At 40.0% G+C, this 72,089-nt stretch overlaps 2 protein-coding genes and 2 non-coding genes across 7 annotated transcripts; 1 reads left to right on the top strand and 3 right to left on the bottom strand.

Annotated features, from left to right (window-relative positions):
* Positions 1–3,590: 3,590 nt before the first annotated feature.
* PSMA3 (proteasome 20S subunit alpha 3) lies at positions 3,591–29,533 on the bottom strand. Of its 4 annotated transcripts, XM_053602356.1 has the most exons (12): positions 29,372–29,533; positions 25,801–25,883; positions 22,794–22,903; positions 19,532–19,650; positions 14,879–14,980; positions 14,729–14,802; positions 10,036–10,108; positions 8,901–8,966; positions 6,729–6,775; positions 5,111–5,178; positions 4,336–4,400; positions 3,591–3,745 (listed from the first exon to the last, which is right to left on the bottom strand). In XM_053602356.1, exons 1-12 carry the CDS (start codon positions 29,390–29,392, stop codon positions 3,701–3,703), a joined length of 873 nt encoding a protein of 290 aa, XP_053458331.1. In that variant the 5' UTR covers positions 29,393–29,533; the 3' UTR covers positions 3,591–3,700. The 4 variants fall into 4 exon arrangements, 3 of the variants coding, with proteins under 3 accessions (XP_053458331.1, XP_053458332.1, XP_053458333.1); XM_053602357.1 differs by lacking the exon at positions 22,794–22,903 and having other exon boundaries at positions 19,532–19,655; XM_053602358.1 differs by lacking the exons at positions 25,801–25,883; positions 29,372–29,533 and having other exon boundaries at positions 19,532–19,655; positions 22,794–22,893.
* LOC128595040 (U6 spliceosomal RNA) lies at positions 12,043–12,149 on the bottom strand. The gene has a single exon (XR_008382734.1). It is a non-coding gene; the product is annotated as a U6 spliceosomal RNA (small nuclear RNA).
* A 1,823-nt stretch (positions 29,534–31,356) lies between the features above and the next one.
* On the top strand, positions 31,357–31,429 carry TRNAK-CUU (transfer RNA lysine (anticodon CUU)). Its single transcript has one exon. It is a non-coding gene; the product is annotated as a tRNA-Lys (tRNA).
* A 3,909-nt stretch (positions 31,430–35,338) lies between these two features.
* On the bottom strand, positions 35,339–71,377 carry ACTR10 (actin related protein 10). The gene is made up of 13 exons (XM_053602354.1): positions 71,172–71,377; positions 67,652–67,724; positions 61,909–61,991; positions 59,692–59,800; positions 54,277–54,384; positions 51,199–51,266; positions 50,859–50,938; positions 49,208–49,243; positions 45,945–46,024; positions 45,791–45,864; positions 39,935–40,016; positions 37,968–38,169; positions 35,339–35,799 (listed from the first exon to the last, which is right to left on the bottom strand). The coding sequence occupies exons 1-13, from the start codon at positions 71,246–71,248 to the stop codon at positions 35,618–35,620; spliced, it is 1,254 nt and encodes a 417-aa protein (XP_053458329.1). The 5' UTR covers positions 71,249–71,377; the 3' UTR covers positions 35,339–35,617.
* Positions 71,378–72,089: the final 712 nt, after the last annotated feature.

Genomic DNA, 72,089 nt, shown 5'->3' with positions numbered 1-72,089 from the left:
CCATCCCAGTTTTCCCAAAGTGCTTGGGATTATTATAAGTGTGAACTACCGTACCCAGTTTTGTTATTCTCTTAAGTGTTTTTAAGCAGCAGCTTTTAATGTTGTTGAAAGTTTGTCCATTTTTTCCTTTCAGACATCATGCATTTGGTGTAGTATCTAAGAAGTCTTTCTTAAACTAGCCACACAGGTCTTACATATTTTGTTGTAGAAGTTTCTTAGTTTGAGGTGGACTTTGGTCTGTGATCACTTTTTGGTTTACCTAAGGTGTGGCTTGAGGACTTTGTTTTGGGTGACATTTTCTCTTTTGTATGTGTAAGTTCCAGCAACATCTGTTGAAAAACACTATCCTTTCTCCTCTCACCTTTGTCACTGTATTTTGTGAGTTTTTAGACTGTTCTGTTAGTAATGTGGACAACATAAACTTTATATAGTAAGTCTTTAAATCTAAGGTTCTGAGGTTGTGTAAGTCTTCTCATCTCACTTGTTCTTTTTCAAAATTGCCTTGACTCTCCTAATTCCTTTACTTTCCCTGTATGAATTTTATAAATAGTTTGTTGTTTTCTATTCCCCCTCCCCCAAAAAGGCTCTTGGGGATTTGATTAGGTTTACATTGAATTGTTTGGGAAGAAGAGACATCTTAACACAGAGTTTCTAGTAACTTTATTTAGTTCTTTTTTTTGTTATTTTGTAATTTTCAACATTAAAATCTTGTATACGTTTATACCTATTTCCATTTTATTGTCACTTTAATTAACTTGCCCGAGGTCACACCATTATTAAATGAAAAAGCCAGTCTGAAACCTACAAGAGCTTATAAATCAATGTCCTGGTTTTAATTTCCGTGCTAGCCAACTTTCTTAAATTGTTGTGACTGTATTAGGACAGAGAGGAAACCTTGACTTTAGTTAACAAGCAAAATCCCTTTAACTGTGCTTTTACAACATTGTATATTACCCCCCAACATTATATATATAGTTATTTTTTTAAGAGACAGTCTCACTTTGTCACCCTCAGTAGAGTACTGTGGCATCACAGCTCACAGCAACCTCCAGCTTTTGGGCTTAGGTGATTCTCTTGCCTCAGCCTCCCAAGTAGCTGGGACCACAGGTGTCCGCCACAACGCCCGGCTATTTTTTTTTGTTGTTGCAGTTTGCCTGAGGCTGGGTTTGAACCTGCCACACTAGGTATATGGGGCCGATGCCCTACTCACTGAGCCACAAGCACCGCCCTCACATTTTATATTTTCTAAGGTCCACTTTTTGAGAATTGTTAAGATAAACCATGCTTATCTTAGTTTAAAAGCCTCTGATTAATATATTCGCAACCAGTGTTTTAAAATAGCATACCTTATTCTTCAGTTAATCAGTATGAGTTACTTCAGGGAGATATGTGTGCCTTTAGCATTTGAATGCTTATTTATGTGTTTGACAGTCAAGATCCAAAGACATGATTTTTTTTTTTTTTAAACAACTCCTAGACTGGAGAATATACAGTAATTTTATTATAGTTAAGCAACAACAGATGCATACACATGGTCGGTGGTAAAACAAAAGACATATTTACTTGGTTGGGGTTATGAGTAGCTACACTCTTACTCATTTCATGTTTTATAGTTCCTTTTTAATAAAAAAGTTTGACAAGTATTAAATAAGAAACATGTAATGGGCTCTGAAGAGGGAGAAATTTGACAGAGAGCTTTCTTTGGCAGGTTATTGAGAGTCTTTAGGAAATTCCAGTTAAGAGCAAGCCTAGGTATGGGGAATACAATATGGACAGGGAGGGGTACAGGAAGTAAAGTAAATCAACTCTGAGTTCCACATTCAAAGGTGTAAGGTAATGAAAAGTTAGAGAAACAGTACTAGGAGCTGGTGTTGTACATTAAGACATTTTTCACTTGGGGTTGCCGTCAGCATTTTGATATGTGGATTTTTTTTAAATGAAGAAAATATTAATATCTAGTCTTAACTCATTAAGATACTCTTCTCACGGGACAAGCAGTAATCACTTGAATATTCAGGACCTACAAGTTGATTTTCTTATTTATTTTTTAGGTCTGTTTATGAATGGTAGAAATAAAAGCAAATGGGTAATTCTTATCAGCTGTTCAGTCTAAATGCTTTATTTGTGTAATAATTTCTAAACCAAATCTTTATTCTTTAAAACATTTTTTTTAGGTACCAGTATCAAGATAGTTTACGGTGATAAGGTAATCAGTCTTTTCTGAAAATAAATTCTGTATTCATGTTAAAGTGGAGTGTACCAGCTTTTTTTCTCAAAGAGCCTAGTCCTATCTACCATCTAGAGGCTAGTAGTGGTTACAAAGTACCCCTACAACTTAACCTAATGTTACTTACCATGTTTAGTGTGTATGAAAATTCATTTCTTTTTCTTTCATAATAGCTATAGAGATGTGTAACTGCTTACATGGTTTCAGATTATATTGTGGTACATACAACAGCTGAGATGCTCACATTTAGGTTCATTAGAACCAATGTCTTCCCTTAAAAAGAGTTCATAACTGTGCTGATGTTAACTGAAGAACGGACATACTCAAAACACAATGAGAATAGAAAATTGATGGACCATTTGTACTCTGGAACTTTGGCAAAGTATAGGAATGCCCACGGACTGTCTCCCGGATAGTCAATTTACCAGTTAATGGAGATGTTTTTCCTTATCATTCTGAGTTAAAATGCATGAGGTGTAAGATGCAGCAGGTAATGTTACATAAAAGAAGCCATAGTAACAAAACACTAACTTTCAATTGTTTGTATAGTAGTTAGCTATTCATGTATAATGATTTGCTATTTAAACCACACAAATGCACAAAGTCCAGCAATACCCTGCAGCTAAACTCTATAACCAGATTATCTTAGGAAACAGTAACACCTGAATGAAGTGATACTGGCAAGAGCCCAGTAAAGGGTGTGCATCCCTGGCCTGACTTCAAGTTGGTTGTTCCTGGTGTGACAAATGCTTTTCAGGTTTGACAGCTGTTCTTCCGGGCCACATTAGTGATTATTCTACCTAGTAACGTTCTGTTTACAGGGCATTTTCATGTGTATTTCTATTTATTTTTAGCATGAAACCTATCTGGGTATTTTTATTTGAACTTCATAGGTCAAGAAATTTTTCAAGTGACAAAAAAGGGACTTTACTGATCAGTGAATCCACTCTTTCTCACCACAATAAAGGAAAAAAAGTAAAAAACATTCTTAATGTCTATAAAAGATCTATTTTTGAAAAAACTATCCCAAATAGAAACATTTTTCATCTGTATCCACCTAACAATAAACAGTGGCTGATGACCACTAATCATTTTCACTAAATACAAAGGTGGGTGACAGTATAAATTATTTTGCTTATTAAATTGGTAGATTCTTTTTATATAAGAACTCAGGAAAATAAAATGTTTACATTTCAGATGAGTGATGAAATAGGAGTTTGAATTCATCTGATTCTAAAACTTCACATTTTATAGTATTTGAATTAAGGAATTTGTAAGTAGGTATAAATATTTTTTAAGTAAGTAGCCTCAATTACCCCTCACCAATTTTGTCAGACAGATATTAACCCAGCTTCAAGTTAACAAGACAAAAATTTAATGAAAATTGGCAGTAACTATGTATAATCCACAGGGCTAAATAGTTACATGGGACTGTAGTAGAAATTTAAAATAGAACAGATCCTGGAGGAAAGGTTACATATTATCATCATCTGATTCATCTTCTTCCTTCAAAGACTCCTGTTAAGAAAAAATTAGTGTGTAAATTTTTTAAATATTGTGATATCTAGTAACTGTGGGGAAGTTAAGATATATCAACTGGCACTAAGCCCTTGTCATTAAACAATTTCTTCTAACATGAAAAGTGAACAATGTTTTAGAATAGCAGTTCTCAACCCTTTTTAACAATAAAACACACTGCAGTATTCAGAAGGTTGAGAACCACTGTTTTAGAAGATACTTCAGGAAAAAGAGGATTAAGTAAATCCTGCTCTAACAGTAACTATATTCTTGATAGAATATATACATATGGAAGCATTAAATATCCTGAAAATCCCTTTCAATTTTCACAAAACACTTTTTCTTTTGGAAACAAGGCAACTTTGTCCTTACTAAAGAGAACGTAGAAAACTTCTTTTTTTTTTTGGCCGGGGCTAGGTTTGAACCTGCCACCTCCGGCATATGGGACTGGCGCCCTACTCCTTGAGCCACAGGCGCCGCCCAGAAAACTTCTTAGGTTCAACTGCACCCTGGTATTTACTAACAGAACCAGCCAAATTAGTTTTTTATTCAACACACTATTTTAGAGACTGTTTTATGCTTTGGCTTACCTTGGCATATTTCTCTGCTTCTTCCCTTATATCTTTTGGAACAATTTCATGTCTTCCTTTAGTTACTGTAAATTAAACCATATATTAAATGAATTAAAAATGAGAGCTATATTGTGATTTGCAATACCATATAATCTACCCAATTCATAGGTAATGAATAACTCATCTAATATTACAAAATTGTACTATGAGTAATACAAGATGCTTTGAACTCATTTTCATGTGTTTCCTCAACATGAGATTATATGTGTCCAAATTAAGCTCTCTTATGGAAGTAAAGAAAAAATTACACTCTGATATATAAATCCTGGACATTAAGCTCTAACATGATTAGATTAAATTTTTAGATGTTCTGCCTTGAAACCCTGTGTCTACTGTGCTAGAAAGAAGAAAATTACTGATTTTTTTAGTAATTTTTTTTTTATTTGAGACAGAGTTTTACTTTGTTGCCCTCGGTAGAGTGCCATGCATAGTTCACAGCAACCTCAAACTCTTGGGCTTAAGTGATTCTCTTGCCTCAGCCTCCCAAGTAGCTGGGACTACAGGTGCCCACCACAATGCCTGGCTATTTTTTTGGTTGTAGTTGTCATTGTGTTCGGCAGGCCTGGGTTGGGTTCAAAACTGCCAGCTCCAGTGTATATGGCTGGTGCCCTAGCTGCTAAGCTACAGGCGCCAAGCCTGATTTGGCTTTCTTTATATCAGAAAGGGCACCCAGTGGTAAATTAGATGCAGTACAGATAACTCATATAAAAATAAATGTGCAAAAATAACTTACATTCACCAACCCAGCTGAGTTCTAGTTCAAAAGCTTTATCCTTAACTTCATCATGTACTATGTAAATTCTAGAAAAGAGAAAATTAACATTTATGGTCACTTTCAAAGACTGTACTGTAGTACACCCACAAACAGTAAAAATTAGAACACAAATCCAGAATGAAGATATTTACATATAAAATTATACAGACACAATCTATAAGTCTATATTGAACACTAAAAAAAAAAATAAGTTACATAGGGATTGAGATAAAATTAAATCTTCCTACAAATATTAAATATAACATATAACTCGAATTCAGTTTATTTTGATATACTGTTTTAAAGATGGATTCAATGAGAAAAGACCTTCGTTTACTATGTCTTGTCAGGATAATTTTTTTCTGTTCATTAACCATTATTCTTTAAATGAGATGGAGTCTCTCAATGTCAGGCACCTGAAGTGCAGTGATGATTACAGAACACCTCAGCCTTGAACTCCTGGTCTCCAGTGTTGCTCCTGCCTTAGTCTCCCAAGTATTTGGGCTACTTAAGAACCATCTAATTTGTGTGCTCGTCACTATTAGTGGTCAGCCTGCAGTTTCTTGGCAATAATCTTTTTAACCCTTTGACTATTTTACAATGGTTTATATATGCCACTTACCCTGGCCTTTATAATGCAGGACATTAGAAGTTGCAGCAAACAAAGAAGCATTTTAATGCAACATACTGAAGTAATAGGTCAGGGGCACTGTGGCTCATGCCTATAATACCAGCGCTTTGGGAGGCTGCTTGAGCAAGTTAGGAACTATTTTGATGGTGACCATTATTAATATTCATCGATGAGGTATATAGCAGTTTTTTAGGACGAGTTTGCAAACTTAATTCTGCAACCTTATATAAACCATCCATGTTTTTGTACCTGTTCTAACAATGTTTTGAAATACTTATTATAATTTTTTTTTTTTGAGACAGAATCTCTATCACCCTGGGTAGAGTGCTGTGATATCATAGCTCACAGCAACCTCAGACTCTTAGGCTCAGGTTAGCCTCTTCTGTCAGCAGCTGGGACTACAGGCACCCGCCACAAAGCTGGGCTAGTTTTTCTATTTTCAGCAGAGACATACTCTTGCTCTTCCTCAGGCTGGTTTTGAACTCCTGAGCTCAGGCAATCCACCTGCCTTGGCCTCTCCAGACTGCTAGGATTGCAGGCAGCCTTGCTATAAAAAAAATTTTTTTTGCGTTTTTGGTAGGGGCTGGGTTTGAACCTGCCACCTCAGGCATATGGGGCTGGTGCCCTACCCCTTTGAGCCACAGGCACTGCCGTAAAAATTTTTGTGATAAATCTGAAAAAGCAAAACGTATCTTTACCAAAGAAATAGCAGATTATATATATATGTTTATTTATATGAGCCAGTTTCATGGATTATGTACAAATAATCAGCTGTAAAGCAATAATAAAGTACAAGCTTTTTTGGAAGCAATCTAACATTTGGGACTTAGGAGATTTGAGAAGTTAGGAACTCACAAAGCCCTAAATTTAGGTCCACTCTTTGCCAAACTAAACAGCTTCTTGGAATTAACATAATGTATACTGAAAGGTCGCGTTGTGGAGATGGTAAGGAAAATTCCAACTTACATTTTTGCAACTTCTTTAACAATATCCCGGCAAGTCATTTCTTTCATCTACAGAAAATAAAATGTGCATTAATTGTATGAGTCAAAAGAACACCAGTTTCTACTTGTATAAATATTTTTTCAACTTCTATCAGTAACTCATCTTCTTGAGATATACCTGGATATAAAACCAAGGAAAATAACTGAAAATCAAAAAAAAAACAAAAAAAAAAAAAACAAATGAAGTTGTCTGATTTACAACTTAATGGATAACCCATAGTTACCATTAACTTTGTGATAAAATGTATAAAAGCCCAGAGCCCTTTTTGAATCTATTCAGAGGTAGACCCTGAAGACTGAAGAAATCTGATTTTTTTATAGCTAATTTAGGACAATAAAATGTAAACAAACCATGAATACCTACTATATACAACACACATAAAGATGAAGGAGTCGTATAAATTATCCCTCATAGAACAATAGCTTTTGGATGCCACTGCTTGCTTTTTGAATTCTACCGAGGGTGACAAAGTGAGACTCTGTCTAAAAAATAAATATTGTGGGTAAAGTCTAAATTAAAAGAGATCTATAGCTAGGTGCTATCTTCACAACTGTTCTGTATACGTATTTTGTACATATAACAAATTTATTAAAATTTATTAATAAAAAAGACAACATTTAAAAAAAATAGATCTACAGAACAAATTCCGTATGTACCTTAAAGGTAGAAACAGACTAGAGTGTTGGGATTGTTGAGTCACTTTGATTTTCTGAGCTATCGGACTGATATCTCAGGTATGATGATGGGGTAAGTAAACAAATGCTGAAGCATGTGGGATGTAATGTCATGCCCAAGTAAGTCATAGGAAATAAATACAGATAAAATGTGGGAAATTAACAACTTAAGTCTAAATAAGTCTGTTATAATCCTATGATGTTCATATATTTCATGTTAAATTGGACATGAAAGGAAGAGAAAGAATACTGATCTTCCTATTTCTGCCCTTACTGGTTAAGTTCTGGGGATTTATTTACAATGTTCAAAGTTTTTATTTTTTAGTGAACAGTCTATCAAAAGATACACATGAGAACAGTGATACAGAGCAAGAGTCAGCAAATTATTTCTATAAAGAACGAACTAGTAAATGTGTATTTTAGACTTTATTATCAGTCATATGGCCTCTCTCTGTTACAAATATTAAACCCTACTATTGTAATGTGAAAGCAACCACAAACTGAATGTAGCTGTGTTCCAGTAAAACATCAAAAAGCAAGCAGCGGGCAGTAGTTTGCAACACCTTGTTTGTAACATGTTTTTGTCATAAAATGTGTTTCTAAAAATCAAAGTAATTTTTCTCAATTTTTAGCTGGGATTTGTTCTTTTTCCCATTCCTTACTAGGATTTAACCATAGAAAGAGAAAAGATAATTGACTACTCTAAATATGCTAATTTTCAAATTTCCACCTAATACCATAGAAAAATTAAAACAGAAAAGGAAAAAGGTAGAAGGTGGGGACCTAGCACTACACCAGGGAAGTGTGTGATGGAGAAGAATACCAGTCCAAGTCTGGGTACTTTTCAGGTATGTTTTTAATCCAGGTTTAGTAAATTTCACAAAGGACCTTTAGATCCTTAGAATACCAATCTAAGTTTGGGTACTTTTACTTAGACACTTACTTACTTAGCCAGAGAATCATTCCAGCCCAAGAGTTTGAGGTTGCTGTGAGCTGTGATGCAATAGGGTGACAAAGTAAGACTATTCCAAAAAACAACAATGGCGGTGCCATGGCTGACGCCTGTAATCCTACCACTCTGGGAGGCCAAGGCTAGTGGCTAGCTTGAGCTCATGAGTTTGAGAACAGCCTGAGCAAAAGCAAGACCCCGTCTCTACTAAAAATAGAAAACTGAGGCAGGAGGATTGCTATAAGCTATGATGCCACGGCATTCTACCCAGGGTGATAGCTTGAGATTCTGTCTCAAAAGAAAAAACTCAACAACAAAAAAACATAAAGGGATCCATGATCCAACTTTACAGATAACATGTTACTAGCTTTCCTATTTAACCCCTGAGCAGCTTCAGAAAGTTCAGCTCTAAACATCAAGCCACAGTACCCTAAACTATTTGGTTTGTAGTGGTGAAACTTCACTGCGTGAGGATGACAACACAGCAAAAATCCAAGCATTATTTATTACCTGAAGCTTTTCTATTTCTGTCTTTGCAGCTTGCCTGGCTTTGCCAATAGCACAGCCCCAATAACCCTATATAAAAACATAACAACAAAATATATAATCATTCATACCATTAATGACTACTACAGTTTCTATTTATGTAAGTTAATTAAAGGATGTTAAGACTCAAAGTATGGGAAATGTCTAAACACGTTCTGATGAATACCAAGGAATTTAAAAAACAATTAAAATATCAAATTTAATTTTACTAAAAAAATCTGGATTCTTTTCAATAGAGGTATAGCCAAAAAAAAAACAAAAAAAAAACTGTCATGATATACACTTTGAACTAGAGACATTTTAGGGGACAGGATAAAAATATTTTAGCATTATGACAAGTAAAAAAGGAAATGATAGATTTCTAAGAGAAATAAGGTAATTATTGACTTCAGTATTCTCTAGCTTCATTTTCTATTTATGCTTTTTTAAACATCGCAAATAAATACTAATGTTATAATAAAATATACTTGAGTCTTCATTTTTCTCAATTAGTAAAATCTCGTAAGAAGAAAACAAGTAAGGGATAGTTTAGAAAAAGCTCCCAGAAATCCTATTTAAATCCCTTTTAAAGACATGATATTCACTTTTAAAAATGAAGGAAACTCATTTCTAGCACTCTGGGAGGCTGAGGCAGGTGGACTGTCTGAGCTCTCGAGTTCGAGACCAGCCTGAGCCAGAGCAAGACCTCATCTCTACAAATAGCCGGGCATTGTGGCGGGCACCTGTAGTCGCAGCTACTCAGTAGGGTGAGACAAGAGAATCACTTGAGCCCAAGAGTTTGAGGTTGCTGTGAGCTGTGATGCCATGGCATTCTACTGAGGGGAAACAAGTAAGACTCTGTCTCAAAAAACAAACAAACAAAAAATCATATTCAAAATATTATATTCACTATACGGTTTCTATAAATATATTAAAAACTACTATAGAAATCATTCCTCTGCCTCATTGCCATAGGTTATTAATGATAAACAAGAAAACATTACTTTCCTTGAATAAGTTTTAAAGAAATTTCATATAATGTCATGACCTAAATGAGACTTGCATGCCAATGAAATATCATTAAATTAGGATACAATGTCAAGTGATAAAAATAACTCACGTATGAAACGCCTGATGGGTCGATCATGTAGAGTTGTGCACCATCATTCACACTGTAAGACCCTAACATGAAACTGCATAAAAGTACACAAATCACTTTAAACCATGGTTCTTAACAGCATAGTATTTAGAAAAAGTACAATGATAAAAATTCTGTTACAGTTTCTAAGAAAAATTACTAGTCATATATAAGTCATAGTAAATACCTTATAAAGTAGTTTGCATTAATTAAAACTAATACGTATTTGAGATATCTGTTCATAATTCATGTGGCTTTGTTGGTTTGTTTGGTAGTAAACTTTCTGATGAAACTCTTTCCTCAGCAGTGCAGAGAAAGGAATAACAATAGACAGGTAGAAAATAACTAATGCAAAAAAAAAAAAAAAAAAAAAGAAAAGAAAATAACTAATGCAAGGGCTCAATAAATAAAGGTATAAACACACAAAAAAGCTAAGGGAACAAAATTCCTGACTATAAGTACAATGAATCCAGGTCAAACTCTTTCCAACCTCCATTCTATTCCTCAGAATTCTTCTAGTCACTGTTCTGCAATAATCAAAACTTGTTCAATACTTTCTATTTTCAACAAATTAAAATTAAGCTGTTAAATGATCATATTTATTTCTGAGTTTCTGAAATTATTATATACAGTCAGCCCTCCATGTCTGTTGAACTCCACATCTGTTAATTTAATCAACCATAGATTGAAAAGATCAGAAAAAAGAAATCACACCTGTACTAAACATGTACAGACTTTTTTCCTTGTCATTATTATCTAAACAATAAAATATAACAGTTTTTTGTACATAGCACTTACACTGTATTAGGTATTATGAAGTAATCTAGATATGACTTCAGTATGGAGTATATTGGATATTTATTTTTCCATTCTTGCGATACTTTACTAAGAATATATTTCAACTCCATCCAGGTAAATGTAAAAGATGTAAAGCCTCTATCTTTTTTAATGACGGAATAATATTCCATGGTATACACATACCACAGTTTGTTGATACATTTATGGGTCACTATGTTGCCTCAGTAGAGGGCTCTTGCATCACAGCTCACAGCAACTTCAACCTCTTGGGCTTAAGCAATTCTCTTGCCTCAGCCTTCCAAGTTGCTGGGACTACAGATGCCCGCCACAACATCTGGCTAGGTAAAATGATTTTTGTCCTTCTGGATAGATACCTACTAATGGGATTGGAGGGTCAAATGGAAGCTCTTCTTTTAGATCTTAGAGGATTCTCCATACTTTCTCCAAAAAGGCTCTATTAGTTTGCATTCCCGCTAGCAGTGTAGAAGTGTTCTCTTCTTCTCCACATCCAGGCCCGCATCTGGTGTTTTGGGACTTTGTGATGTGGGCTAATCTTACTGGGTCTAGGTGATTTTCTTAGAGTGGTTTTGATTTGCATTTCTCTGATGACTAAAGACGATGAGCATGTTTTGTGTTTCTTGGCCATTCATCTGTCATCCTCGGAGAAGTTTCTGTTCAAATCTCTTGCCCAGTTTGTTTGCACTTTCTTATTGTTTATTTTGAGTTCTCTGTAGATTCTAGTTATCAGGCCTTTGTCAGATTCATAACATGCAAAAATCTTCCCCCCTTCTTATGGCTGTCTGTTTGCTTTGTTTGTGGTACTCTTAGCTATATGCAAAACCTTTTTAGCTTGATCAAGTCCCAGTTATTTATTTTTGGTGTTGCTGCAATTGCTAGGTGTCTTCCTCGTAAAGTTTCTTCCCAGGCCAGGATCTGCAAGTGTTTTCCCCACACTCTCTTCTAGAATTCTTATTGTTTTGTGTCTTAAATTTAAATCTTTTATCCAATGAGAATCCATTTTTGTCAATGCTGAGAGGTGCAGGTCGTTTCAGTCTTATGCATGTGGATAACCAGTTCTCCCAACACCATTTGTTAAATAAGGATTCTTTCTTTTCCCCATTGCATGTTTTTGTTTGGCTTATCAAAGATTAAATGATGATATGTGGCTGGGTTCATCTCTTAAATTCTCTAAAAAATATGTAATGCTTCAAGAATTTGTGTGTCAGCCTTGCGCAGGGGCCAAGCTCATCCTCTCTGTATCATTCCAATTTTAGTATATGTGCTGTCGAAGCGAGCACTATGTCATTTTATATCAAGGATTTGAGCAACCCTGGATTTTGGTACCCCTTGATTACTCCCTGTAATCCCTTACAGAAACCAAGGGACTATTATTTTCTTTGCTTTAGAGTAGAAAAGAAACTACCATTGGCTGGTCACGTGGCTCATGCCTGTAATGCCAGCAGTTTGGGAAACTGAGGTGGAAGGATCACTTGAGGCCAGGAATTCAAGACCAGCCTGGGCAATACAGTGAGACCCCCACCTCTACAAACATTTTTAAAATATTAGCCTTCATCGGCTGGGTATGGTCACTCACAGCATATAATCCCAGCACTCTGGGAGGCCAAGGAAGGTGGATAGCCTGAGCTCATGAGTTCAAGACCAGCCTGAGCCAAAGCGAGAACTTGTCTCTAAAAAAATAGCCAGGCGTTGGGGCAGGCACCTATAGTCCCAGCTACTTGGGAAGGTGCAGCAAGAGAATTCTTAAGGCCAAGAGTTTGAGGTTGCTGTGAGCTGTAAAGCCTCAGCACTCTACCAAGGGTGATATAATGACACTCTGTCTAAAAAAAAAAAATATGTGTGTGTGTGTGTGTATAAAACTGGCATGGTGGCATGTGCCTGTGGATTTTTTGGGAGGCTGAGGTGTAAGGATTGCTTGAGCCCAAGAGTTCAAGGTTGCAATGAACTCTGATAGATCAAATCTCAAAACAAAAACAAAGAAAGAAACCAGCATCTTCTTAACATATATTTTCACACACAGACTATTGTCACAGCCAACTATCCAGTTCCCAACACTAAGGCCGTCATTCCCATTCATCTTCAACACTGGTGTAAGACTTATCTTTCAGAATATATCTCTGTCATTATTTTAAAACTCTTCAACATTTCCTTTGCTGAAACTCCTTAGCATAGGAATCATAGACATCTGGATGACTGAGCCCCTTCTTATGCCTTCAATACCATCTCTAAAACATATACTCTACATTCCAAGTATACTTAGCTACCTCTGCAATACCTGAAATGCCCAAGTATTTTCATCAGTCCATCTGCTGGAAATAACTCTTACCCAGCTACCCTATGTCTCATGTCCCTTTTTTGCTCGTTCTTCAGGAACAGGCCATTCCCTAATTATTGCCCCACTATACTCATTACATACCTTTATCATACCAGTTCTTAAGATTTTTTGTCAAGGTAACATCTGGGTCCCCAGGTGTATGACTGACTCATATGCCTAATAAATGTTTCCTGATTCCCTTAAAAAGAGAAGTGAACAGATGGACTGAGAGCTCAGATGGTTAAAAATGAAAGGTATGCTACAGTGCCTGAAAGTAGAGCGTTTTACAATGTAATTTAAATGAAAACCTTAAGAATAACTAACGTAACAAATATCCACAGATCTTACCTATTGCCAATACAATAAAACTCAAGTTTTCTTTAACACCTCTTTCTTTTCTTTTCTTTTTTGGAGACAGAGTCTCAAGCTGTCACCCTGGGTAGAGTGCCGTAGTGTCACAGCTCACAGAAACCTCCAACTCTTGGGCTTAAGCGATTCTCTTGCCTCAGCCTCCCAAGTAGCTGGGATTATAGGTGCCCACTACAACGCCTGGCTAGTTTTTGGTTGTAGTTGTCATTGTTGTTTGGCAGGCTTGGGCTGGATTCGAATTCTCTATGTATGTGGCTGTTGCCTTAGCCACTTGAGCTACAGGCGTTAAGCCTAACACCTCTTTCTTAATAATTAAATATGGCTGATTATAAACAACTCAAAGAGAGGACTATAGGTAAGCACTCAGATGGTAGCAAATGCATTACTTTGATCAAAGATGACTTTTTTTTCTTGAGACAGAATCTCACTCTGTTGCCCCAGGCAGTAGGAGTGTGATGGCATCAGCCTAGCTCACAGCAACCTCAAACTCCCAGGCTCAAGCCATCCTCTCACCTCAGCCTCCCATAGTGTGAGGATTACCATTTTTAGCTACTGGACCTGGCCAAAGAAGACCTTTTTTAAAGTTAAAAACCAAGCATGTCTTTTCATTTTAGGAAAATCTAGTAATGACAAGTCATCTCTGTGAAGCCATATTCAAGTATTTACACCTATGCCAGATCTTTTTGCAGCTAAATCCCCATTTTTTCACCCAAAATAAGAATACCAACATGTTACTCTAACAATAGAAAATGTAACTAATGGGAATTGTGAAACATAGTTTTGTATGAATTAATTGCTGTTAAAAGAAAAAAATTCATTTAAAAGCATTTTACCCAACTGCTTAAAGTATATCACATGGAAATTAATGATAAAACTAAAGTCTAATTGGCAACTTGATGTCAACATGGTATGTAACTAAAATCAGCTAGTAGTTTCCTAAGGATATCAGGGACTAATTATAGTCAGATTGTAGGCTTTATTGTGAGTTCTTTGTTTTATGATCACTTCAGATCTGTGTAGTCCTTTTCACTATTCAAATGGATTTTATCTCATCATTGCCATAATGCTTTGTGGTAAGAGTTCATATTTTTAAGTGTACAAAAGGCTAAGATGCAGGGGAAAATAAATACATATACAGTACAGACCTGACTTTTAAATAGCTCACAAATTTCATACCTGCAGCCAAAAGGTCTCACAGCACTGTAGAGTGTGTATGCATGTACATACATGGCAACTCTGTCTGCTAGATGCTGTGGGGGGACAGAAGAGCATATTAATAAACTTGTATTACAGTTCAAAAGGTTCTTCAAAATGTTATCAACTTACTTTGAGTGGAATGTTATAGCCAAAGTTAGATCTAAAGTTGGAAGCTTCTTCTCTTGCTATGTCTGCTAAAGACCGAGCATCTGCCAACAAGCCTGCTACTGCCTGGAAAAAAAGCACTGATTTAAAAGAGAAAATCCTATCACAAATCAAAGAAAGTCTGTAATTATTATAGTTATGTGATACATGTATTTTATAAAAAGTATCACAATTCAAAATAATTTTTTTTTTTTTGCTTAATGGCCTTTGTAAGGCATTTTGATGCTTGAATATGGAATTACAATTTGGAAGTTTACTAAGTATGACTTCATTGTTTGGTCACATACACAAGAAATATTTTCTATCATAAATCCTCTTTTCTCCATTATTACCCACATCATTATAAAGAATAAAAACCACTGGTCTTGATTAGACTTGATCTTTTCTTTCAAGTTATTCAAGGATGAGCATCTCTAATCCAAAAATCTGAAATCTGCAATGCTCCAAATCTGAAACTTTTTGTATGCTAATACAGTGCTCCAAGAAATACTCACTGGAGATTTTGCAATTTCAGATTTTTTGGATGCTTAACCTGTACGTGTATATATTAAAAATATCCCTAAATTTAAAAAACATCGAGTTGGGCAAGAAACCTGGAAGCTGAAGCAGAAGGAGCACTTCAGAGCAGGAGTTCAAGAGCAGCCTGGCAACATAATGAGACCCCATCTGTTTAAAAAAAATGAGGCACACATGGTTACACACGTCTGCAGGCCTGGCCACTAGGCTGACCCGAGAGGATCCTTTGAGTCTAGGAATTCAAGGCTGCAGTGAGCTATGATCCTACCACAAAGCCAGTCCCTGTCTTTCAGAAATAAAAAAATTGATACATCTTGTACCATGTATTTTGGATAAGGGGTACTCAACCTTTAAAAGCACAATCATCACTTTTCAGCCTTTTGGCTAAGATCAAGCGTAAAAGGCAAAATCACAAATGTTCCTTTTCGACTTACTGGCTAAGGAACTGCAATGAAAATCATTAGTCTTTCAAGATTAAGGTCTGGTTCAAGTTGGTGTTTGGAAAAGAAAGGAGAATGAAAAAAAGAAAAGCTTTGTGTTCCTATAGAGTGTGCTGAATGCTCTGGGGCACTATGGTGAAATCATAGGTTAGCATGGGACATTTTAAGTTTAGAGGAAGCAACTTCAGTCTTAACTTAGATCTTCAGTTCTTAAGTAAAAGAACTTCAGTCTTAACGTTAGATCATTTTACTACATTCTTTCCAATAACGTATCTTTGAAAAGGTGGGTTGTTACTGGGTGCTGTGATAAAAAGTACTATGCAAAAATCAATGTGAAAATTAGGGAAGCAACATCTGATTCCATAGTTTAGGAAGTTGTGCATTGTATACATTAGTAATTGTGGTTGGTTAGACATGAAATAAAATATTTTAATTTTTTAAATAAAAATATTTTTCTTTGAATTTTTTGTTTCTCAAAAAGCTAAATTTTTAGGACTTGAATGCTAAGCGTTTGGACTTAAATATCATCAAAACCATTAGGTGTTTTTGGCCCAGAGAATCTATGAAAAAAAATTACTGAGACACTTAAGTTATCAAAAACCCAAGAAAGTTTGGAAATCACTAGCTTAGGAGATTTACAGAATGTAAAAGTGGTATCAGAATCTTGAATACTCTTTTTCTACTGTTACTTAGTAATGATAATGCTTAACACATACTGAGCACTCATTACACGTTAATCATTTTTTCTTTTACATAATTTTTAACCTCTTAACCATGTTTGTAAGTACTATCACCCTTGTTTTATAGGTAAGGAAATGGGTATTTTTTATTTATTTATTTGTTTCTTGTGACAGAGTCTCAATTTGTCACCCTCGGTACAGAGCCATGATGTCCTAGCTCACAGCAACCTCAAACTCTTGGCCTTAAAGTGATTCTCTTGCCTCAGCCTTCCAAGTAGTGGAACTATAGGCGCCTGCCACAACGCCTGGCTATTTTTAGAGCGGGGTCTTGCTCTGGGCTCAGGCTGGTCTCAAACTCGAGAGCTCAGGCAATCCACCTGCCTTGGCCACCCAGAGTGCTAGGATTACAGGAGTGAGCCACCATGCCCAGCCTAAGCCTTGAGTTTTTTTTTTTTTTTGCAGTTTTTGGCCAGGGCTGGGGGCTGGGTTTGAACCCACCACCTCTGGCACATGGGACTGGCACCCTACTCCGTTAGGCGCCACCCAAGCCTTAATTTTTTGCAACCCCATTCAATGTCAAATGTTTTGCCAATTTCCAAACATAAGAAATGACATCAGGCTCAGTGCCCATACCACAGTGGTTACGGCACCAGCCACATACACCAGGGCTGGCAGGTTCGACCCCCGCCCAGGCCAGCTAAAGGACGACGACAACTCCAACAAAAAAAAATAGCCAGGCGTCGTGGTGGTTGCCTATAGTCCCAGCTACTTGGGAGGCTGAGGTAAGAGAATCGCTTAAGCCCAAGAGTTGGAGATTGCTGTGAGTTGTGATGCCACAGCACTCTACTGAGGGTAACACAGTGACACTCTGTCTCAAAAAAAAAAAAGAAAGAAAGAAATGACATCAGAGCAGTGGCTTATCCCTGTAATCCTAGCACTCTGGGAGGCTGAGGTGGGAAGATTTCTGGAGCTCAGGAGTTTAAGACCAGCCTGAGCCTGAGCAAGAGACCCCATCTCTATTAAAAATAGAAAAACTAGCCAGGCAGTGGTAGGCCCGAGTCCCAGCTACTTGGAAGGCTGAGGCAGAAGGATCACGTGAGCTCGTAAGTCTGAGGTTGCTATGAGCTATGATAACACCTCTGTACTCTAACTTTGGCAACAAGAGTCAGACTCTGTCTCAAAAAATAAATAAATAAATAAAAAAGAAAGGTCATCAGTTCCCTGGCTTGTCAACAAATAGGGCAAATTTGAAAATTCTAGGACAATAAATTTTTCCATCACTAAGTGCCTATGGTATTATAATGTATTTTTTTTAGAAAATGTATCTAAACTTTTTCTACTAAGTAAAAGAATACATGATTCAAATCCTACCAGCTAGGTTACAATCAGGCAAGTTACATCAAAATAATAGTTTCAGCCAGGCAAGGTGGCTCACACCTGTAATCCCAGCACTCTGGGAGGCCCAGGCAGGCAGACTGCCTGAGCTTAAAACTTTCAGATCAGCTTGAGCTAGAACAAGATCCCTTATCTTAAAAATAATAATAATAAAAAATTTAAAAAAATTTTTAAAGTCGCTGGGCATTGTGGCAGGTACCTATAGTCCCAGCGACTAAGGCAAGAGAACTGCTTGAGCCCAAAAGTCTGAGGTTGCTGTCAGCTATGACACCACAGCACTCTACTGGGGGCGACAAAGTGGAGACTCTGTCTCAAAATAAAAACAACATAGTTTCACTGGCAATAATAAATCTGTTTAGGAGAGAAATGATGTTTAGAAAAAAATAATCTTTGGGCTTGGTGCCTGTAGCTCAGTGGCTAGGGCACCAGCCACATATACCAGAGCTGGCAGGTTTGAATCCAGCCCGGCCTGCCAAACAATGACAACTACAACCAAAAAAATAGCTGGGCATTGTGGCGGGTGCCTGTAGGCAAGAGGCTGAGGTAAGAGAATCATTTAAGCCCAAGAGTTTGAGGTTGCTGTGAACTGTGATGCCATAGCACTCTACTGAGGGCGACATAATAAGACTTTCTTTGTCTCAAAAAAAAAATTCTTTAAAGAAATCAAAAGAAAATTAGCTTTATGGTTTACTGCCCATACTTTATCAGTCCTATTTGTTTGTGTGTGTCCCACATCTCCTTTATAAATACCAAGCAATCAGGTGAATGAAGTGCGTCCAATAGGGCATCACCGTGCACAATAGGCTCTGGAGTAACACGTAGACCCAAGTGTGAATTCCAGGTTTTCTCCACTAGCTATGCATCTGATTTGTCATCTGTAAAAATGGCATTAATCTTACCTCCACTGGGCTGTCCAGATGAAATAAAATAGTTTATGTACATAGCTCCCCACACAGTCTCTAGCACATGTGTTCTCTTTTCTTCCTTTCTTTTTCAGATAGCAAGGTTAGAACATTCCATTCCTTTTTTTGGTGGTGGTTCTTATTAAGCAAGGTCTGACTCCTATATGACTTCAGTAGTATATTTATGGCTTGGCTTGCAGCTATACAAAGCAATCCCTCAGCTTAGATGCCAGTTGCAGTGATATCTACAAAGTTATAAAGGATATGTGCATTTTCCCTTTCATTAAACATCCTTTCCTGGTATTTCACCTTACTATCATGGTCTCTACCTGATAGCATCTTCAGTAATCCCCACCAAGGGATATAAAAAGCTAAAGATCCTGTGCCTCTCAAGCATAAACTTTCACTGGTAATCTGTGCTGCCAAGATACATACTCCTCTTTCCTCTTCTATTTTCTCAAAACAACTTGATTTTTCACATCTCTTACCTCTGCGCCCAGCCTGCTGCAACTATTCAAAATAAGATTATGAGAATGCTACCTTTCTTTTTGGACAAAGAAACTGTCCAAAATAACCAAATAACTCACATTCATTATTATTGTGGCTGCTCACTGATTGATTCCAGTAGTTACTTCAAAACAAATTGGGTAAGACAAAAAGGAATATTTTAAAATATGACCTTACCATTCCAACATGCCGATCAACATTAAAAAGACGTTTGTTGGAACCTTCTTCATAAAGTTTAGAAAGGACTAATTTTTCTACCCCAAAGACAACACCATCTTTACATCTGATTCCAATAGCTGTACTGAAACAAAGAGAAAAAAAATTAATTTTTTAACTGAAAATAAAAGGAACTTCATAAACATAAGTTGTTAAAAACCCACAAAAATAGATAACCTTTAAAGCATGCCAAGTTCTTTAAAACATTTGAAAACTAGAAAAAGAACCAGAAGTGTGATAAATAAATTAGATCTATATGAGTATCATGTGACTCCTCCAAAATCTAGCACATCATTTGACAAAAAAAATTAATATGTAATTAATTAACGAACAAAATATGCACAGTAAGGCATAGCACCTGACATGATAGTGTCGTTATAAACAAATATTGACTAAATTCATGTCCATTAAAAATGGTATATAATATACATAAAAAAGAGGCTAAAAAGTTAAGTGACCAGTCTGGGTGGAAGAAGCATAATTTATTTTTTCTTCCTTTTGCTCATCTGTTTTTTCCAATTTTTCAATATTAAGCATGTAATGCTTATAACAAGTATATGAAAGAATAAAATAGGTAATACTGCAAATGTTTTATTTCATTTTCAGAGACAGCTTCTTGCTCTGTGGCTTAGGCTAGAATACATGGTCCAGTGGCCCAATTTTGCTCACTGTAATCTTGAATTCCTGGGCTCAAGCAATCCTTCTGGCTCAGCCTCCCAAGTAGCTGGGACTACAGGCCTGTGCCACCATGCCTACTAATTTTTTTGTTTTAACTTTTTGTAGAGAATAGCGTCTTGCTATGCTGCCTAGGCTGTTCTAGAACTCCTGGCCTCAAGGCATCCTCCTTTCTCAACCTCCCAAAGTACTGGATTATAGGAATTAACCTCTGCGCTCAGCCTGATGCAACTATTCAAAATAAATATATTTTAACCACTTCAATAAAATGTGGAGAAATTTTAGACTCAGTGCCTGTAGCTCAAGCAGCTAAAGCGCCAGCCACATACACCAGAGCTGGCGGGTTTAAATCCAGCCCAGGCCTGCCAAACAACAATACAATTACAACCAAAAAATAGCCGGGTGTTGTGGCAGGTGCCTGTAGTCCCAGCTACTTGGGAGGCTGAGGCAAGAAAATCGCTTAAGCCCAGGAGTTGGAAGTTGCTCTGAGCTGTGATGCCACAGCACTCTACCCAGGATGACAGTTTGAGGCTTTCTCAAAAAACAAAACAAAACGTGGAGAAATTTTGTGTTACCATTTCAAGACAAAAATGTTAATTACTTCATTCTTCGAATCCTTTTTAAATAAAGGTAATTCTGTTCAGAAACAACCAGATAAAATAAGCAATCTTGGTTGTACGGTTTTTTGGTAAAATTATCTCAACTTACCTATTTTTTAAAATTTTTTTATTGTTTGGAATTCATTGAAGATGCAAAGAATTGGATTACACTGATTTGATTTATTAGATAAAGTCCCTCTTACACTGTGTCCTGCCCCCAAGAGGTGTGCCATACACAGTGAGGTAGCTTCCTTCCTCCCTATTACCTCATTCCCCTACCCCACCCTTTGTATTAGCTTATCTATTGCCTTCATATTAGAATTGAGTACATTGGATTCTTGCTTTTCCATTCTTGTGATGATTTACTAAGAAGACCGTGTTCTACTTCCATCCAAGTTAATACAAAAGATGTAAAGTCTCCACCTTTTTTATTCCATGGCATACATATACCTCAACCTGTTAATCCACTCCTGGATTAGTGGGCATTTAGGCTGTTTCCACATTTGGTGATTGTAAATTGAGCTGTGATAAACAGTTTAGAGCAAGTGTCCTTATGATAAAAGGATTTTTTTCTTCTAGGTAGATGCCTAGTAATTGGATTGCAGGATCAAATTAGGAAGTCTAATTTGAATTCTTTGAGGACTTTCCATACCCTACCTTTTCTTTTTTAAGAGATAAAATCTGGCTGTTACCCAGGCTAGAGAGTAGTGGTTAATCACAGGATGATCATAGCTCACTGCTACTTCAAACAATCCTTAGCCTCCCTGATACCTAGTACTACAAATGCAACTTCTCTGTTTTTGCTAACATCACTAAGCTCTACCTAATAAGTTTCATTACTTCTTCATCCCCCATATTGAGTCTACTTACTAATGCTTTTTTTCTAATGTCTACTTCTTTCTAAGAATTACACCAGCATTGAGGTCCTTATAATTTCAGGCTTAGATTACTACTAAGCGTCTTTTCTATTTCTCCAATCCATCTTATCTAACATACCATCTAATTCCTAGCTCTTTCATTTTATCATTGCTATAATATAAAAAGTAGTCCATAACCTAAGAAGTGGGGAATTACGCCAGGCACAGGCCTCTCAAAATCTGATGAAGCTATGGCAATTCTTCCAAGTAAAATGAACAGATGCACACACACAAATTTTATACAAACTTCTGGCAATCCTTCCCCCACATTTTATGTGTCTTCAACGGCCCCTCTTTCAGCTCATCTTCCTTATTACTTAGAATCTAAAACATTCTTTATTCTGAACGAGAGATTCTCAAACTGTAATTTGTGACCCTTCAGAAATCCCTGAGATCCTTTTGGGAACCTGTGAGGTCAAAATTATATTTATAAAAGTACAAAGACTTCGTTTGTGCCCGTTTCACTGTGTGGACTTTAGACTGACAGTACAGAAGCTGTGGTAGGGTAAGGCTGATGACACTCTACCTTGAATCAAGGCAGTGGCAACAAGCAGTACTATTAAGCTACTAATAACTATTCACTGAGGCACTCTCATTTTTTAAAAAAGCAACTTCAAGTTAAGAATGTCTTTGATGAAGCAATAATTTCATTAAGTCTCAACCTTTGAATATGTGTTTTAATATTCTAGTAATGAAATGAGAGGTATTCAAAGCACTTTTGCTGCACACCAAACTAGGATGGGTGTCAAGGAAAAAGCATTTATGTAACTGTTTTTTAAGCTGTTCTTTTCATACACACTGTTTTTATCTTCATAAATGTCAAACAAACTATGGTTATTTACACATAGGTATATGGCAGACATTCAAGGAAAACAGTGTTTATTGCCAATGATAAAATTCAAATTTTCAGATAGGCACAGTGGTTCGTGTCTGTAATCCTAACATTTTGGGAGGCTGGGGCTGGCCAATCCAGCCCCAGCCAGGAGCCCAGGGTCACCCTGACCTTGCCTTTACAAAGTAAAGAAAAATTACCCCAACATGGTGGTCCATTCCTATAGTTGCAGTTACTCAGGATGCTGAAGTAGGATTGCTTGAGCCCAGGAGTCTGTGGTTGCTGTGAGCTATGATGACGCCACCACACTCTAGTCATGGAAACAGAGAAAAATTCTGCCTCGCCCCACCCCCCAAAAATTCAAAAAATCAAAAAACAAGTTTTGAAGTAAAAACAGTAATTTTAGAAAACATACTAACCACTATATTTATTCACTATAGGCCTGCCTGCTTCTCAATACCTACAAACTTTTATGTTGAGATTGGTGATGATATTAACAAATGTGATGTTTTTGAAAATTTATAATATGCCAAACTTGAAAGATCTCTTATAATTCAGTGAACCACTATTTTCCAATTGATCAATTCATGATGTCCCAAAATCATGCATGGGTAAGAAGATCCATTCAAAACAGAAGACAGCCCAATGGAGTTTAATTAACAAAGCACAAACAGTTTGTCCATGTTTTCAGACTCCAACTAAACTTTAAGGAACTACCATTTGTTCAGTTTGCTGTAGTACCAAAGGACAACATCCATAATTATCTGAAAGGCTATTAAAATACTCCTCACTTTTATAACTACCAATGTGTGTGATGGTTGATTTGTTTCATATGCTTCAACAAAATATAGTAATTTGAATGAAGAGAATTCCACTGTCTTTTTAAACTAAAGCAGAAATTTGCAAAAATATAAAAATAATGCCACTTTTCTATGTTCTATATTTTAGAAAGTTGTTTTTTGGTTTTTTTTTTTTGAGACAAGAGTCTTACTCTCTTGCTCCTGGTACAGTGCCGTGGCACCACAGCTCACAGCAACTTGTCTCTTGGGCTTCAGCAATCCTTTGCCTTAGTCTCCCAAGCAGATGAAACAGGCACCTGAGATAATACCTGGCTAATTTTTCTAGTAAAGACGGGGTCTTGCTCTTGCTCAGGCTGGTCGCAAATTCCTGAGCTCAACCAATCAACCTGCCTTGGCCTTCCAGAGTGCCAGGATTACAGGCATGAGCCACCACGCCCAGCTTGGAAAAAATTATTTTTTTGTTAAAAACGTTGTATTCTAGCTCACACCTATAACCCCAGACTCAGGAGTCTGAGGCATGAAAATCACTTTAAGCCAGGAGTTCAAGACCAGCATGGGCAATGTCTCTAATCTGGGGCATAGTGGCATGCACCAATGGTCCCAGCTACTCAGCAGGCTGAAACAGGAGTTTTAGACTGCTGTGAACTATGATCAGGCCACTGTACTTCATCCTGTGTGACACAGTGAAATACTGTTTCTTAAGAAAAAATTACTGTTGGGCAGTGCCTGTGGCTCAGTGAGTAGGGCGCTGGCCCCATAAACCCAGCTCCTACCAAACTGCAAAAAAAAATGCTGTTAATTAAAGTTTTAAAAATCCATGTTAGTATGAAATTGTGTTTATTATTATTGTACATGACTACATTTTAAATTTTTTCCTCAGTTTTATTTCTTTTTTTTTGTAGAGACAGATCTCACTGTACCGCCCTCGGGTAGAGTGCCGTGTGGCGGTACAGTGAGACTCTCCACCCTCGGCATATGGGGCCAGCGCCCTACTCACTGAGTCACAGGGGCCGCCCCAGTTTTATTTCTTTCTTTCTTTTTTTTTGTAGAGACAGAGTCTCACTTTATGGCCCTCGGTAGAGTGCCATGGCCTCACACAGCTCACAGCAACCTCCAACTCCTGGGCTTAAGCCATTCTCTTGCCTCAGCCTCCCGAGCAGCTGGGTCTACAGGCGCCCACCACAATGCCCGGCTATTTTTTGGTTGCAGTTTGGCTGGGGCCGGGTTTGAACCCGCCACCCTCGGTATATGGGGCCGGCGCCCTAACGACTGAGCCACAGGCGCCGCCGCCCCCCACCCCCGTTTTATTTCTAATAATATAAATTATTGACAGAACAAATAACCTGCATTAATGAAAGGTTTGGGGATTATAGTAAATATTGACAGCACCTATAAATAAATGTTTTCTGAGGTCCTCAATAATTTCCGAAAATACGAAGGGCTCCAAAAACCAAACTTCCATGTACATTTTTATTCTAAACAATCTAGTGCTTATATTATACCCCCTTCTATCTTGGTTCCTCAATGAGACTAAAAGAGAAGATTAAAATCTAATCTTTCCCCTTCTTTTCTTTCTCATATTACCTTCTAGGGGCATACTTTTACAAAATAATTATGATCAGAATCTATATATTTTTAATAATGTGCTTTTAAGTATTCACTTATTTGTCATTATTTCTTTTGGCAGTTCCTATGTTTAACACAATTACTAAGAAAAAATATCTGACTTCTAGAGTATCAAATTAAACTTCTTTAGTGCCAAGCATGGTGACTCATGTCTATAATCCTAGCACTCAGAGGGGCCAAGACCAGCTTTAGCAAGAGCAAGATCTCTTCTCCGCCTCCCAAAATGAGAACAAATTAGATGGGCATGGTGATGTGTCCCTGTAGTCTCAGCTACTTGGGAGGCCAAAGCAGGAGGATTGTTTGGACCCAGGATTTTGAGATTATAGTGAGCTATGATGATGACACTGCACTCTATCCCGGCTGACAGAGCAAAATTCTGTCTCAAAAAAACAGATTTCCCCAAATCTTTCCAGCTCTTTGTTCTAAGAGTCCTTTTTCTCTTTTATTATTTTAATTAAAAAAAAATTTTTTTTTTTTTAGAGACAGTATCACTCTGTCACCCAGGCTGGAATGAATGATGAGATCCCACCAGATATGTGAGAAAAAAATCAGTCACATATTTTAGTGGATAATCCTGGAATTGACTGGAATTATAGGGCCAGAGCTCATGGAGAACATTTGGCCTAGTTTGGGATCTGGAAATGAGGAAACTGAGATTATTTGGAGGACTATACTAATTTGTACCAAAGTAACATAACAAAGCCCAATTATCAGAAATACCAAAACTGAGACATTTACTACCTGGTTAAAACATCATTTTAAGTAGAACAATAGTTCTTACCTACTATTTTCCACAGCCTTCATGGCATATTCAACTTGAAAAACTCTTCCGTCAGGAGAGAATGTAGAGGCAGACAGGTCATACTAGGGGGAAGAAAGGCAGTAATAAGCTTATAATAATGTATCTTTGGCAATAGCAGCCATATCCTCTAATTGACTTAGACATCAGCGATGTGTTATATCCCAAGAAAGACTGTATTTTTAAGAGAAGAAGGGGAGCATACCACAGCAGAAACACTGCAGTTGAAGAGTAATCAATACAAGTCCTAGATGAAGTCAGAACACATCACACAGAACACAAAACTCATTTTTTTTTTTTTCCTTTGAGACAGAGTCTCACTATGTTACCCTCAAGAGAGTGCTGTGGCGGTCACAGCTTACAGCAACCTCAAACTCTTGGGCTTAAGCGATTCTCTTGCCTTAGCCTCCCAAGTAGCTGGGACTACAGGAGCCCCCCACAACACCTGGCTATATTTTGTTGCAGTTGTCATTGTTGTTTTCGCTGGCCCCGGCTGGGTTTGAACACATCAACTTCGGTGTATGTGGCTAGCACCGTAACTACTGTGCTATGGGCACCAAGCCACAAAACTCATTTTTTTGGAAAAAAAAAAAAAAAAATTAACACTGGAGTCAGAGCATTTAAATTTGTAGCTATAGCTGTGCCATTAACAAACTGAAGGACCTTAGACAAATCATTCAGGATTCACCAAACATTTAATGAGTATCTATTATAATCTATTATAGGTAAGTCACAATACGAGAATACAGACATGCCCACTTATTCATCAAGGCCTTCATTTCAAATCAGATCAGAAATGAATCTAGGTGCTAGAGATACAGCAATAAACCAGAAAAGGCACAAAGACGGAAATAAAATGGTAAATTTATAAAAGGAAGTACTACAGACAGCATCATCAGGGGAGGCCTTGCTGTGGCAGTCATAGTTAGGCTGAATCAAACTTAAATGACAAGGAGCAAGGCATTCAGGACATGGAAAAAGAGCTTTTCTGGCATTTGGCACAAAGACATCAGGGTAGAAATAAACCTAGTACAGTCAAGGAACAAAAATAAGGTCACTGTGTCTTGAGTACGGTTAAGTGGTGGTGAAAAAAGTAGGTAATCTTAGCAAGGTAGCTAAGGGCCAAACTACATTGAGCCAACAAAGGGCCATACTACATCCTTCCTCCTCAGCCTTTCCACAAGAGCAGCTAGGACTTACAGGCTCTTGCCACTATGCCTGGCTAAGTATTTATGTTTTGTAAAGACAGTCTTGCCACATTGCTCAGACTGGTTTCCCACTCCTGGTCTTGAGTGATACTACCACCCCAGCCTCCCAATGTACTGAGATTACAGGCATAAACCACCATGCCTGGCCAAAACCTTTAGAGAAAAATTTAGTAGCACCCAAACATAAGGCATTGCTCAAGATTCACTGAAGGGTGTGGGCAGTGGTTAAAGTATGCTGTACCACGAGGCTCTTGAACCTGGAGACTCCCTGCAGCAAAGACCGGCTACTCAGGGTTAAAAATGTAAAAAGGTAAATCTCCACCTCTATAATACTAAAATATCTCACAAGCATGGTGGCTCACACCTGTAATCCCACACTCTAGGAGGCCGAGGGCAGAGGGATAGCCTGAGCTCAAAAGTTCAAGACCAGCCTGAGCTAGAGTAAGACCCCATCTTTAAAAATAGCCAAAGGTTGTGTGGTAGGAGCCTGTAGTCCCAGCTACTTAGGAGGCTGAGGCAAGAGAATTGCTTGATCCTAAGAGTTGCTGTGAGCTATGACACTATGGCACTCTACTGGGGGCAACAACAGGAGACTGTCTCAAAACAAACAAACAAACAAAAAAATATATATATCTCACAACGTTACATTTTCAAGTATGTTTTGAAGGTTTGTAGAATGAAATACTATTAATTGAAATTAATATTAACATAGTTGCAAAATCCATCATTCGCTATGAGGTTAAGCATTTACCTATTCAAAAAAAAGTATGACATAAATTTAGTATCTATTTTTAAATATCTTTTGCATCTTTATTCTTCTTACTGCTATTACTTTAGTTTTGGCCCCTTAGCATAACTTTAGTATCTCATATATGAAACGAATGGATTAAACCATCCCAAACTAAGTTGCCTATTATCAAACTCAGAACACCGGTATTTGGGTTTAATGCTGAATATCAAAATCTAGGGAACAAGTAGGATTAAACTGAGAACCCTCATTATTCAATAACTCTAGTGCAAATAGCTAACACATTTTAAAAAAAACCTTTAATTTTCTAGATGGAGAAGTACATAAAAGGAATAAACAGAAACTGTACATACACATTAACAAAGGAAAGTAGAAAGCCAAACAAGTCAACAAGTCCAACCCCCAAGTCCTCAATAGTTGTTTAGGAGCCTGAAGCTGTTAAGTTCCTACATAAAGTCTCGATGCCTAAAAGTGCTGTAGAGGAGCTAAACAAAGGAAAACTTAAAGTATTCATCAGATTTAGCTTTTCAAAACACTTTTTTTTTTTTAAAGTTTTGCTCTGTTGCTCAGGCTAGTGTGCCGTGGCGTCAGCCTAGCTCACAGCAACCTCAGACTTCAGGGCTCAAGAGATCCACCTGCCTCAGACTCCCGAATAGCCAGTCACCATGCGGGGTTAATTTTTCTGTTTTCACAGAGGGAGTCTTGCTCTTGCTCAGGCTGGTCTTGAACTCCTGAGCTCAAGGGATCCTTTTACTCAGCCTCCCAGTGCTGGGATTTCAGGTGCGAGCCAGGGCGCCGGGACTGGGCCCACCGTCCCAGTGGGTTTCCAGCGACTGCCACTGAGCGGTAGATCAGTACACTCCGAGGAAGGACAGAGAAAGTCCGTGATGAGCAGCACTCGAGGCATTGCTGGTCCACAGAAAGCACGGGCCTCAGACCCCGGGAACCCAAGCTTCACCGCCTGAGCCTCTAGAGAGAACTGTTGCCCAAACTCTTCACACTTTCAGGCTCACGAGTTTCCATTTTCGGTTTCCCTAAGTGGCTAAGGAAAGTGACTCAGCACGCGCGGGGACTCCCGCCTGTAACCCTAGCCATCTGGAACGCCAAGGCGGAAGGATCCCTTGAGCTCAGGAGTTCGAGACCAACTTGAGCAAGAGCGAGACCCCCCCCTCCCCCCAGTCGCTACTAAAAAGAGGCGTGTGTGGCGCGCGCCTGTAGGTCCAGCTACTCGGGAGGATCGCTGCAGCACAGGAGTTAAGGTTGCAGTACGATGACGCCACTGGACCAGCCAGAGCGACCCAGCGTGACTGTCTCCCCTCTCAAAAAAAAAAAAAAGTGACTCAGCAACCAAAGCTGCTCCAAATCGCACAGCCGTGCCGCCAAGCTGGCTACACCTGTCGGTTGCACCTGCGCTGCAAAGCTTCAGAAGTCGCGGTCCCGGGAGACGCGGGCCTAGTCCTACAGCGGGTACGAGGCGACGGGATCCGGGCAGCAGGAAGCGGCCCGCTGGACCGAAGGTGGTCCCAGCGCACCCCATTCAGGCTGCCCGAGTTCCTTCAACGCCAGTCCTTAGGTTAGACTATCACACCAAACTCACCCCGGTGCCGATGGAGCTCATTGTGGTAAAACCGACGGAACGCTAAGGGTCTCCAGGCCTAAGACGCTTCCCCTACCCTTCAGCGTGGCGCAGGGCAGCAACAAGCCCGCTCACTGGCTGCGCTGGGGCCAATCGCGTGTGCGTCTCAGGCTGGTTCCTCCGGCTCCAGCCCTCGGGACGAAAAGCATTGTGGTAAAAGGCGGGGGGTCCGAGCGGCGGGCAGCGCGCGTGCGCAGAAGCACTGGGGGCGGGGCCGGAAAAAGACGACGGTTTTTCCTTCTTTAGTGGTCGATTTTAAGGGGCTCAGCGAGTTCTTTATCCAGGAGTTACTGTTTGTCTTTTGTATCGTTCCCCTCTCTCGTTAATTTGTTCTTGCGTGAAACAAAAAGGAGACGTGTTCATATACTCTTACAAGGACCAGAGAAAGCAGGAGGGGAGCAGTATCCTCTCGTCTTTGGCGTTCTGGTTTTGACCCGTATCTTGGTTGCATCCATTTCATCTTCCTATCCTCAGGTTCTCGCGAAGGACTTTGCACTTTAAGGGTATCATCGTCGAGCTCAGCTTGGAATTGCGCAAAAGTATTAATACTCCTATGAGTATAATGCCTTTTGGGAGAGTTGAGATCCTGATTAAGGGGATACATTGAGCACTGACATTCCACATACTTCATTTAACGCGCAGATACAAAGGTGAACTAGGTATACTCCCATTGCACTAAATTGTAGCTTCGAGTTTTTAATTATTTGCTTGATTCATTACGAGACTTAGGTGGCGTGGGTATGGATTTGTTTGCTTGTTTTAACCTACCCCAATTTTGGAAGTAGTACATGTAAACACGGTATGTAATTTACACGTCTTTTTTACCAGGTGATAAGCCTTTCGGAGATATCGGACTGTTTCTATTAGAATACCCAACACAGTGCTTTGCACCCAGTAAGTATTTAATGTGTTGAATATGAAACAAAATCAAATTCACTTCCCAGTTACATTCTGCCAAGTTATGAAATAATCATAAACCAATTTGTAATTGCAAACAAAAATTGTTAGTAATTGTAATAAAATTTTAAGCTTTATAATTCCAAATACTTAACCGCTACGTGTACTTCGAGGAATCCAAACATATTTTATGACTTATTTTTTAATTGACTACTTTAGGACATGTGTATTTAACCCAAATGTATTTAACTTTCAAATACTATGTTTTAGGGATAGTATTCTAAGAATTGTTTATTATTTTCACCTTTACAATTATGCTTTAACTTGAACTTCTGAGCAGTAGGATAAACATCCTTTATCTAATCTACTACTACAGAAATTTGCAGAATTCTTTATCTTGAAAGTTTCACCAGTATCCTGTATATATTTCCATAGGAGATAATTCCATCATCTATGATAATTTGATCAAAGTCAGGTTCTTCCCTTTGCCTCTTAGAATTAACATTCGGTATCATTAGTTTAATATACTATGAATCCTTCTTCCCGGCTTCTATTATTTGAGCAGAATAATAACGACCCGTTAGCATCCTATGTCATTATCAGACATTGTCTCGAAAGAGCCCTTATTTTAATTAAATCGAAATACGTTGTCGTCGATTTAACTTCACATATGTATAATGCGGAGCCCAAATATGTAGGAATCCATTATGCTATTTGGTGAAAGTTAGATAGCCTTGCTTGATACGTGTTTATGTAAAGCAGATAACATATTGGGCAGTAAATACTTTAAACCACTTCATAAAAATGACTACGCGACTGTAAGGAGTAAGACTTGCATACGCTTTCCGTGATCTTCTAATACATACACAATAAAAATTATTAAATATAAGTTCAACTAAATGTTTTAAAATGTTCTTAAAATAATTCTGAAATGCTGGTTTTGTAGTATATTACACATTTTTATTCAGAAACAAAATAGTATGTGGAAACACAAGCAAATGTAGTTGAGTACTCATCAAAAGACAGAAAAAGAAGCCTTCGTTACGAGCGCCCGGCTAGCTCAGTCGGTAGAGCATGGGACTCTTAATCCCAGGGTCGTGGGTTCGAGCCCCACGTTGGGCGCAGCTGTATCTTTTTGTCAGAAATCCATTTTTATAGCTTCTTGAAAGCACGTAAAGTAAGTAGGGTTCTAACAGAAAATTAAGCGTTTTCAATATTAACCAGAACTCTGAGAAAAGTTTTCAAATAGATCTCAAACTGTACTTCCGGTTTTGAAAGCACACGTCCCCGGCCCAGCGTCGTCCCCGACGCGGAAGAGATTAAATGGCCCCTGTGTAGCCCTGGTGTTCTGTGTCATGTCGACACTTGCTCAGTTGCTGGTACAGGACACTTGTGACTTTTATCTTAACAAAATTATGAGCCCCAAATTTGGCTGCTTTCCTAAAATTTAAGAGATCCGATGTAGAAGTTGCAGACGCCTTCACCCCAGCGGCGTGTGCGTGCTCGTTCCCCCCTCTTCCTCTGAATAGGGGGCATATCCCAGGCCCGGGGGGTGGGGAGGCAGCGGTTAGTGATGGGGGTTGGGGGAGAAATTATCCTGAAGAAATGCGCAGTGAAAAATGCTTCTTTCTACAGTCCGATTTATGCAACCGGTGCATGCATCCAAGTTTTCTTCCATTGTTCTTGGGAATCTGTCGCGGTGCTTAATTGGATGGACGTTGTAAACATGCACAGAAGAACTGAGTGGTGCAGACGAGGACGCGCGGTCAGACGTCTGCGGCAGGGACGCCGCCCGCTCGCCGGGAGCTCGGGCGCAGCCGGGAAGCCGCGCACGCGGTGCCCCGCGGGGCAGGAGGGCGCCGGGGGAGCGGTCAGCGCTGCTGCGGCCCGAGCCGGCCTCCTGCGCGCACCAGCGGCCCGGTGCCCGCCGCCTGCTGCCCGCCAGGCCCTTCGCCACTAAACCCTCAACTTTCCCCTCTTCTTCGTTGTTCCCTTCAACTTACATACTGTTATAAACTTTGATTCACTTCCCCTGCAGGCTACTCCGATTTCTCCGTTGCCCTTTGGAGTGAGTTACCTGCTCCCCACCTCCGGCCACTTCTTGCACTGAGGCTTAGCTGTGCCACCTTAGCTCCCCACTCCGGCCACTTCTTGTCTTTCTCAACCCAGTCCTTCTTTCCTGCCCCTCCTCCACACCTTCCTCTGCCAAACTGTCCTGGTCACCAATCATCGCCACATTACTAAATCTGATTGTTAATTCTAGACCTAATCTGAAGTGGATGTTCTGTGAAAAACAGGAGAATGTAGTAAATTTGTGTGATTTGCTAAGTGTCCCATCAGTCTGTAATGCACTGAGGCTTAGCTGTGCCACCTTAGCTCCCCACCTCCGGCCACTTCTTCCCTTTCTCAACCCAGTCCTTCTTTCCTGCCCCTCCTCCACACCTTCCTCTGCCAAACTGTCCTGGTCACCAATCATCTCCACATTACTAAATCTGATTGTTAATTCTAGTCCCAGCTACTCCGGAGGCTGAGGAAAGAGAATCGCTTAAGCCAGAGAGTTTGAGGTTGCTGTAAGCTGTGACACCACAGCACTCTACCGAGGGTGTAGTGAGATTGTCTCAAAAAAAGAAAGAAAGAAAAATAAGCCAGGTGCAGTGGTGCACACCTCTAGTCCCAGCTACTTAGGAGGCTGAGTCGGAGGATTGCTGTGAGCTATGATCGTATCATACACTCCAGCTTGGGAGACAAAGCAAGACCTTGTCTCCAAAAAAAAAAAAAAAAAACAAACATAAGACACCAGGTCAGATCCTGCCATTATTCCAAGGGTACCCTATGGTAAGGACATAGGTCCTTACAAGGTTTGCCCCCACTGCCCCACCTCCTGTTACATTTCTTTTCCTTACTCCCCCCACACTAGCACATCGGCCTCCTTGCAGATCCCTGAACATGTTAGGCGTATCCTTCCATAGGGCTCTTGCTCTGGCTGTTTCTTTTTCCTGTATCACTTTTCCTCCCAAATCCTACAGTTAATTCACTTGCCTAGTTTCTTTGTTCAAAAGTCACTAAAAAATGAGGCCAACCTAATTCTAATCCAGTAACACTAAACCCTACTCTAATTGGCAAGTACCCCACCATCCACTGTACCCTGCTCTTATTTTCTCTACGGAAGGTATCATCCTCTAACTTGTGTTAGATCTAACTCCCTACCTTCTCCTTGCTACCTTGGTTGTTGGTTCCAAAAAGGCAGGACTGTTTTTTTTTTTTTGTGCTCCAATGTATCTCAAAAACCTAAATTAGTATCTGGCAGATGTTCAGTAAGTGTGTGTTCACCTAGTGAATTAAGAAATCCAAGTTTATTAGTGCTGTCATAACAAAATACCACAAACGAGATTTATTGTCTAAGACTTCTGGGACTGGAAGCTTGAACTCAGGTGTCAGTGGTGCCCTGCTCTGAAAACCTCTCGGGGAATTTGTTCTTGTTCCTTTCTTTTAGCTTCTGATGCCATCAGCAGTCCCTATCAAGTTCATTGCAAGAGTGTTCTTCCTGTGTGCCTCTCAAATGGCAGTTCCCTCTTTTTAGAAGGATGACCAGTCATACTGGACGAGGGTCCACCCTAATCGCCTCACCTTGAGTATATCTGCAACTCTATTTCCAAATAAGGTCACAATCACAGGTATGGACTTCAACACACAGTTCCAACAAATAACAGAGTGCTACATTTCTTTCTTTCTTTCTTTTTTTTTTTTTGCAGGTTTTGGCAGGGGCTGCTGGGTTTGAACCCACCACCTCGGGCATATGGGGCCGCCACCCTACTCCTTTGAGCCACAGGCACCGCCCAGAATGCTACATTTCTTAACCTCAGCTACTAGGTGTCTGCCTCTTGACAGCTAGCTTTAAATCTCTTCTTCAGTCACAGATCTTTTTTTTTTTTTCATATTATTCAGTGATGAAAAAGTTCTCATAAATAATCTAAATTCAACCAAAAACAGTGTTAATATGAATGCAAAGCACAGAATTTTACACATTATGTTTACTACAAAAAAAAGATAATGCTAACAAAATAGTAAGTCCATAAAATTGACAATTAATGGTACACCTATTCCTGGCAATCTTACTGGGAGATTTCAAAGCTAAGAAATAGAGGAGCCAAAAAAAAAAGAAAAGAAATAGAGGAGCCTTGTTGTGATGGAGCATATATTTCCAAAAGAAAGGTAAAACCTGTGTAGAAATGATTAGAAGGTAAAAGTTACAATTGCCTCGGTTACAGATAATGCACTTAAGGAAAGATCACAGCTTCAGGGAAGAGGATATTAGGCTTAGAGGACACAGTACCTAGAAAGAACGAAACCAGCATGACTTTAACAAGAGGTAGTTCAATAAAAACAAATGAAGAAAAACAAAAACAAAAGTTAAATAATAACTGAATACATATTTCAAAGAACCCCTGCCCTGAGAAGATACAAAGCACAAAAGCGAACATTAATGATATCATGAGTACATGTTTATAAAGCAGTTGTAACTTTACATACAAATAAAATGATCTTTTTCCTTATAAATGTTTAATTATTCATAAAAGAAAGCATAAAGTTAAAAAGCGAACATTTCCATACTTTGCTTAACAAATGCCTTTGTTGGGTGGCGCCTGTGGCACCAGCTCCATATACCAGGAGTGGCGGGTTCAAACACGGCCCTGGCCAAAACTGCAAATAAAAACAAACCAACCAACCAAAAAAAGAAAAAAACAATGCCTTTGTTACCAAACATTCTTAGTCCAAGGGATCAAAATATATTTTGGAAAAACAAAATTATTATGACATGGGCATACAAGTACCAAAGGAAAGAATGTTCTAAAACAGACCCATGTTAGTATTTGAAATAACTAGCACTGGTTAACACTATTCATGCTTTAAATGAAGTAACTGCTGAAAATAGTAAAACAAATGGAGCCTCCCATGCTCAGACAAATCATGTGAACTGTACAGGGACAGTGTTGTTATTCTTTTTGAAAAACGGACTAGGTAACAAACTTCCAAAATTAAGATACTTTAGTATATTTTATTGATATAAATACAACAAACTTCATAAGCATCTGCTACTATTTTACCACTACACAAGAGAAACAAAGTCAAAAGAATTACGAATTGATGCAAAGAGTAAACACACAACTGCTTTCGCTTTCACAATAGTCACCTATACCAAAGCAGTCACCTAGACCTTCACAAAGTCACCTATACCTTCATTCTTTGTACAATTTTCTTGTAATTGATTAAATATTAGAAATGCAGCAAAGCTGAATTTCAATCAAACTTTTATTTCTCAGTAGAAAATGCTCTCTTCATCAGAGGCGGCTGAGCTTTCCCGACATCAAACATCATTTCCAAAGGTGGGTTGTTGAGAGAACACCAATCTGGTATACGGCCTGTCTGATTATAATACTCCTTTGAAACTGAACGGCTCCCAAGTATATCTTGCAATGCTCCAAAAATAGCTCCTGTGTGATAAAAATGTTTTTACAGCTAAGATGAAAACTTGCACCAGAAAATATATGTAAAATCTGGTGACCTGACAAGAGGAGACGGGTAAAGTGAAACAACGCACAGTCCCAGTGTCCAAATGATTCCAGTTCCCAGTTGTTCTGCATCTTTTAGTTGTTTTTGTTTTTCTTTGCCATCACTCTAAGGTCACATGTCAATGAATAAAGTAGCATGAGTCATTACAATGTTCTAAAAATTTATATTTTCAAGATCTTTTTTTGTTTGTTTGTTTGGTAGAGACAGAGTCTCACTTTATCATCCTCAGTAGAGGGCCGTGGCCTTACACAGCTCACAGCAACCTCCAACTCCTGGGCTTAGGCGATTCTTCTGCCTCAGCCTCCCGAGTAGCTGGGACTACAGGCGCCCGCCACAACGCCCAGCTATTTCTTTTGATGCAGTTCAGCTGGGGCTGGGTTTGAACCCGCCACCCTCCGTATATGGGGCTGGCGCCCTACTCACTGAGCCACAGGTGCCGCCCTATTTTCAAGATCTTATAAAGACCCACAAGGAAGTCTTAAAAAAAATAATTTAGTTACTAAAGCCATTTGTCCAATATCAAAATTACATTTTGATTGAATTCCACTTTAAAAGTAATATGATATTCATTAAGGAATATCAATACTTTGGGCTCAGTGCCCATAGCACAGTGGTTAGGGTGGCAGCCACATGGACCAAGGGTGGCGGGTTCAGGGTAGCAGGTTCAAACCCAGCCCAGGCTGGCTAAACAAAAGTGACAACTGCAAAAAAAAAATAGCTGGGCATTGTGGCCAGTGCCTGTAGTCCCAGCTACTTGGGAGGCTGAGGCAAGAGAATCGCTTAAGCCCAAGAGTTTGAGGTTGCTGTGATGCCACAGCACTCTACCAAGGGTCACATAGTCTCTGTCTCAAAAAGAAAAAAAAAATCAGTACTTTGTTTCTCTCTCTCAATGTATAATCCTGATAACTACTTGCTCTACTAGCTCTAAGTGCGTCCTAAGACATTTATCAAGCTTTATACCAATGTATACACTCATGATTATTTTTCCCTTCAAAGTAGTTACACTTGACCCTAGAACAACACAGGAGTTGGGGCATGGATTGCCTCACTCTCCCACCCTAGCAGTGGAAAATACTCCAAAACTTAACCACTAATAGCCTGCTTTTGATCTGAAGCCTTCCTTAGCAGTAACATAAACAATTAAAACATAAATATGATAGTATCTACAAACATTTTATGTATTCATAACATATCTATTTCTTATTTTTTTTTGATATTTTAAGGTTGTATAGTTCATCTGTTAGTTTTTCCAAACAGTTGCAAATTTCCAAAAAATTTTCCAGTAGTTACTGGAAAAATCTGTGTGTCGTAGACCCTTGCAATTCAAATGGTATTGCTTAAGGGTCAACTGTACTTATTAGGTTATTTTCCTATTTCAGCGAAATTATCATCACTGAAACTATTCAATGAACTCAGTCTCAAATAAAATGTAATTATGAAATAAAGAGATTAATTTGCCTATGTGGCTGACTAGCTTTGGAAGGCATTAAAACAAGTGTTCTGAACAATGGTAGCACCACTGGAATAAAGTCATAGCTTTCACTATTCTAAGTATGACTTTATTTATTTATTTTTTTGAGATAGGATCTCACTATGTCGACCTTGGTAGAGTGCTGTGATGTCACAGCTGACAGCAACCTCAAACTCTTGGGCTTAGGCGATTCTCTTGCCTTAGCCTCCCAAGTAGCTGGGACTACAAGTGTCTGCCACAACGCCTAGCTATTTTTTTGTTGCAGTTGTCATTGTTGCTTAGCAGGCCTGGGCCAGGCTTGAACCTGTCAGCCTTGGTATATGTGGCTGGCGTCCTACTCACTGAGATATGGGTGCTGAGCCATAAGGGATGATGTCATTTTAATCTGAGAAAAACGTTTACTAAAATTCACAGTGCAAGCACCATGAGAAAAAGGTATATAATGCTGGAAATCAATAAAATTTAAAGCAAAATCAATGTTCAAATAAAATTAATAAGTTTTATTTATTAATGGGATAATTTTGAACACTGAATAATTTATTCTAATATATCCATTAGTAATACCATTCAGGAACCAATTATTATATAATTATTATGTTTTAAAAATTACATTCTTACCTCCCAACCAGGCCACACAATTAGCCTTTGCAGGTGGAGTATGAATTCGAAATGTCTTGGTGCCAAGTGTTTTTTTATATTTTGGTTTTTCTACCAAATACCTTATTTCCGCAAGCAATCTGTGGAGAAATCCTGGCAACATGGATGTGCCACCTATGATTACCAAATTCTCTGCTAATTGCTTCCTGGTATCTATTGGGCACTGTTATTAAAGAGAAAGAAAAGAAAGTATTTATCCTTAATTGTATAAATAATGGTTGGCTAGACTTAAGAAAATGTACATATGACTCAAGAGACATAAAAAAATGAAAAAAACACATTAGAAAGAAAACATAAAAGTTTGCACTATCGATTAAACAGGTGATCACTTGTATTATAAAAAGGACCACATCAAAGTTATTTTCATGCAGCTAATATAACCAACACAGTAATACTACCAAATGTATATGTTTAACTTCAAAGATTTAAGTATTTTAAAGTCGAATAGTGTAGGATTTTAAGTTCCACAGGACATATGGCAATAATATGTGAGTGTTTTCATTTTCAGGGTATAATAAAGTTGGGCAAATAACATGAGAAGAAATAATTCTCTGTTTTAGTAAGGAAAGTATGTGAAACTGTAACTTTTCTAAGGTGTTACTTTAAATTATTATACCCAGATCAGCTGTGGGAAGGTAACACTTTTCTTTTTGAGACAGAGTCTCACTATGTCTCCCTCAGTAGAGTGCCATGCCGTCACAGCTCACAGCAACCTCAAACCCTTGGGCTTAAGTGATTCTCTTGCCTCAGCCTCCCAAGTAGCTAGGACTATAGGCACCCGCCACAACAGCTAGTTATTTTTTTGTTGCAGTTGTTTAGCTAGCCCAGGCCAGGTCCGAACCTACCATCCTCAACGTATGTGGCTGGTGCCGTAATCACTGTGCTACTGGAACTGAACCAGTAACACTTTTTTTTTTTAGATAGAGTCTCACTCTGTTGCCCTCAGCAAAGAGTGCTGTGACATCATAGCTCGCAGCAACCTCAAACTCTTAGACTCAAGCAATCCTCTTGTCCCAGCCTCCCAAGTAGATGGGACGATGGGCACCCATCACAGTGCTTGGCTAATGTTTTTAGTGACATCGTCTTGCTTTTGCTCAGGCTAGTCTTGCACTCGAGCAATCCACCCATCTCATCCTCCCAGAGTGCTAGGGTTACGGGGGTCAGTCACTGCACCCTGCTGGAAGATAACACTCCTAAAAAAATTATGTTTCCACATGGGTTCTCTCTGAGAATTTGAAACGATAAGGTCCTTCACTGACCAGAGCCCTAGAAGTAGACAGTATCTTCTGAGGTAATGGTATTTCTATGGGGTTCTATGATTACAAAATCTTTTTTTTTTTTTTTTTTGCAGTTTTTGGCTGGGGATGGGTTTAAACCCACCACCTCAGGCATATGGGGCTGGCGCCCTACTCCTCTGAGCCACAGGCGCCGCCCCAATTACAAAGTCTTTAAACAAAAGAAACATTACTTTATGCCTTGTGGAATTTAAAATTCAACATTATACAAACTTAAATTTAAAGGAACCACAAGCCACAGTAGGTACAAAATTAAAACCTGGTATCCCCACTCGGAAAAAAATACCAAGCCCAGGACACTCATTATCCCTGGCTTTGAAATGCTATAGAAATGCTATCTCAGAGACAAAGCAAACCTCATTAACTATAAAACTTAACATAAAAGTTTAAAAAGTATAAAAAGTAAAAAAAAAAAAAAAAAAGGATATTCTATAACAGCAAGTAAAATTCAACAAGCAGATTACTGACAACAGATTTAAAAACAAACCACCCCTCCCACATTTTTTTGTTCTTAAAAATAACACAACAAGGACTGCTAGTTGCATAAAATGGCTAAAATAAAAACACTGACATTAACATTTAAAATTTTTTAAAGGCTGTTGTAATAAAGAGAAACTTTACAAGACAAAATACCTGCATAAGAGAATCCAGTATTAAAGTGGCAACTGACTTCTCTTCATTATCTTGTTCAAAAAGAATTTCCACCACCGAATCTCTAATGTGATTTAAAAAACAGGGTGCTTTGCTAGTGTCACATAATACGATACAGAATATATCATTGGTTTTGTTGAAACAATTTTTTTTTTTTTTTTGAGACAGAGTCTCATTATGTCACCCCAGATAGAGTGCTGTGGGGTCACAGCTCACAGCAACCTCAAACTTTTGGGCTTAAGTGATTTTCTTGCCTCAGCCTCCCGAGTAGCTGCAACTACAAGGCCCTGCCACAACGCCCGGCTATTTTTTGTTATAGTTGTCACTGTTGTTTAGCAGGGCCAGGCTGGGTTCAAACCAGCCAGCCCTGGTGTATGTGGCTGGCACCCTAATCACTGAGCTATGGGTGCAGAACCTGAAACAATATTTTTAAGTACCAATACTATATTCATGCACAGTAACTGTAAAAATACAAAGTGTTCTCAATTATGAATGTAGAGAATAACAGTACCTGCCTCATAGGAGGTTGAAGTGAAGAGTCAATGAATTAACTGAACAGGTCTGACACATGGGATGTGCTCCCTAAACATCAGCTACTATTATTATATAGAGGTTTACATATATTTTTGTGTCCAGTTATACCTCACTAACGTAGTAACAGAAAAAGAACAGTATTCTGTAAAAGTAAGATTCAACAAGTAGATTAGTTAGTGACACGAGAGTTTTAAAAACAAAGAACTGTCCCCTACCCTTGCATTTCTTTTTTGTCTTTTATTTGTTCATACTTTTTTTTTTTTTTTTTGTAGAGACAGACTTTATTGCCCTTGGTAGGGTGCTGTGGCGTCACAGCTCACAGCAATCTGTAGCTCTTGGGCTTAGGTCATTCTCTTGTCTCAGCCTCCTAAGTAGCTGGGACTACAGGTGGCCGTCACAACGCCCAGCTATTTTTTTGTTGCAGTTCGGCGGGCCTGAGTTTGAACCCACCACCCTCAGTATATGGGGCTGGCGCCCTACTCACTGAGCCACAGGAGCCGCCCTTGTTCATACTTTTGTACAGATGGAGTTCTCACTATGTTGCCCAGGCTTCTATCAAACTTCTGGCTACAACAGATCCTCCCACCTCCCAAAGTGTGGAATTATAGGAGTGAGCCACTGTGCTCTGCCTGTTTTAAAAAATAATACATGACAAAGATTGCTAGCTGCTTAATAAGATATTTATTTTCTATTTTCCAGCTTCTTCTCAAATTAAAAGAACTCTATTGGGGGGTGGTATGAGGAAGATCTTTGTGGTGATGAAATAGTTACTTATACACTCTGGGAAGCTGAGGCAGGTGGATTGCCTGAGCCCTGGAATTCGAGAAGAGCCTGAGCAAAAGCAAGACCCCTTCTCTAAAAAATAGCCAAGGTTGTGGCGGTGCCTATAGTCCCAAGTACTTGAGAGGCTGAGGCAAGAGGATCACTTGAAGAATTTGAAGTTGTTGTGAGCTATGATGCCATAGCACTCTACAGAGAGCAACAAAGTGAAACTCTGTCTCCAAAAACAAAAAAGGAAGAAATAGTTATTTCTGTATTTTTTCATTCTATCCATTTAAGGTCTACAGTGTGATGTTTTGATACATATATTCATAGTAAAATGGTTACTACAGTTAAGCAAATTAACCTCTCCCGCACCTTCCATTTGTGTGTGTGTGGTAAGAGCACCTACAGTCTACTCAGCAAATTTTCAGCATTCAACACAACTATACCCATCATGCTATACGTTAGATTTATTTATCTATTTATTACTTATATCTCTGTATTTATTCTACATGACTCCAAGTTTGTGTCCTTGATGTGCTCATTTCTTTTTTTTTTCCCCTTTGGACGCAGAGTCTCACTTTGTAGAGTGCTATGGTGTCACAGCTCACAGCAACCTCAAACTCCTCGGCTTAAGCGATTCTCTTGCCTCAGCCCTCCAAGTAGCTGGGACTACAGGCGCCCGCCACAATGCCTGGCTATTTTTTAGGGATGGGGACTCACTCTTGCTCAGGCTGGTCTGGAACTTGTGAGCTCAGGAAATCCACCCACCTCAGCCTCCAAGATGCTGGGATTACGGGCGTGAGCCACTGCACCCGGCTTGCCGTCCTCATTTCCTTCCTCTCCCCTCCCTTGCAATCACTGTTCTATCCTGTTTCCAGATATTTGGCTTTTGAGATAAAGCAGTATTTTTCTTTCTGGCCTTCAGGACCACAGACAAAGAACCTATGGCTGTTGAAGTTGCTGTGAGCTATGATGCCATGGTACTCTTGCTCAGGCTTGTCTCGCACTCCTGAGCGCAAGCAGGCGCTTGACACAGATATAGTAGCTATAACTTCAGCAGCTATCTTGAACTCCATGGACAAGGACTACATCCCAGAAATGATGGAAGGACTTTTTGGTCCATCCCTGGACTATCTACCTCTAAGCTTCTTTTAAATGAGAGACAAGTTGTTAAAGCCAATACCTTCAGATTTGCGTAACTTGGGGCCAAACCAAACCCCAACCAACGAAATACAAAACTAACTATATATGTATATATAAACTCTATTTTTTTATGAAATTGGGATATTATGTGTATTTTAAAGCTTTTTTTTTTTTTTGTAGAGACAGAGTCTCACTTTACTGCCCTCAGTAGAGTGCCGTGGCGTCACACAGCTCACAGCAACCTCCAGCTCTTGGTCTTATGCGATTCTCTTGCCTCAGCCTCCCGAGTAGCTGGGACTACAGGCGCCCACCACAACGTCCGGCTATTTTTTTTGTTGCAGTTTGGCCGGGGCTGGGTTTGAACCCACCACCCTCGGCATATGGGGCCGGCGCCCTACTCACTGAGCCACAGGCGCCGCCCTATTTTAAACCTTTTAAAAATATTTTCCAAAACAGAATTGTGCCCTAAAATAACCCCATGAAATTCTCTGCATGAGACTCAACCTATCTGCTCCCTCTCCCCATTTCACCACTCCAGTTTAGACTGACTGGGACCACTGCGGCTAGAGGCTAGTCAGCCATCCACTGTTATGCTGCCACAGTTGAGCTGCATGCTCACCAAGAGCCACTTTGCTCCTTCCAACTACTGCCTAAGTTCTTATTGTCAGTTGATTTGATATTGAAATTATGTAACTTAATGATTATTAATCTTTGAAATACTAAAGTAGAGAACAAGTCGTTCTTTCTTGAGAACTACGTTGAATGTTTTGACAAGAGAAAATAATTTTTTTTTTCTTTTTTGAGACAAAGCCTCACTCTGTTGCCCTGGGTTAAGTGTCATGGTGTCATCATAACTCACAGCAACCCCAAACTCTTGAGCTCAAGGAATCCTCTTGTCTAACCCTCCCAAGTAGTTGGGACTACAGGTTCCTGCCACAATGCCCAGCTAATTTTTCTAATTTTTTAGAGATGGGGTTATACTCTCGCTCAGGCTGGTATCAAATTCCTGAGCTCAAGTAACCTACCTACTTCAGCCTCCCAGAGTGCCAGGATTACAGAAGTGAGCCACTGCACCTGGCCCACACAGTAACTTTAAGTTCTGACCATACTTAAACAAAAAGACCTAAAAATAATAAATCTCTAGTTGTTATTATTATTATTATTTTTGAGACAGAGCCTCAAGCTGTCGCCCTGGGTAGAGTGCCATGGCATCACAGTTCACAGCAACCTTCAACTCCTGGGCTCAAGCGAGTCTCTTGCCTCAGCCTCCCAACTACCCTGTTTCCCCGAAAATAAGACATCCTCCGAAAATAAGACCTACTTACAGGAAAGATAAGACGTCCCCTGAAAATAAGACCTAGCGCATCTTTGGGAGCACACCTTAAAATAAGACTCTGTCTTATTTTCGGGGAAACAGGGGTAGCTGGGACTATAGGTGCCCACCACAATGCCCAGTCATTTTTTGGTAGTAGCTGTCACTGTTGTTTGGCAGGCCCGGGCTGGATTTGAACCCACCAGCTCTGGTGTATGTGGCTAGCGCCTTAGCCACTTGAGTTACAGGCCCTGAGCCAAATCTCTAGTTATTATTATTAGTTAATGTAAATTTAACTCAGGAGTTTATCAGCACACTTATTCTTAGATAAAAGTTAAACCCACATTTATAAGTATATATATATATATTTTTTAATTGAGACAGAGTCTCACTTTGTCACCCTCCGTAGAGTGCCATGGCATCATTTTAATATCTCAACCTCTATGTTTCCCAAAATGCAACAGGATGTTCAATATTTTACATAATAATTTTTTTCTGTGAATCTTCTGATTTTATATTTTACAAAGAAAATTTTTATGATACCAATTTTATAAAGCTGATGTATAAATAAAAATTATAGGCTGAGCGTGGTGGCTTACACCTGCAATCATAGCACTCTGGGAGGCTGAGAAGGGTAGTTTGCTTGAGCTTACAAGTTTGAGACCAGCTTGAGCAAAAGCAAGACCCCGTCTCTACTAAAAATAGAAAAACTGAAGCAAGAGGATCACTTGAGCCCAAAAGTTGGAGGTTGCTGTGAGCTATGATGGCACAGAGTGACAGTTGAGACTCTGTTTAAAAAAACAAAAAATTGGGCGGCTCCTGTGGCTCAGTGGGTAAGGCGCCAGGCCCCATATACGGAGGGTGGTGGGTTCAAACCCGGCCCCAGCCAAACTGCAACCAAAAAATAGCCGGGCGTTGTGGCGGGTGCCTGTAGTCCCAGCTACTCGGGAGGCTGAGGCAAGAGAATCGCTTAAGCCCAGGAGTTGGAGGTTGCTGTGAGCTGTGTGAGGCCACAGCACTCTACCAAGGGCCATAAAGTGAGAGTCTGTCTCTACAAAAAAAAAAAAAATTACATTATAATCAATATGTAACTTGTATCATCAGACAGGATAATCAAATGAATCCTACAAGTAAAATTATGAATGGATCCTAAACAGCATATATTTAGAATACTGCATTTTTTTTTTTTTTTTAAAATAGAAACAGGGTCTCGCCTTCTCAGACTGGAGAATACTGCATTCCTTTTGACAAAGAATTCAAAACAACATTTTGAAGCAGGCGTTAGTAAGCCAAGACTTGTGAGGGAAACTTTTACAAATGAAGTTTTACTGGAACACAGCTATGGTCATTCATTTACATATTGTCTATGGCTGATCTTGCCCTCTAATTGCACAGCTGAGAAGCTGCAGCAGAGTCCATAGGCACCACAAAACCTGAGGTATTTACTATGCGGTCCTTTACAGCAAAAGTTTTCTGATGCCTGATTTTTTATTTGTTTCTTTAAATGTGCACATCTTGTGGCTTGGCAGCCGTAGCACAGTGGTTACGGCGCCAGCCACATACACCGAAGTTGGCAGGTTGGAACCTGGCCCAGGCCAGCTAACCAACAATGACAACTGTAACAAAAAGTTGCTGGGCGTTATGCCGGGGGCCTGTCGTCGCAGCTACTTTGGAGGCTGAGGCAAGAGAATCAATTGAGCCCAAGAGTTTGAGGTTGCTGTGAGCTGTGATACTACAGCACTCTACCGAGGGCGACACAGTGAGACTCTGTCTCAAAAATAAACAAATAAACGTGCACATCTTAAACTAACGTCTGTTCTAAAGTATCATACTTTCCACCCCACCTCAAATAATGGTTGATTTCATCAATTAAACTAATTCTGAATTATTCTGATGAACAGAAAGAAAAGCTTTTAAAGTTTTAAAAAACTTAAAAACGCGATAAAATTAATCATGAATGATGGGGCTTAATGAAAAACAATTGTTAAATGGGAAATACTGAAATAAAGGCTTATACAAATATTTTTAACAGCCCAAAATTTATATTTTAGTTACCATTTTGCTTATAAAAATTAACATCTAACCTGATTGATCCAAGAACATGTAAAATCTTCTCTCCATCTAATGGATAATCGACATTTGGGGGTGGTGAGGGATGCTGAAATATAAATATCATAAGCGTAAGTCCATGCATGTTGTAACCTCTGAAAAAAGATACATTTTTTTTTTTTGACTTACCTCATTATTCCCATCAATATTAAATTTTGCTGCTTGGACTTTTAGTCCACGCTTCAGATCACTAACAAAGCAAGTACGCACTTAAAGAAAAGAAGAAAAGAAAACCTTGTTATGGTCAGTGATTAACTGAGTAGAGTGAACCTAGACCCGGGTTAAAAGGATTCTGTTCAAGGGAATCCAAGCAAATCAAGCAAATAATCACCCACTCTTTGGCTTTTATAAACTCTGCTCCTATCTTCCGAAAGCTTATTGCAATACATTCATAAATAAAAAAAACCTTTTCATTCCCTGAGGCCTCATAACACATTTGCATATTGATCACTTTTGATCTTCTATAAAACCTCATTTTAAAAAAACACCTTGGAGGGAAACCAGCATGTTGTTTGATACCCCATGTGTAAGAAGTACCAAATCAAAATGAATTTTAGCATCATAAAAATGTAGCCATTCTAACTAAATCAAATGTTTCTTTGAACCAGGTTTTTTAAAATTCTCTCTCTGATTCCTTAAAAAAAAATCTTGGTTCAGAACTCAAAACTAAATTCTGTTCTGTTGCAGTGTGACACGCCTCAGTGTAGGGCCTTTTGCCACAGGTGTTTTCTCCTCCTGACCACACCCCCCACCACCACTCCCAATATATCTTTTTACGTTTTTACATTTTTGAACATTGAACTTTTAAGTTTTTTTCTGTTGCAAAGTACCGAGGTACTTCAAACTCAGAAATAGGGAATAAACCAATTTTTAAAGGAAACAGAAAATTGACATTGAATGTAAGAAACTCGACAACTTGTCAGTCTTGGTGAATTACTTGTAAAACTTGTGAGTCATAATACTTATTATATAATGGATTTCATTTACTAATCAAAACATTTGGTGGGAATCCACAATATACTACATGTTAGACAGTAAACTGGGCACTAAAGCCACTTAGATATTTTATGTTTTATTGAGGTCCTCATAACTGTGTAAGCAAGGTAAATATCTTGTCCATCAGGATCACACACACACAGACAAGGTGCCAAAAAATGCACGCACACTTTAAGAAAGGAACTGTATTAAATTTGTAATATTCAAGGCACATTTGACTTCTGCAATAACAAGAGATGTTCAACGTGCCTTGTATTCATCTGCCATTATCAGTATATATTGAATATTATTACAATCTAATACAGTTTCTTCCCTTTTTAAAGTGTGTATACATTTTTCTGGCACCCTCTGTACTTGGCAGAGGCAAGTGCTCTTCATTAAAGCAACCAAATTATACTGAATTAAAAACCCAACAACAGATAAATTATACTTAAGAATTTTTAAATAATTTGAAAAAAATTTTGATAACTACGAACATAATATAATGAATTTGTATGTGTTGTATCTTTGTAACAAAATCAGGTTCCAATGGTACACGTTTCCCCTTTAACGCACAGACATCCTTCCAAATCCATACATCAATCTCCTACTTTTTAATAGCTACGGGTATCTCTTCTTGCAAAGGTACCAAACTTCATTCAACTCCCCCCTTTTAGATGGGATGCACACTGTCAATTTTACTAAGTACAGGAGACTGCTTTCCATAAAGGTTACTTTGCAGCCTTTATCAAGTTCACAGGAGTAAACAATAAGAACAAGATCTGCTTGGCAGTGCTAGCTCTAACCCCATCTGTAATACTCCTGTGACAATGAACAACTCATTTAATATTTCAGAGTCCAATACTTAATTATGTCCAGGTCCCATTTAACTCTAAAATCCATTATTGTCTAATTTATTATTAAATATTCTAAATTATTGACACTTTAAGTACTAATGAACGTCAAATTATATCTTTTTTTTTTTTTTTTGAGACAGAGTCTCACTGTGTCGACCTGGGTAGAGTACCATAGTGTCACAGCTCACAGCAACCTCGAACTCTTGGGCTTAAGCGATTCTCTTGCCTCAGTCTCCCAAGCAGCTGGGACTACAGGCACCTGCCACAATGCCTGGCTATTTTTTGTTTGTAGTTGTCAATTCTTGTTTGGCAGGCCCAGTCCGGATTTGAACCCGCCAACTCCAGTGTATGTGGCTGGTGCTCTAGCCGCTAAGCTATAGGCACCCAGCCATAGGCACCAACTTGTCAAATTATATCTTTTTTTTTTTTTTTTTGAGACAGAGCCTCAATCTCTTGCCCTGGGTACAGTGCCATGGCATCACAGCTCATAGCAACCTCCAACTCCTGGGCTTAAGCGATTCTCTTGCCTCAGCCTCCCAAGTAGCCACATACCCTGAACTGGCGGGTTCAAATCCAGCCCAGGGGCCCACCAAACAATGACACCTGCAACCAAAAAACAGCTGGGCGTTGCGGCAGGCACCTATAGTCCCAGCTACTTGGGAGGCAGAGGCAGGAGACTCGCTTGAGCCCAGGAGTTGGAGGTTGCTGTGAGCTGTGATGCCACAACACTCTACAGAGGGTGACATAGGCTCTATCTCAAAAAAAAAAAGAAAATGTGTTTCCTTTTAGTGAATATTTATCATAGAAATTCACTCCAGCAAAGTAGAAACAGTATGTTATTTATTTATTTTTTATTTTTAGAGAGACAGTCTCACTTTGTCACCCCTAGTAGAGTACCATAGTGTCATTAGCTCACAGCGACCTAAGACTCTTGGGCTCAAGTGATTCTCTTGCCTCAGACTCCTGAGTAGCTAGGACTACAGATGCCAGCCACAACACCTGCCTATTTTTAGACAGGGCTCAGAGTGGTCTCAAACTCATGAGCTCAGGTGACCCACCCACCATGGCCTCCCAGAGTGCTGGGATTACAGGTGCAGGCGCGAGCAACCACGCCCGACCCTGAGTATGTTATTTAAATGAATCCAATATACTATAGTACTTGGATCCCAATTTTGGGATTTTTGAATACTCTATAAAGCTTTTAAAAATGTATAAAGAAAATCAGACTAAAATACATTACACAACATCAAATCAGTAGCTTTCTTAAGCAACTTAACTGTGATTTCATACTGCACAAATTATTAGTTCCCTATTAAATTTTATATATACAATTGAGAAGCTGCTTCAATAATATATCAAGAACACTGTCAAAACTTCCGTAAGTCAGAAAACAATTAGAAAATTAGAATTTTTATTTCCGTTATTCTATAGCCTCTAGAGTAAATCCTTTTAGGATACACGTATTATATTACATTTTCCATCTGTGTAAACATTTAGAAACGTATGTGTTCCCAACCATCACTTAAGGATAAAAGGGACAAAACGAGGAACTTAGTTTACCTTTAATGTCCTCTAAGACACCTTCCGGTACTGAACCTAAAACAAAAATTTTACTTAGAATTAAAGAACTCCAATAATGATTAAAAGCAGTTTATTAAACTGGATTCACATTTCCACAGCCCATTTCGGTAAGATTTTAAAAAATAGGAAGGCACCTGTAGCTAAAAGGAGTAGGGCGCTGGCCCCATATGCTGGAGGTGGCGGGTTCAAACCCAGCTCCGGCCAAAAACTGCAAAAAAAAAATATTTAAAAAAATATAACCGCCATATGGCTTGGCACCCATCCATAACTCAGTGAGGGCGCCAGCCACACATACACCAAAGCTGGTGGTTTTGAGTGGACTGGGGCCTGCTAAACCACAATGACGACTGCAACAATAAAATAGCCAGGCATTGTGGCAGGTGCCTATACTCCCAGCTACTCGGGAGGCTGAGGGAAGAGAATCGCTTAAGCCCCAGATTCTAAGGTTACTGTGAGCTGTGATGCCACAGAACTCTACTGAGGGTGAGTGAGACTGTCTCAAAAAAATAAAAAAATAAAAATATAACTGCCATAATTTTCTTAAAGCCTAATAGAAAAATTTACTTTGCTTTTAAGGAAGAAATTTCATCATTCATAGTCAAGACAAAGCACAGAAGCTAAAGCAAAAAAAGTGAAGTTCCAAGTTTGCTTGTGGGTCCTGTGATAATATTAAGTGCCGTCAGTAGTATGCTAACCTAATTAGCAAGAATCACACACAGTCTTTTAATCTTGTCCTTCATAAAATAAACATGAGTGAGACGGTACCTATTTAAAGAAAACTTTGTAAATTAGAGGGCTCTTGGAAAAGGCCTGGGTGCACATGTTAACATTGTTCATCTGATTTTACAGACACACCTCTCATTTCTGAGTGAGAAACAAAATTTTCTTAACGAAATTTAAAGTCTTCTAAACTATGAATTTTTTTTTTTTTTCAGACATGGCATGCATCATCATAGCTCACGGCAATCTCACTTGGGCTCAAATGATCCTTCTGCCTCAGCCTCCCAAGTAGATGCGACTACAGGCCCTTCCAGGACACCCAGCTAGTTTATTTTTAGTAGAGACTGGGTCTTGCTCTTACTCAGGCTGGCCTTGAACTCCTATAATTCTACTGCTCTGGAAGGCCAAGGCGGGAGGATGCCATGAGCTCAGAGTTCAAAACTAGCCTGAGCAAGATCAGGATGCTGTCTCTACCGAAAATAGAAAAAGTAGCCAGGCGTTGTGGTGGGTTCCTATAGTCCCAGCTACTTGGGAGGCTGAGGCAAGAGGGTGACTTAAACCCAGGAGTCTGAGGTTGCTGTGAGCTAGGCTGACTCCATGGCATTATCCTCAGGGTGATAGAGCAAGACTCTGTCAGGAAAGAAAGAAAAGAAAGGAAAGGGGAAGGAAGGAAGGAAGGAAGGAAGGAAGGGAGGGAGGGAGGGAGGGAGGGAGGGAAGGAAGGAGAAAGGAAAGGGAAGGGAAGGAAGAAAAGAAAGAAAGGAAGGAAAGGAAGGGAGGGAGGGAAGAAAGGAAGGAAGAAAGGAAGGAAGGAAAAGGGAAGGGAAGGAGGGAGAAAGGAAAGGAAGGAAGGAAGGAAGGAAAGAAAGAAAAGTGGAACATGCTCTTAAAAAGCTTAAAAGGAACTCACCCATCACCGAGGGAAGGCTCTGCTCCTTAGCAGCACTGGTGTCCACAGTGCATTGTTCCAATAGTTGAGTTTCCAGCTCCCTGAATTAAAAAAAAAAAGTTACTATAAATAAAATATTGCAACTAATATCCTTTTCTTATTTGATAGTTTTACTACATAATAAATTATGTTTTAAGTAAAAATGGCTTTATTCTTTAAAGATACACAAAACTAATAGAAAGCAGAATTTATGAATAAAATTAAATGTCCAAATCACAAGACCTCTAGTGATCATTCATCAATACACTGAAAAGCATCTATTTGTGGCACAGGTGAAGATAAAGGGCTACAGGAAACTTACTTGTGAATAGCTTTTCCTCCCAAGGGGAGTGCTCCCCAACAATTCAGTACTGGGATTCCCTCATATATCTATAAAGTAGTCAAGGACATTACTATATTAGGAGACAAAAGGTGATTTCCTCGGTATTTTCTCCACTGTCTGCAGTACTGTTATAAATTAGCTTTGGCAAAAAATTCTTATTTCTTATTTTTAAAAGAGTTACAGAAAAATCCAAGAGTCAGACTATTTAAGTTCTTCACCAAAGAAAATAAGATACAAGTACATCCACGTGCACACACGCTGCAGTCGGCTGAGGTATGCAGGGAAGCAGCCACCGGCCACACGCAGCTACTGAGCACCCGGCCTGGCTCTTCTGAATTGAGACGTGCAGTACGGGGTGAGCAGTGCACCAAACTCAGACTTGAATATAAGAAACCCAGAAAATACCTCATTATGATTTCTGTATTGACTGTATCGTATATTGAATATATATATATTTTTTGAGACAGAGTCTCACTATGTCACTCTGGGTAGAGTCCTGTGATGTCACAGCTCACAGCAACCTCAAACTCTTGGACTTAAGCGATTCTCTTGCCTCAGCCTCCCAAGTAGCTGGGACTACAGGCGCCCGCCACAACGCCCGGCTATTTTTTGTTGTTGTTGCAGTTGTCATTGTTGTTTTAGCTGGCCTGGGCCGGGTTTGAACTCTCCAGCTTCAGTGTATGTGGCCGGTGCCCTAGCCAAAGAGCTAAAGGTGCTGACCTATATTGAGTATTTTTAATATATTGGGTTAAACAAATATATGAATCATCTCAGCTCTTTTATTTGTAGTTTTAAAAATATGGCTTTTAAGATTAGCTGGGCATGGTGGTGTGGGCCTGTAGTCGCAGCTACTCATGAGGCTGAGACAGGAGGACTGCTTGACCACAGGAGTTTGAGGTTACTGTGAGCTAGGCTGATGCCACTGCACACTAGCCTGGGAACACAGGAAAACCTTATTTCCAAATTAATTAATTCATTAAAAATGTAGCTCTTGGGCGGTGCCTGTGGCTCAGTCAGTAAGGCGCCGGCCCCATATACCGAGGGTGGCGGGTTCAAACCCGGCCCCGGCTGAACTGCAACCAAAAAATAGCTGGGTGTTGTGGCGGGCGCCTGTAGTCCCAGCTGCTCGCGAGGCTGAGGCAAGAGAATCGCCTAAGCCCAGGAGTTGGAGGTTGCTGTGAGCTGTGTGAGGCCACGGCACTCTACCAAGGGCCATAAAGTGAGACTCTGTCTCTACAAAAAAAAAAAAAAAATGTAGCTCTTTAGAAAACTTTTTCTTGGCGACAAGAGTCTCACTCTGTTGCCCCGGGTAGAGTAACCATAGCACACCATGACACCCCACTAGCTAGTTTTTATATTTTTAGTACAGATGTGGTCTGGATCTTGCTCAGGCTGGTGGCAAACTCCTGAGCTCAAGTGATCCTCCCACTTTGGGCTCCCAGAGTGCTGGATTACAGGTGAGCTGCCGTGCTGGGCCAAAAATTACGTCTATGGGCCACATTATATTTCTCCTGGACAGAGCTAAGAGGATATTGGACAATATTGTACGGTGGGTTTGATACCTTACTTTATATACTGTTTTGATTTGCGTTCTTTAAGTACAATATTTAGAGAAAGGGAAAAAAGTACACTGGTAAGAGTATCACTCTGGATACAGACATGGGTTTATGTCCTGCTATATGTTGATATAAACTTAAGTCAACTACCTATCCCAATTTTCAACTCTCTCATTTATGTAATGAGAAAAATAACACTTATGTTGGCAGGGTTGTTTTAAAAAATAATCACGAAGTACTTCATATATAAAACACTACTGCTTGACTTACTTCCTTAAGAGCTAATGATTTTTTTATTCCCTTCCCACTAATATTGCTTCTGATAAATATACATGGAGATCTAAAAACTGGAGAATCTTACATTCATGTACTTCAACTTCCTTTTCAAACCTTAAAGGTTTATAATGAAAAGAAATGTACCAATTTATACAGTCAGTAATTCCGTTTTGGGAACTTGTATGTTCTTCTCTATGGTGAAGGATATAGAAACAACAGCACTTACTGGTGCTCCCACAGCACTCTGGGAGCTATCACAAGTTACTATGTTTCAGGTCCTGTGCTAAACAGTTTATATACATTACTTCAATCAACCCACACAACTCTCCTAGCAGATATAAATAGTATAATCCTCATTTTATAGATAAAGAAATGGAGGCCCAAACAGATTAAGCTACCTGATCAACACCAGGTAAACAGTAAAAAGCATAATTGAGATTTGCACTTATTGTACAGTTGATTCCCATCCTCAAGCTCATAAACCCTATGGTACTTCCATGACAGCTTCTGGAAAGTCAAAAAAAGCACTCAGTTTGGCACCTGTAGCACAGTGGTTACGGCGCCCACATACACCCAGGCCAGCGGGTTCAAACCCAACCCAGGCGAGCTAAACAAGGACAACGGCAACAACAACAACAAAAAAATAGCCAGGTGTTGTGGCAGGCACCTGTAGTCCCAGCTACTCAGGAGGCTGAGGCAAGAGAATCGTTTAAGCCAAAGAGATTGAGGTTGCTGTAAGCTGTGACGCCACAGCACTCTACCCAGGGTGACATAGTGAGAGTCTGTCTCAAAAAAAAAGCATTCACTTTTCTATAGCAAGATCTTCAGCTATTTCAAGGACAATTTCTTGTTGCTTTTAAGTTTTTACTTTTAATTGAACTTTCTCATTTCAGTTTCTCCAATTACTTGTCATACGATTTTTTTCTTAAAACCTGACTGTCCGAGTCAACTTCTTTGACACATCCTAATTAGCTACGTTCCTTTTGAAAACTTAATATTCAGAAGGTCTATTCCTGGAGTATATACTAGGGCCCAAATCATAACCTTTTATCTTCTATAAAAAGTAAAATTAAGTCTTATAATCGTGAACTTTTTCCACATGGTAATTCCTATTTCTATGTGGCAACCCAAAATAGTTCAAAGCAATAAAAATTGTTTGTAATAAGTCTAATTATTTTAAAGTGAAGTAAAAACTACAAAACTAGGTGATTGACCAAAAAGATACAGGTAACACTAGGCTTTCCCTATATCCACAATCCAGGACCATGGCAGAGTTAATTCCAAGGGTCAGAAGAGCCATTAGATGACTTGGAGCAAGCAAGACAGATGGAACCTGGAAAACAGCAAAACAAAGACAACAACAAAACCAGAGTAAGTGTCAACATCTGAAGGTATTTGCCACATATTAAAATATATTTGAAAAAACTCACAGAAAAGTTGTATTAAATTATGATACCTACTTAACCATTTTATGGCCCTAAATTTCTTATTTTTTATTTTTATTTTTTTGAGACAGAGCCTCAAGCTTTCACCCTTGGTAGAGTGCCGTGGCGTCACAGCTCACTGCAACCTCAAACCCTTGGGCTTAAGCGATTCTCTTGCCTCAGCCTCCCAAGTAGCTGGGACCACAGGCGTCTACCACAACACTCGCCTATTTTTTGGCTGTAGTTCTCATCGTCGTTCGGCGGGCCTGGGCTGGATTCAAACCCGACAGCTCTGGTGTATGTGGCTGGCACCCTAGCCACTGAGCTACAGGTGCCAAGCCTATGGCACTAAATTAAGAAGTAGTTTGTTGATATCACATAAGTCATTCTATAATCAGATTACACAACAATCAAAATATCCTGTAATAAAAATACTTTAAGCTGTTTTATTCCCAAAAGACAATTGTAAAGCATTTTTATTCATTGTTATTCTATCTCTTTTAGAAGGGAACACTGAAATGGATAAAAGAGGTTCAAAGATATCAATTCAGAGGAAGATGGTAAATTTAAAAAATAGATGACCAAGTGGGTTTTATCGCAGGGTCTCAAGGCTGGTTCAATACATGTAAATCTATAAGTATAATTCAGCACATAAACAAATTAAAAAACAAAGACCATATGATTCTCTCAATTGATACAGAAAAAGCTTTTGATAATATCCAGCATCCTTTCATGATCAGAACATTTAAGAAAATTGGTATAGAAGGGACATTTCTTAAACTGATAGAGGCCATCTACAGCAAACTCGCAGCCAATACTGTATTGAATGGAATTCAACTGAAATCATTTCCACTCAGATCAGGAACCAGGCAAGATTGCCCATTGTCTCCATTGCTCTTTAACATTGTCTTGGAAGTTTTAGCCATAGCAATTAGGCAAGAAAAGGCGATCAAGGGTATCCACATAGGGTCAGGGGAGATGAAATTTTCACTCTTCACAGATGATATGATTGTGTTATCTGGAAAACACCATGGATTTTACTACAAAACACTTATAAGTGATCAAGATATACAGCGGTGTCTCAGTTTACAAAATCAACACTCATAAATCTGTAGCCTTTATATATACCAACAATAGTTAAGCTGAAAAAACAGTCAAGGACTCTATTCCATTCATAGTAGTGCCAAAGAAGATGAAACATTTGGGAGTTTACCTAACAAAGGACGTGAAAGATCTCTATAAAGAGAACTATGAAACTCTAGGAAAAGAAATAGCTGAAGATGTTAACAAATTGAAAAACATACCATGCTCATGGCTGGGAAGAATCAACATTGTTAAAATGTCCATACTACCCAAAGCAATATACAATTTTAATGCAATCCCTATTAAAGCTCCACTGTCATGCTTTAAAGATCTCGAAAAAATAATACTTCATTTTATATGGAATCAGAAAAAACCTCGAACTGGGCGGCGCCTGTGGCTCAAGGAGTAGGGCGCCAGTCCCATATGCCAGAGGTGGCGGGTTCAAACCTAGCCCTGGCCAAAAACCAAAAAAAAAAAGAAAAAAGAAAAAACCTCGAATAGCCAAGACATTACTCAGAAATAAAAACAAAACAGGAGGAATCACACTACCAGACCTCAGACTTTACTACAAATCGATAGTGATCAAAACAGCATGGTACTGGCACAAAAACAGAGAGGTAGATGTCTGGAACAGAATAGAGAACCAAGAGATGAACCCAGCTACTTACTGTTGTTTGATCTTCGACAAGCCAATTAAAAACATTCAGGGGGAAAAAAAAAAAAAAAAAAAAAAACATTCAGGGGGGAAAAGATTCCCTATTTAACAAATGGTGCTGGGTGAACTGGCTGGCAACCTGTAGAAGACTGAAACTGGACCCACACCTTTCACCATTAACTAAGATAGACTTTCACTGGATTAAAGATTTAAACTTAAGACATGGAACTATAGGGGTATTTGCGAAACTTGGTAAATGTTGAATGTAAATGTCTTGGCACAGTAACTGAGATAATGACAGGAAGGTTATGTTAACCATTGTGATGAAAATGTGTCAAATGGTCTATGAAGCAAGCGTATGATGCCCCATGATCATATCAATTTACACAGCTATGATTTAATAAAGAAATAATAAAAAAAAAAGACATGGAACTATAAAAATACTAGAAGAAAGTGCAGGGAAAACTCTTGAAGAAACTGGCCTGGGAGAGTATTTTATGAGGAGGACCCGCGGGGCAACTGAAGCAACACCAAAAACACATTACTGGACCTGATCAAACTAAAAAGCTTCTGCACAGCCAAGAACACAGTAAGTAAAGCAAGCAAACAGCCCTCAGAATGGGAGAAGATATTTGCAGGTTATGTCTCTGACAAAGGTTTAATAACCAGAATCCACAGAGAACTCAAACATATTAGCAAGAAAAGAACAAGTCATCCCATCGCAGGGTGGGCACGGGACTTGAAGAGAAACTTCTCTGAAGAAGACAGGCGCACGGCCTACAGACATATGAAAAAATAATCATCCTTTTTTTTTTTTTTTTGTAGAGACAGAGTCTCACTTTATCGCCCTCGGTAGAGTGCCGTGGCCTCACACAGCTCACAGCAACCTCCAACTCCTGGGCTGAAGCGATTCTCTTGCCTCAGCCTCCCGAGTAGCTGGGACTACAGGCGCCCGCCACAACACCCAGCAATTTTTTGGTTTGCAGTTCAGCCGGGGCTGGGTTTGAACCCTCCACCCTCGGTATGTGGGGCCGGCGCCTTACCGACTGAGCCACAGGCGCCACCCTAATACTCATCATCCTTAATCATCAGAGAAATGCAAATTAAAACTTTGAGATATCATCTAACTCCAGTAAGATTAGCCCATATCACAAAATCCCCAAACCAGAGATGTTGGCGTGGATGTGGAGAAAAGGGAACACTTCCACACTGCTGGAGTGAATGCAAACTAATACGTTCCTTTTGGAATGATGTTTGGAGAACACTTAGGGATCTAAAAATAGACCTGCCATTTGATCCTACAATTCCTCTACTAGGTATATATCCACAAGACCAAAAATCACATTATAACAATGATATTTGTACCAGAATGTTTATTGCAGCCCAATTCATAATTGCTAAGTCATGGAAGAAGCCCAAGTGCCCACTGACCCATGAATGGATTAATAAACTGTGGTATATGGACACCATTGAATATTATGCAGCCTTAAAGAAAGATGGAGATTTTACCTCTTTCATGTTTACATGGATGAAGCTGGAACATATTCTTCTTAGGAAAGTATCTCAGGAATGGAAGAAAAATTATCCAATGTACTTAGCCTTACTATGAAATCAATTTATAGCTTTCATATGAAAGCTATAACCCAATTATAGCCCAAGAATATGGGGAAAGGGAAGAGGGTAGGGAGGGGGGAGGATGATTAGAAGGAGAGTAATTGGCGGGACCACACCTATGCTGCATCTTACAAGGGTACATGTAAAACTTTCTAAATGCAGAATATAAATGTCTTAACGCAGTAACTAAGAAAATGTCATGAAGGCTATGTTAACCAGTTTGATGAAACTATTTCAAATTGTACCTAAAACCAGCACATTATACCCCATGATTGCAATGATGAACACAGCTATGATTTAATTTAAAAAATAATAAATAGATGCCTTTGCCATCAAAATGAAAATACAGAAAAACATTCTTTTTTTATTTTTTAAATTTTTTATTTTTTTTTGCAGTTTTTGGCCAGGGCCAGTTTGAACCCACCACTTCCAGTATATGGCACCCTACAGTGCGGTAGCATCACAGCTCACAGCAACCTCCAACTCCTGGGCTCAAGCAATTCTCTTGCCTCGGCCTCCCAAGTAGCTGGGACTACAGGCATCTGTCACAATGCCCGGCTATTTTTTGGTTGCAGCTGTCATTGTTGTTTGGTGGGCCCTGGGCTAGATTTGAACCCGCCAGCTCAGGTGTATGTGGCTGGCACTTTAGCCGCTTGAGCCGCAGGTGCCGAGCCCAGAAAAGCATTCTTGATTGTCTTTATTTGCACAGCTTATAACACGAACTATTATTATTATTATTATTTTTTTTTTTTTTTGCAGGTTTTGGCCAGGGCTGAGTTTGAACCTGCCACCTCCTGTATATGGGGTGAGGCCAGCACCCTACTCCTTTGAACCACAGGTGCCACCCATGAACTATTATTTTTAAAACACTACAATATAGTAGTTTGAAGAGCAAATCTTCAAAGAGTTCTGTGTGACAGCTTTTTCGGTGAGAATCTGCAGACTCGATAACATCTCAAATGCCAGATATCCTATCAAAACACTGCAAGTCCACCACAATCCAGCGGCAGACAAAAACAGTGGCTCTACTTCCCCATCTAGCCACAGCAGGTGTTCTAATCAGATGCAAAATAAGGATACTAACACAAAGGCAACTAAAACTGGAAGCACCTTCTATGTTATTTAAGTGAGGCTGCAGTGACATTTTCTTGTTTTGCTTCGGGTTCTCCATACTGCCAACAAAATTCCTGGACCTATGACACCAGGAAGTACAGGAGGCTGTGCAATCTATTTCTCAGCACCTGCCTTACCAAAATATAACTTAGAGATATAACTGCTGGCCCAGCCTGATGGCTCACACCTGCAATCCTAGCACTCTGGGAGACCAAGGTAGGAGGATCCCTTGAGCTCAGTTCAAGACCAGCCTTTGTATGTGGTGTGAACAAGAGCAAGACCCCATCTGTACTAAAAATAGAAAAACTACCCAGGTGTTGTAGGGGATACTTGGGAGGCTGAGGCAAGAGGATCTCTTGAGCCTAAGAGTTTGAGGTTGCTGTGAGCGATGATGCCACAAAACTCTAGCCTGGGTGATATAGGGAGATTCTACTCAAAATAAATAAATGAATGAATAACACTAATTAAAAGAAATCTCCAATTATCTAAGGGTTGGAAGAAACGCTAATTAAGCATAAACTAACCATACAAAGGAAAAAAAATACATGGCCAATTTGAAGAGGCTTCTATCATCTGATTCCTCTACTGTGTTATATATACAATGAAAAATAAAAATAAGAACATTTTAGTTTAAGTTTTTTGAGTACATACCAGAAAAAGGGAAGAAAGATTCCCTGACAACTAATAAGAATTTTATCACTTTTCTTTTACCTTCAAAAGCAATTTACTCATTTAATTTAAAAATAGGTACCTCAAAATATTTGAAAAGAACTCGTGTGAGTGTCTCTCTGAAGTGAGAGGGACACAAGACTGACTCGATGACCACAACCCGGCGGTCTCTGGGATTCACCAACAGGTGCCTGAAAAGGGAAAGGATTGTTTTTTAAGAGAAAGTAAAAGTTTGCATTTATTTTGGTAAGTAATATAACTTGATAAGAATAGAGACATTACACTATCTTAGCTTAAGATGCTTTAAGACAAAAGACACCTTCATTTTTTCTAAATTTCAGATTAATATAAAGGTACAAAAGAATAGTTTACAACATCTGCGTGTGTTAGGTAAGGTCCCTGTTGTAGTTGTGCCCCACAGCCAGGAGGTGTGCCATATACCCCCACATTGTGCCCATTAGGTGAGATCATACCAATCCCCTTCTCCTTTCTCCCTTCCCCCAACTTGAATTGAGTTTTTCTCTTGTTGGGCATATTAGTATTGAGAACACTTGATATTTGCTTTTCTATTCTTTTGCAACTTTACCAATGATGATGTGTTTCAACTCTATTCAGGTTAATAAAAAACATGCAAAGTCTCCATCTTTTCTTATGGCGGAATAGTATTTCATGGTATACATATACCAACTTTGTTAATCTGTTCATGGGTTGATGGCACACTTGAGTTGATTCCACATCTTGGCGATTATAAACTGGGCTGAATAATAAATAAACCATCTAGCGCACATGGCCTTATGATAAAATGATTTTTTTTTCTCCTGGGTAGATAGACACATTCATTTTATTAGCCCTGAAAGATGTTTCTGACCTCTTCCTATGTGCCATGCACTGTGCCAGAACTTTATTGTGAATAACTCATTTATTTTAGAAAACTAAAACCATAGCCTACTATGATTACTAACTTAAGTCATTAAAATGATTTTTCATTAGGTTACAAAAGTAATATGTGCTCCCAAAATTCCAAATATTATAGGTATTTTTAACTTGGAAAGCACAAGAATTTTACACTCTGACAGCCCAGAAACTATTACTGAATGCAGTTCGCATACTTTTCATTCTTGTGAATGTGTATGCAAATATTGTAACAGAACTATCATTCTGGCTCGGTGCTCGTAGCACAGTGGTTACAGCACCAGCCACATACACCAAACGTGGCGGGTTCGAACCTGGCCAGGCCAGCTAAACAACAGTAACAAAAAATAGCCAGATGTTGTGACAGGCACCTGTAGTCCTAGCCACTTGGGAGGCTGAGGGAAGAGAATCGTTTAAGCCCAAGAGTTTGAAGTTGCTCTGAGCTGTGACACCACAGCACTCTACTGAGGGCGACATAGTGAGTCTCTGTCTCAAAAAAAAGAAATGTCATTCCACAGATGTTGTTCTTCAACTTGGTTTTTATCACTTATCAATACATCTAAGACACCTTTCTGTACTGCTACATAGAACTTTTTTTTTTTGAGGCAGAGCCTCTAGCTGTCACCCTGGGTAGAGTGCCATGCCATCACAGCTCACAGCAACCTCCAACTCCTGGGCTCAAGCAATTCTCCTGCCTCTGCCTCCCAAGTAGCTGGGACTACAGGCGCCTGCCACAATGCCTGGCTATTTTTTGGTTGCAGCCATCATTGTTGTTTGGCGGGCCCAGGCTGGATTCAAACCCGCCAGTTCAGGTGTATGTGGCTGGCACCATAGCAGCTTGAGCCACAAGGGCCAAGCCAGAATTCTATTTTTAATGAATGCATTGTGTTTCTCTGTTGAATAATTATCAATCACCTTCATTAATGGACATTTGATTTTCTTTCTTTCTTTCTTTTTTTTTTTTTTAGAGACAGAGTCTCACTTTATCACCCTTGGTAGAGTGCCATGGCGTCACAGCTCACAACAACCTCCAACTCCTGGGTTTAAGTGATTCTCTTGCTTCAGCCTCCCAAGTAGCTGGGACTACAGGCGCCTGCCACAATGCCCGGCTATTTTTTGTTGTTGGTGCAGTTTGGCCAGGGCTGGGTTTGAACCCACCACCTCGGTATATGGGGCCAGTGCCCTACTCACTGAGCCACAGGCGCTGCCCAGACATTTTATTTTCAAAACTTCTTTACATGTGTTAATTTTCTAGTGTTCAAATACAGTTTTGAAAAGGCAGTGAAAGTCAATTTTTTCTCATCAACCAAATATTATTATGACTGGCATTAAGAAAATCTATCTCATCACCAAAAAAAAAAAAAAAAAAAAAGGAATTGTATCTTACCTAAAATATAGGATATGGATGAATTCCTTTAGGTAGGAATATAATTCTTCTGTATTGATATTATACTGAACAACTTTGATAGGCTGTAAAAAATTAAAATGATTAATTTATATTAATAAAATGACCTCAGATTAAAATTAAAATGTGCTTATTCATTTTGCAAATGCATTTTCTGGTAATAAATAAAAAACAATTTGTAATGAGAATAGATACAAAAATAAAATACATAGTAGTATCTTAAATTAGGAATCCTTAATAAATGGCATATGTAAGATGACAGAATTGTTTGGCTTGTGATGACAGAAGCATGTGTTCATAGGCTGCAGTCCCCAACCCCTGGGCTGTGAACCAGTCCTGGTCTGTGGCTGTTAGCAACCAGGCTGCACAGCAGGAGGTGAGCGGTGGTGCCAGAAGGTTCATCTGTATTTATACTCCCTCCCCATTGCTGGTATCACCTCCTGAGCTCCACCTCCTGTCAGAGCAGAGGCAGCATTCCATTCTCACAAGGGAGGGAACCTTACTGTAAACTGCGCGTGTGAGGGATCTAGGCTGTGTGCTCCTTATGAGAATCTGATGATCTGAGGTGGAGCTGAGATGGTGACGCTAGTGCTGGGACTGTCCAGTTGCAGGAAAACAAGCTCAGGCTCCACTGAATCTGCATGATGGTGAGTTGTGTAACTATTTCATTATATGTTACAATGTAATAATAAAATAAATAAAGTACATAATAAATGTGATGTGCTCAAATCATCCTGAAGCCATCCTCCCCCCAACCTAAGTCTTTGGAAAAAATGGTCTTCCATGAAAATGATCCCTGGGGCCAAAAAGGTTGGGACCACTGTTTATAGGTAAAAGCTATACTCATATGCATTTTTCCTCTTATATATTTTAGTATGACTGATGATAAAAATAAGCATTGACCAAAACACATTATAGGCTTCCTCAAATACGAGGTATGACAATTAAGTTCATGAACTCATCCTAGAAAAAGTGCTGCATATTTCACTGCTGAATATCACTCCAGTCACTAAAGTACTCTCCCTGGGAGGCTATACACCTATACCAGTGCCTAGTCCACCCTTCAAAGCAATTTTGGAACTCTTTTCCTGGAATAGCCATGAAAGCTGTTATCATATTGCTCTTGGATGTCCTGAATGTTAGTAAAATGTCTTCCGTAAAGCCAACCATGGTGGCCCATGCCTGTAATCCTAGCCCTCTGGGAGGCTGAGATAGGTGCATCACTTGAGCTCACAGTTTGAGACCAACCTGAGCAAGAGTGAGACCCAAAAATAGGTGTTTCTAAAAATAGCCAGGCGTTGTGCCAGGTGCCTGCAGTCTCAGCTACTACAGAGGCTAAGGCAAGAAATCTTTTGAACCCAAGAGTTTGAAGTTGCTGTGAGCTATGACATCATAGTACTCGACCCCAGGGTAACTGAATGAGTCTGTGTCTCAAAAAAAAAAAAAAAAAAAAAAAACCCTTTCAATATTTCCTTTATTTTTTGGGTAAAGTCATTGTGGGTCAGATCGAGTTAGTAGGGAGGGTATTCTAATACAGTTATCTGTTTACTGGCTAAACTCTCCCTCGGAGACAGTGCCATGGGAGCTGCTGCATTATTGTGATACAAGAGCCACAAGCTGTTGGCAAAACAGGTCATTTATGTCTAACTTTTTCATGGCACCTACTCAGCATTCCCAAATAGTAAACTTGGTTCACTATTTGTCTAGTTAGTACAAATTCATAATGAATAATCCCTCTGATATCAAAACTACTTAACAACATTGTTTTGACTGTTGAGTTGGCTAATGAGACTTCTTTGGCAGGCAGAACGGGCTGACTTCCATTGTGCAACCTGACACTTCGTTTCAGGGTCCTATTGGTCCACCCATGTTTCATTGCCAGTGATAACATGACCCCAAACATCTCACCTCTCGAAAATGTCTTGGCAAACTTTGACTCTCCTTCACCTTCATTCATCAGTGAGTTCCTTTGGGACCATTATTTGCACACACCTTTCTCATGCCAAGACTTTCAGTGAAGATTTTCCTGTTTCTCTATTGATGTGCTATGCTTCTTACAATCAGCCAACGATTTTGATACACGATTCAAAGAATTTTTGCAATCTTTTCTACAGTTCTCCTCATTACTGTCCACCCTGACTTCTCTTCATCACTGACACTTTCTCTCCCCTCAGAAAAATATTTAATCCATTTGTACACTGCTGTTTTCCTCATGGCGTTATACCCATAAACTTGGACCAACATGTCCCTAATTTCACTTCCACTCTTGCCAAGTTTAATAAGAAATTTAACGTTTGGTTGTTCCTCTAATTCAAGCTCCAACATTCTCTTGACAGCACATAAAAATACACAACCACAATCCTGAATGCCACTCAGCCAGCTGTCAGACAAACACAGCAGCACTGAGACGCCGTTATACCAAGGTTATGAGACCTTTCCAAGCTGCCTGTACAGTGCTGCCAACGTAAGAGCACACTGTCAAGTTCCACCTTGTGTTCCTCCTGCGGTTCATGGTCACTCCCAAGACACTGATACCTTCCTTTCTGTCACACTACCATGCTCAATTATTTAACTGTTAATAATTATTATTTAACTAGTTAATGTTTAACTTTCTGTCAGACTAAGTTCCATGGGGCAAGAACTATTTCTGGCTTGCTTCTGATATATCCTTCTTCAAATGATACAGTAGCAGGAACATAGCAGGTTGTTTATAAATACATGGTATTAAAATGAGCACAAGCACCATTAGCAGTAAAGCAGCATACGCACCCCCAAGTGGTAAGTCAACACTAATACGCGTACGCAGAGTGAGAGCTTCACTTACGCTCCTCAGAAAGCTCTAAGAATCCTGATGCATCACTGGAAAACCTCTCTTCTTTACTCTTTCAAAGGAAAGACCATCATCAGCTTGACTAATTTCTTCATTTTATGTGGCTCATAGAAGGTTCCAAACCATATATACATTTATATACTTCATATACATGTCTTTTCTTATTTATCTATTTTTTTACATTTGTCTTTTCAAACGAAGATAAATGTCCATGAGCATGCAAAGACTCTAAGTCCAGTAAGGAATCTATCTAGTAACAGTCATGCCAATTACCATAAAGCAAAATTACTAACAAATAGGAACTTCCATCAGACTTTTGAGTACCATATCACAAATATCTACCATTATTTCTGGCTTGTCCAGTGATACACAGAATGTTTTAAAATCAATGAAATGACTCCCAATCAAGTGTAATTAAAAAGATTTCCGGTGCATTCTAATTCCAAATACAAATCAATGGGCCAGTCTATTCTGTTACATATTTTTATTTTGAGACATAGTCTCACTTGGTCACCTACAGTAGAGTGCTGTGACGTCTTAGCTCACAGCAACCTCGAACTTTTGGGTTCAAGTGATCCTCTTGCCTCAGCCTCCCAAATAGCTGGGACTATAGGTACCTGCCACAACACCCAGCTATTTTTTTTAGAGATGGGGTCTTGTTCTGGCTCAAGCTGGTCTCGAACCTGTGAGCTCAGGCAATCTACCCACCTCAGCCTCCCAAGTGCTGGGATTATAGGTGTGAGCCACCACACCTGGCCAATATATATATATATATACATACATACATATATATGTTTTATAAAACACATGCAGCCAGGCATGGTAGCTTATACCTGTAACCTGGGAGGCTGAGGCAGGTGGATGCCTGAGTTCAAGACCAGCGTGAGCAAGAGTGAGACCCTGTCTCTTAAAAAAAAAAAAAAAAAAGCTGGGCAGCTCCTGTGGCTCAGTGAGTAGGGCGCTGGCCCCATGTACCGAGGGTGGCGGGTTCAAACCCAGCCCCGGCCAAACTGCAACAAAAAAATAGCCGGGTGTTGTGGCGGGCGCCTGTAGTCCCAGCTGCTTGGGAGGCTGAGGCAAGAGAATCACATAAGCCCAAGAGCTGGAGGTTGCTGTGAGCCGTGTGACGCCACAGCACTCTACCAAGGGCAGTAAAGTGAGACTCTGTCTCTACAAAAAAAAAAAAAATCAAAAAACAAAAGCTGGGCTTTGTAGCAGGCACCCATAGTTCAGCTACGTGGGAGGCTGAGGCAAGAGAATCACTTGAGCCCAAGAGTTTGAGGTTGCTGTGAGCTTCTCAAACACTAGAGTGCCCTGCTGTGAGACACCAGGGCACTCTACCCCGGGCAACCAAGTAAGACTCTACCAAAAACAAAACAAAACAAAAAACCCCTCACATATGCATTTGCTAAATAAGATAGTAGCGTTAATATAATAGTTCAGTTGCATTAGTTCATAACAGGCAACAGAAACAAAAATTATGATAGCAGAATTATAACCTTCCTCATGAAAAAGCAAGCCCTCGGCTCTATGATCACACAGGCAGATGCCCTTTCAGACCCACTGAAGGACGTTCCCACAGCTGCCTACCCCAGGGCCCCTCCTCCGAGCGCATCCTCTCAGGACTCCACTGGCGCATTTCCTCCTAGTGTCCACCTAACAGCAGTGCCCAGCCCAGAGTGCTTCCACTGGCTTTGTCTCACTCTTGCTCAGACTGGTCTCAGACTCCTGAGCTCAAGCATCTACCTACTTTGGCACCCCAGAGTGCTAGGATCACAGGTGCAAGCCAGCACACCTGGCCACTGCTCCCAACCTGAGCCTAGAAGTTTAAGACTAGCCTGGGCATGGGTGGCGCCTGTGGCTCAGTGAGTGGGGCGCCGGCCCCATATGCCGAGGGTGGCGGGTTCAAACCCAGCCCCAGCCAAACTGCAACAAAAAAAAAAAAAAAAAAAGACTAGCCTGGGCAACATAGCAAGACACCCCCCCCCCAACCTAACCCCACTCCCTGTCTCTTATTTTCTCTAGATTTTTTTATTTATTAATTAATATGAGGGAAGAAAAAATTAGGTTACATTGCCCCTCGTCTCAAAAAACGTTTGTTTTTCAAAAGTCTTTAGATCTTAGAACTACAGATAATGGAATGAAGACCTATTTTAATAAAATTTAATGAGGACATTTTATTTTATTTTGTTTTTTGAGACAGAGTCTCACTGTTGTCCTTAGTAGAGTGCCATGGTGTCACAGCTCAGCAACCTCCAACTCTTGGGCTTAAGCGATTCTCTTGGCTCAGCCTCCCAAGAAGCTGGGACTATAGGCACCCGTCACAACGCCCGTCTATTTTTTGGTTGCAGTTGTTTAGCTGGCCCGGGCTGGGTTCGAACCCGCCACCCTTGGTGTATGTGGCTGGTGCCATAACCACTGTGCTACGGGTGCTGAGCCTAATGAAGACATTTTAAATAAGAGAAGAATAAAATTATTCCAGTGATTATATTACACTAGGCTTATACGCAGTGAAACTATTTTACTAGGGCTAAAAATTTTCTGGATATTATATGATTTCATTTATAAAGAATATACAGAAAAGGCAAATCTCTAAAAACAGAAACATACCAGTGGTGAGTTGGGGCAGGAATGGGGACTGACCATAAATGGCATTAGGGATCTTAGTGGGGTGATGAAAATATTCTAAAATTGGATTGTGGTGTTTGCTATATAACATAACTTTATGATATGCAAAATTAGATCTTGATAAAGTTGATTTTAAAAGGTTCTCGTGGAAATATAACCATAAGATACAGTGCTAAATATAAATTATTCCAAACAATTTTATTTGAAGTCATATTTGAAAATACTTTATAGTATACTACAAATTTTGCTAATTTGTTTTAAAAATACCTTAGGCAAACCAGCTCTTTTTATCACACTAGGAATTATACATCTTGGACCAGTTTCTCCAGCAAATCCACATCTGTAAATAAATGGAAAAATGAAAACTCAACTTACAGAATTCTAAATATTTGTCATAGAAACAAGTGTTTTTTTTTTTTTTTGAAACGAGTTTTTAGTATATTTGTTTCAAAGCAATGGTCACAGAAACATCTGGAACTCTGAGGCAATCAAGAGATCCCCCCCCCAAACAAAACTAAGAAGTTAATATCACATATTAATAATTGTATATTAAAGGAAAAAACTCAAATTACTTCAATTAGTGATACTGAAATAAACCAGTTTACAGTCATCCCTTTGTACCTGGGGATTAGTTCCACGACGCCCCTGCAGATTCCAAAATCTGTGCAGATTCAATTCCTGCAGTCAGCCCTCCATATCCACAGGTTACACAGCCATCCTATGAATACTGTATTCTTGATCTGAATTTGATTACAGATACAAACCCCAAGATACTGGGGGCCAAATGTATTTATTTAAAAAAAAAAAAAACCTGCATAAAACTGGACCTGCATAGTCCAAACTCAAGGGTCAACTGTATTATTTTAGGGCATTTTCCCCAGATTTTCTTTTCTGTTCCATAAATTAACCTTTTTATTATAGGCTTATGTTTTCTGAAAAGGCAGACCAAGCTCTGCCATGGTCTTTCAATTCCTCTGGTCTTCTGATATAGACGTCAGTGTAATGGCAGAAGTGGTGTTGTAGGGCAAGGCACCACCAGCTGCTGTTTCCATGCAGGAACCAGAGTACCAGACCCCGCAGTTGTCTCTTCATCTTGGTTTTGCCACAGGAGGAGCAAGTGTACTTGGTATGCTGGGTGATTTCAACTTTCTTCATCATTTTCCAGAGGGAGGCACCATAGCAGGTCCCGTATTTACTGACAATTCCGATCCTTTTGGTGCGTTGAGCCACGTCATTGAGAACCAGGCCAGATCCCAGACAGCTTCCCCTAGATTTTAACTGTAGCTGACTTTTAAGTAAGACATTTCTACAAGCCTGAATCTGTACTGTATTATGTGATTTCATTCATATAATTCAGATGGATCACTTATAATTCCATCATTCTAATATTTATTAGCTTCCATATTGCTGTTTGCTTCCAGCCTGTTTTTTTTTTATTTTAAACTATGCATATTGGACAGTTATGATCATGCTTCATTCACAGTGAACTCAGACCATAAGCTTCTGTCCATATTAACGACCTTCATTGCTATCATTTTTCAAACTGCGTATTTCATAACTTAAAAAATATTTTCGTTACTTGGATATTTAGCTACCTCCATTTTTTATATTAGGAAAACAAAACTTTTTTAAAAAACTTGCAAATGATCATGTTAGTTTAGTCTTAGTTTCACCTCTTCTTGTGCCGTCTACTTTTTGGTACTGCTCTCTTCCTATTCCCAAGTGCTCTCCCCATCTCCTACTGTTCCCATCTCCATGCTCACTAGCTTCTCAAATTCCCCAGAATGCAACCCATTAGGTAGCTTCAACTCCTTTCATTTCACAAATTCACAACATCACCTCCCTGCTTTTATTATCAATAATTGTCTTCCTGGGCGGCACCTGTGGCTCAGTGAGGAGGGTGCCGGCCCCATATACCAAGGGTGGCAGGTTCAAACCCAGCCCCAGCCAAACTGCAACAAAAAAATAGCCGGGCGTTGTGGCCAACGCCTGTAGTCCCAGCTACTCTGGAGGCTGAGGCAAAAGAATCGCCTAAGCCCAAGAGCTGGAGGTTGCTGTGAGCTGTGACGACACAGTACTCTACAGAGGGTGACCAAGTGAGACTCCATCTCTAAAAAAAAAAAAAAAAAAATCAAATTCCTGTTTAATAGCTTTTTGCTGCTTCCTCCATGTACAGCCAAACTAATTACCTTTGAATAGTAGCCTCAAGGTATTTATCATGGTACTAAAAAATTTTTAAATAAACAAGAAAATATAAGTAAATAGCGAAAGCCTTGTATAAAACAGTAATTGAATGTCATAATCAAGGACCATGTTTCATCCTGTTTTAGAGCCTGAAGTCCAATTTTTAAGGAGGTGCTTTTTAGTCACTTATACAATAAATGGCTATTAAATACTTACTATATGTTAGGAAGTACTTAAGAGGTCACGAACATTTTTCAAATGTTGCCATTTGAGAAATACATGTCTGGTGGGGTCCAGTGACTGACGCCTGTAATCCTAGCACTCTAGGAGACAGAGGCAGGAGCACTGCCTGAGCTCAGGAGTTCCACAAGAGCCTGAGCAAGACAGAGATCCCATCTGTACTAAAAATAAAAAAACTAGCCAGGGGTGGTGGCAGGGCCTGTGGTCCCAGGTACTTGAGAAGCTGAGGTAAGAGAAATGCTGAAGACCAAGAATGTGAGGTTGCCGTTTAGTATGATGTCAGGGCACTCCAGCCTGGGTAACAGAGTGAGATTCTGTCTCAAAAAAAAAAGTAAGTGTGTATATACACATATACATAAGGTTGTAATTGCCTGTCACTTTCCTCTCTCTCAAGCCCAGCAGAAGGATACTTAATCTGGAGTGCAAGGACCCTGCCAATCCACTGAAACTGTGCAACTATCTGAAGGTCTGTTCATGTATGGTTTTCATCTGGCCCTGAAAGAGGATCTGCCATTCAAAAGGCTGAGGAACTTGGTTTCCTTTAAAACATGTTAAATGTAACCTAAGATTTTAAGAGGGCCAACAAAGGACTTCCAGAGTCTTACTTACAGTGTTTCACCTCCTTATGTGCCCAGTCTCCCTGGTTTGATTCCCTATACTTGAGGAGCAATAGTCTGTCACCTGGGTAGAGTGACATGGCATCACAGCTCTCAGCAACCTCAAACTCTTGGCTAAAGCAATCCTCTTGCTTCAGCCTCCCCAGTAAGTGGGACTACAGCCGTGCACCATAATGTCCGGCTGGGTGTTTTTTTGTATTTTTTTGTAGAGACTGGGTCTCTCCCTTGCTCAGGCTCGTCTCTGAACTCCATGTGATCTCGGCCTCCCACAGTGCTAGGATTACAGGCCTGAGCCACAGCGCCACAGTATTTGTAATTCCATCACCAACAGAAGCTCCATTTACTACCTGTTTTATGATGGAAACCATCATCTAGCATCCCAGTTCGGCTGTTGCCTTTCTAACCAGCCAGAGCCATGGGTAGATCGTCTCTGTCATCCTCTGCATGAATGATTTCAAAGGGTCCGGTTTAGGGTTTCGACCCGAGGTGGCGGCGAAGACAATTCTCTCCAAGCTTCCGGAGGCCTCTCTGGAGTCAGGCCCGATCGTCCCAACAACAGCCCTCAGGAGTCGCACCGCCCAAGGTGGAAATAATAAGGGCCGTCATTTGCAGGGGAGCTGGGAGAAGAAAGCGGGGCACCTGGACCTGCCTGTGAGCCTGCACAGAGCACCCGGCCCCAGCCCGGGACTCGGCTCGCCACCCGCCCTCCCCTTGGGCCGACCGCCGCTGGCGTTACAGCCACTCACTTGGTAAAGGCCTCTCCCAGGTCGATCACGACCGCCGTCTTCTCCCCGCCACTCCCCAGGCCCTCGTAGAGCGGCATGGCGTCCAGGAACTCCGAGAGGAGGACCAGCGCGGACGCCGCGGCAGCTGGACTCGGCGCTCAGGCGTGGTGACCGGCTCGGCGCTCGGGGAAGGGACAGGGTCGGCGCTCGGGGCGGGGCGCGCTTGGCGCTCGGAGGGCGGGGCAGGGCGGGCTCGGTGCTCAGGGGGCGGGGCAGGGTGGGCTCCGCGCTCCGGCGTGGGGTGGGCTCGGCGCTCGCGGGGCGGGGCGGGGCGGGCTCCGCGCTCGGGGACGGGACGGGGTCTGCGCTCGGGGTGGAACAGGCTTGGCGCTCGGGAGGCGGGGCAGGGCGGGCTCGGTGCTCAGGGGGAGGGGCAGGGTGGGCTCCGCGCTCGGGGGTGGGGCGATCTCAGCGCTCGGGGGCGGGGCGGAGTCAGCGCTCGCGCAGTGGCGGCGGGGGCGGGGCCTCGTGCGGTCAAGGCGCGCCAGCCGGGGCTGTCCCAGGTCGTGCCTTTATTCTGTGTGGGCCTGGGTTCTGGCATGTACTTGTGTGCCGAGGACTAGGAAGGAGAAGGCCAGGACGGCCACGGGTGTGAGTGCGGAGCGCTGAGGGCCCCCAGCGGGGCGGAGCCATCTTCGAGGTCCTTCGCCGCTGGCGTCGCGGTCCTTCCCGCACCGCCCGCTGCCGGGGCCGCAGTCCTTCCCCGGGCCTGGCCTGAGTAGAGTTGGCGGGTGGATTTCTCTCGTGGCTCTTCCGGGGCCCCTGCCACCGCCGCCACTTTCCCGGAGTTTGAGGCCGGCGTCCTGCCTGTGATTTAATCTTCGCCGGAAACACCTGGAACAGGCGTTTTCTTTGTAGGAACCGAATCGCAGAGAGATT

Source organism: Nycticebus coucang, chromosome 9, assembly GCF_027406575.1.
Source record: "Nycticebus coucang isolate mNycCou1 chromosome 9, mNycCou1.pri, whole genome shotgun sequence".
NCBI lineage: Eukaryota > Metazoa > Chordata > Mammalia > Primates > Lorisidae > Nycticebus > Nycticebus coucang.
The sequence above is the reverse complement of the archived record's forward strand: the minus strand, read 5'-3'. Positions and strand labels throughout refer to the sequence as shown.

Bases quoted from the DNA above. Each gene is read 5' to 3' on its own strand.
- PSMA3 (XM_053602356.1), bottom strand. From the start codon at position 29,392: ATGAGCTCCATCGGCACCGGG. The intron at 8,967-10,035 runs GTGAGTTATTTT...GTTTTTATATAG, and splicing joins ACCCATCAGGCGTTTCATAC to GGTTATTGGGGCTGTGCTAT. The intron at 5,179-6,728 runs GTAAGTTGGAAT...TCTCTTTTCTAG, and splicing joins GTTAAAGAAGTTGCAAAAAT to AATTTACATAGTACATGATG.
- ACTR10 (XM_053602354.1), bottom strand. From the start codon at position 71,248: ATGCCGCTCTACGAGGGCCTGGGGAGTGGCGGGGAGAAGACGGCGGTC. The intron at 49,244-50,858 runs GTGAGTTCCTTT...TTTTTGTTTTAG, and splicing joins GAGCCTTCCCTCGGTGATGG to GTTCAGTACCGGAAGGTGTC. The intron at 45,865-45,944 runs GTAAGTCAAAAA...TTTATATTTCAG, and splicing joins ATATTGATGGGAATAATGAG to CATCCCTCACCACCCCCAAA.